This window comes from Oncorhynchus nerka, linkage group LG1, assembly GCF_034236695.1.
Source record: "Oncorhynchus nerka isolate Pitt River linkage group LG1, Oner_Uvic_2.0, whole genome shotgun sequence".
Lineage (NCBI taxonomy): Eukaryota > Metazoa > Chordata > Actinopteri > Salmoniformes > Salmonidae > Oncorhynchus > Oncorhynchus nerka.
Window position 1 is genome coordinate 31,773,122 of NC_088396.1, and position 72,089 is coordinate 31,845,210.

At 45.4% G+C, this 72,089-nt stretch overlaps 1 protein-coding gene across 1 annotated transcript; it reads right to left on the minus strand.

Moving 5' to 3' along the window:
* Positions 1-26,630: 26,630 nt before the first annotated feature.
* LOC115122510 (matrix-remodeling-associated protein 5-like) lies at positions 26,631-54,881 on the minus strand. Its single transcript, XM_065018102.1, has 8 exons — positions 54,679-54,881; positions 54,465-54,594; positions 53,992-54,230; positions 53,694-53,845; positions 37,252-37,678; positions 32,900-37,137; positions 31,706-32,735; positions 26,631-29,787 (listed from the first exon to the last, which is right to left on the minus strand). Exons 1-8 carry the CDS (start codon positions 54,861-54,863, stop codon positions 27,630-27,632), a joined length of 8,559 nt encoding a protein of 2,852 aa, XP_064874174.1. The 5' UTR covers positions 54,864-54,881; the 3' UTR covers positions 26,631-27,629.
* Positions 54,882-72,089: the final 17,208 nt, after the last annotated feature.

The following is a 72,089-nucleotide window of genomic DNA, read 5'->3' on the forward strand; positions in this document are numbered from 1 at the left end:
TCTCTTCTTTAGTTTCTGTTCTAACCCTCGAAATCCCTCTCAGTCCCTCTCTGTATGTATTTGTGTGTATGTTGGTTTTAGGGATTTGACTTTGTATGCAGTTGTGAGAATACGTGTGGTTAAATATTGTGATGTGATATGATGTGTAGTGATGTGAGGATGTGTTGTTGTATTGGGAGATAGGCGGCCCATCTGTTCAGCATTATCATACTCTTTACAGGGGACCCAGCCTGTGACTGGCAACAGGGCTTTAAGTGAGCGTGTGTGTGTGTGTGTGTGTGTGTGTGTGTGTGTGTGTGTGTGTGTGTGTGTGTGTGTGTGTGTGTGTGTGTGTGTGTGTGTGTGTGTGTGTGTGTGTGTGTGTGTGTGTGTGTGTGAGAGAGACCCGTCAAAGCAGTACCCCATCTGCTGCACGTCCCATATTCCAGGCACACACATGCACGCTGATTAATTACCATGCCCTCACCCCACACAGCTTACAAACACAGGAAGTATTGACAGAGGTGGGGCCTGATGAAGGACAGATAACTGCACTGGTCTGGCTTTAACGCACGCACCAACACACACATACACACAGTCTACTGCAGTAATGCAGCTATACAGTTTCTGCATTCCTAAACACGCTGGGTCAATAATTGTGTTCAATTGGCCAGTGCTCTACAGGGGAAAGAGGTGCACTATGGGTGTGAGAATACAACGCCGTCAGCCACAGGAAATACAAAAAGTAAATGACCGTGTCAAGCAGCCTCAGCCATATCTCTAGTTCTTTCTTTTCTTAGTTTATAGCTTTAGCACATTGTACAACCACTATGGTCAAAGCACATTTCATTCCACTTAATGCTAAGGGCTGGTTTTACACAAGACTGATGTTTCAGAAGGTAAATGACAGAATTACAGTTCTGTTTTTACCCACCCACCCCCACCCCCCTCCTTCTTGGTCCCCACATATGCTATTGCTAATCAGCCAGTGATTTCCCTATGCAGCCATCCCCTCCTCCTCTTCTCTCCATAACCCCCAGACATCAAAGCCCTGTCAGCGACCATGATGTCATCAGGAACTGTGTCCAATAGGAAACATCCTGGAAATAGTAAATGGAAACAGTTTCCTGTAGGGGTTCCCTATGGGCCACTTCTACCTACTACCCCAGGCCTGTCCCTGTCTGTTTATGTGTTTGTGAATGTATGTGTGTGTTCATCCCTGTTTCTATCATGAATGATCCCAGCTTTGAGAGGGAAGGACAGAGAGGGAGAAACATAAAGACAGCAAAAGATGGAAAGGTTGAGAGAGAGGTTCTGGGTCGTGGGTTGTGTTTCTGGGAATCATTGCGATAAGATCGTAACAACATCTGCAGGGGGGGACACTAGATGGGGAGAGGGGAAGAGAGGGTGGTCACTTATCAGTAACAGTAACCCTGGGACTGCTGTCCCTACCATTCATCTCTCTGACAGACATACTGTAGTCCACTCTGACATACTGAACCTGTCCTGTCTCCTGCAGGTCAGACCTGCCTTTATCTGATGTAGAGCTATATTGCAACAGCTGGTTAGTCTTTTTAAAACAATGTCGGCCTCATCTGATCTGAGAGCAGTCATTTGAGACACGCAGAAGGACAGCTTTCTTGATCCTACAGAGATGATGACAATCTGCTGATTCTCCTCTGTCTCTCAGCCTTTTCCCTGGCCGTGGGGAGTGACACCACTTAGTATGAGGTAACATTGTTATGAGAAGTCTTCTTCTAACTGTAAATCACCAAGCACACGCCATATCTATGTGAAGATGAACCAACTGAACAGAGAGGGTTGGTAGGACTGCTCTGTCTACTAGTTGAAGCCTTTACCAGCAGTCTGAGAGGCTGTCAAACAACATAATATTCTCACCAAAACATCTGATTGATTCTAGGTGGGTGGATGAGACTGCAGGAGGTTGAAAATGGGAGAGAGAGGTGTGATGGAGTGACAGTGAGGACAGGAGAGGGTCTGAGATGAGGAGAGGAAGTAGGATGATGAGAGGAAAGAGGAGAGGATGAGGAGGCAGGCGTGTCAGAAAGACAGACCGGCTGATGACATCTACCCGAGACGAGCCTGGGCCAAAAAGAGCAGATAGGTGGAGGGAGAGAGCGGGATGGAGAGAAAGGGTTTGGTGGTAAGGTCTTTCTGTTATGAAACTCAGAGGCAGATGGTCCTCCCCCCTCCTCTTCTTTTACTGTCCTTACCTCTTCCTCTCTCTTCCATTGGGCCTTTCTCTTTTTTGGTCTTCCTTTCTGTCTTTCTTTGTATCTGTCTGTACATCTCTCCATGTTTCTCTATGAGTGATTTAGGGTTGGCACACCTGTTTGGGAGTGAAAATGGGAGAACTACAATTACTGTAACTTTGGACTTAACTGTCTCCTCTCCTGACTGGACTGTCTCCTCTCCTCTCATTCCTGTACTGTCTCCTCTCCTGACTGTACTCTCTCCTCTCTTGACTATACTGTCTCCTCTCCTGACTGTACTGTCAAATCTCCTGACTATAATGTCTCCACTCCTGACTATAATGTCTCCTCTCCTGACTATAATGTCTCCACTCCTGACTATAATGTCTCCTCTCCTGACTGTACTGTCTCCTCTCCTGACTATAATGTCTCCACTCCTGACTATAATGTCTCCTCTCCTGACTATAATGTCTCCTCTCCTGACTATAATGTCCTCTCCTGACTATAATGTCTCCTCTCCTGACTATAATGTCTCCTCTCCTGACTATAATGTCTCCTCTCCTGACTATAATGTCTCCTCTCCTGACTGTACTGTCTCCACTCCTGACTGTACTCTCTCCTCTCCTGACTGTACTGTCTCCTCTCCTGACTATACTGCCTCCTCCACTGACTGTACTGCCTCCTCTCCTGACTATAATGTCTCCACTCCTGACTATACTGCCTCCTCCACTGACTGTACTGCCTCCTCTCCTGACTATAATGTCTCCACTCCTGACTATAATGTCTCCTCTCCTGACTGTACTGCCTCCTCTCCTGACTATAATGTCTCCTCTCCTGACTATAATGTCTCCTCTCCTGACTATAATGTCTCCTCTCCTGACTATAATGTCTCCTCTCCTGACTATAATGTCTCCTCTCCTGACTATAATGTCTCCACTCCTGACTATAATGTCTCCTCTCCTGACTATAATGTCTCCTCTCCTGACTATAATGTCTCCTCTCCTGACTATAATGTCTCCTCTCCTGACTATAATGTCTCCTCTCCTGACTATAATGTCTCCTCTCCTGACTATAATGTCTCCTCTCCTGACTATAATGTCTCCACTCCTGACTATAATGTCTCCTCTCCTGACTATAATGTCTCCTCTCCTGACTGTACTGTCTCCACTCCTGACTGTACTCTCTCCTCTCCTGACTATAATGTCTCCTCTCCTGACTATAATGTCTCCACTCCTGACTATAATGTCTCCTCTCCTGACTGTACTCTCTCCTCTCCTGACTGTACTGTCTCCTCTCCTGACTGTACTGTCAAATCTCCTGACTGTACTCTCTCCTCTCTTGACTATACTGTCTCCTCTCCTGACTGTACTGTCAAATCTCCTGACTGTACTCTCTCCTCTCTTGACTGTACTGCCTCCACTCCTGACTATAATGTCTCCTCTCCTGACTATAATGTCTCCTCTCCTGACTATAATGTCTCCTCTCCTGACTATAATGTCTCCTCTCCTGACTGTACTGTCTCCTCTCCTGACTATAATGTCTCCACTCCTGACTGTACTGCCTCCACTCCTGACTATAATGTCAAATCTCCTGACTATAATGTCTCCACTCCTGACTATAATGTCTCCTCTCCTGACTATAATGTCTCCACTCCTGACTATAATGTCTCCTCTCCTGACTGTACTGTCTCCTCTCCTGACTATAATGTCTCCACTCCTGACTATAATGTCTCCTCTCCTGACTATAATGTCTCCTCTCCTGACTATAATGTCCTCTCCTGACTATAATGTCTCCTCTCCTGACTATAATGTCTCCTCTCCTGACTATAATGTCTCCTCTCCTGACTGTACTCTCTCCTCTCCTGACTGTACTGTCTCCTCTCCTGACTATACTGCCTCCTCCACTGACTGTACTGCCTCCTCTCCTGACTATAATGTCTCCACTCCTGACTATACTGCCTCCTCCACTGACTGTACTGCCTCCTCTCCTGACTATAATGTCTCCACTCCTGACTATAATGTCTCCTCTCCTGACTATAATGTCTCCTCTCCTGACTATAATGTCTCCTCTCCTGACTATAATGTCTCCACTCCTGACTATAATGTCTCCTCTCCTGACTATAATGTCTCCTCTCCTGACTATAATGTCTCCTCTCCTGACTATAATGTCTCCTCTCCTGACTATAATGTCTCCTCTCCTGACTGTACTGTCTCCTCTCCTGACTATAATGTCTCCACTCCTGACTATAATGTCTCCTCTCCTGACTATAATGTCTACTCTCCTGACTGTACTGTCTCCACTCCTGACTGTACTCTCTCCTCTCCTGACTATAATGTCTCCTCTCCTGACTATAATGTCTCCACTCCTGACTATAATGTCTCCTCTCCTGACTGTACTGTCTCCTCTCCTGACTGTACTGTCAAATCTCCTGACTGTACTCTCTCCTCTCTTGACTATACTGTCTCCTCTCCTGACTGTACTGTCAAATCTCCTGACTGTACTCTCTCCTCTCTTGACTGTACTGCCTCCACTCCTGACTATAATGTCTCCACTCCTGACTATAATGTCTCCTCTCCTGACTATAATGTCTCCTCTTCTGACTATAATGTCTCCACTCCTGACTATAATGTCTCCACTCCTGACTGTACTGTCTCCACTCCTGACTGTACTCTCTCCTCTCCTGACTATAATGTCTCCTCTCCTGACTATAATGTCTCCACTCCTGACTATAATGTCTCCTCTCCTGACTGTACTCTCTCCTCTCCTGACTGTACTGTCTCCTCTCCTGACTGTACTGTCAAATCTCCTGACTGTACTCTCTCCTCTCTTGACTGTACTGCCTCCACTCCTGACTATAATGTCTCCTCTCCTGACTATAATGTCTCCTCTCCTGACTATAACGTCTCCTCTCCTGACTGTACTGTCTCCTCTCCTGACTATAATGTCTCCACTCCTGACTGTAAAATCAAATCAAATCAAACCAAATCAAATTTTATTTGTCACATACACATGGTTAGCAGATGTTAATGCGAGTGTAGCGAAATGCTTGTGCTTCTAGTTCCGACAATGCAGTGATAACCAACAAGTAATCTAACTAACAATTCTAAAACTACTGTCTTATACACAGTGTAAGGGGATAAAGAATATGTACATAAGGATATATGAGTGAGTGATGGTACAGAGCAGCATACAGTAGATGGTATCGAGTACAGTATATACATATGAGATGAGTATGTAGACAAAGTAAACAAAGTGGCATAGTTAAAGTGGCTAGTGATACATGTATTACATAAGGATGCAGTCGATGATGTAGAGTACAGTATATACGTATGCATATGAGATGAATAATGTAGGGTAAGTAACATTATATAAGGTAGCATTGTTTAAAGTGGCTAGTGATATATTTACATCATTTCCCATCAATTCCCATTATTAAAGTGGCTGGAGTTGGGTCAGTGTCAATGACAGTGTGTTGGCAGCAGCCACTCAATGGTGGCTGTTTAACAGTCTGATAGCCTTGAGATAGAAGCTGTTTTTCAGTCTCTCAGTCCCAGCTTTGATGCACCTGTACTGACCTCGCCTTCTGGATGATAGGGGTGAACAGGCAGTGGTTCGGGTGGTTGATGTCCTTGATGATCTTTATGGCCTTCCTGTAACATCGGGTGGTGTAGGTGTCCTGAGGGCAGGTGGTTTGCCCCCGGTGATGCGTTGTGCAGACCTCACTACCTCTGGAGAGCCTTACGGTTGAGGGCGGAGCAGTTGCCGTACCAGGCGGTGATACAGCCCGCCAGGATGCTCTCGATTGACATCTGTAGAAGTTTGTGAGTGCTTTTGGTGACAAGCCGAATTTCTTCAGCCTCCTGAGGTTGAAGAGGCGCTGCTGCGCTTCTTCACGACGCTGTCAGTGTGAGTGGACCAATTCAGTTTGTCTGTGATGTGTATGCCGAGGAACTTAAACTTGCTACCTCTCCACTACTGTTCCATCGATGTGGATAGGGGGTGTTCCTCTGCTGTTTCCTGAAGTCCACAATCATCTCCTTAGTTTTGTTGACGTTGAGTGTGAGGTTATTTTCCTGACACCACACTCCGAGGGCCCTCACCTCCTCCCTGTAGGCCGTCTCGTCGTTGTTGGTAATCAAGCCTACCACTGTTGTGTCGTCCGCAAACTTGATGATTGAGTTGGAGGCGTGCGTGGCCACGCAGTCGTGGGTGAACAGGGAGTACAGGAGAGGGCTCAGAACGCACCCTTGTGGGGCCCCGTGTTGAGGATCAGCGGGGGAGGAGATGTTGTTGCCTACCCTCACCACCTGGGGCGGCCCGTCAGGAAGTCCAGTACCCAGTTGCACAGGGCGGGTCGAGACCCAGGGTCTCGAGCTTGATGACGAGCTTGGAGGGTACTATGGTGTTGAATGCCGAGCTGTAGTCGATGAACAGCATTCTCACATAGGTATTCCTCTTGTCCAGGTGGGTTAGGGCAGTGTGCAGTGTGGTTGAGATTGCATCGTCTGTGGACCTATTTGGGCGGTAAGCAAATTGGAGTGGGTCTAGGGTGTCAGGTAGGGTGGAGGTGATATGGTCCTTGACTAGTCTCTCAAAGCACTTCATGATGACGGAAGTGAGTGCTACGGGCGGTAGTCGTTTAGCTCAGTTACCTTAGCTTTCTTGGGAACAGGAACAATGGTGGCCCTCTTGAAGCATGTGGGAACAGCAGACTGGTATAGGGATTGATTGAATATGTCCGTAAACACACCGGCCAGCTGGTCTGCGCATGCTCTGAGGGCGGCTGGGGATGCCGTCTGGGCCTGCAGCCTTGCGAGGGTTAACACGTTTAAATGTCTTACTCACCTCGGCTGCAGTGAAGGAGAGACCGCATGTTTTCGTTGCAGGCCGTGTCAGTGGCACTGTATTGTCCTCAAAGCGGGCAAAAAGTTATTTAGTCTGCCTGGGAGCAAGACATCCTGGTCCGTGACTGGGCTGGGTTTCTTCTTGTAGTCCGTGATTGACTGTAGACCCTGCCACATGCCTCTTGTGTCTGAGCCGTTGAATTGAGATTCTACTTTGTCTCTGTACTGACGCTTAGCTTGTTTAATAGCCTTGCGGAGGGAATAGCTGCACTGTTTGTATTCGGTCATGTTGCCAGACACCTTGCCCTGATTAAAAGCAGTGGTTCGCGCTTTCAGTTTCACGCGAATGCTGCCATCAATCCACGGTTTCTGGTTAGGGAATGTTTTTATCGTTGCTATGGGAACGACATCTTCAACGCACGTTCTAATGAACTCGCACACCGAATCAGCGTATTCGTCAATATTTTTATCTGACGCAATACGAAACATGTCCCAGTCCACGTGATGGAAGCAGTCTTGGAGTGTGGAGTCAGCTTGGTCTGACCAGCGTTGGACAGACCTCAGCGTGGGAGCCTCTTGTTTAAGTTTCTGCCTGTAGGCAGGGATCAACAAAATGGAGTCGTGGTCAGCTTTTCCGAAAGGGGGCGGGCAGGGCCTTATATGCGTCGCGGAAGTTAGAGTAACAATGATCCAAGGTTTTACCACCCCTGGTTGCGCAATCAATATGCTGATAAAATTTAGGGAGTCTTGTTTTCAGATTAGCTTTGTTAAAATCCCCAGCTACAATGAATGCAGCCTCCGGATAAATGGTTTCCAGTTTGCAAAGAGTTAAATAAAGTTCGTTCAGAGCCATCGACGTGTCTGCTTTGGGGGATATATACGGCTGTGATTATAATCGAAGAGAATTCTCTTGGAAGATAATGCGGTCTACATTTGATTGTGAGGAATTCTAAATCAGGTGAACAGAAGGATTTGAGTTCCTGTATGTTTCCTTCATCACACCATGTCTCGTTAGTCATGAGGCATACGCCCCGCCGCTCTTCTTACCAGAAAGATGTTTGTTTCTGTCGGCGCGATGCGTGGAGAAACCCGTTGGCTGCACCGCATCGGATAGCGTCTTCCCAGTAAGCCATGTTTCCGTGAAGCAGAGAACATTGCAGTCTCTGATGTCCTCTGGAATGCTACCCTTGCTCGGATTTCATCAACCTTGTTGTCAAGAGACTGGACATTGGCAAGAAGAATGCTGGGGAGTGGTGCGCGATGTGCCCTTGTCCGGAGTCTGACCAGAAGACCGCTACGTTTCCCTCTTTTTCGGAGTCGTTTCTTGGGTCGCTGCATGCGATCCATTCCGTTGTCCTGTTTGTAAGGCAGAACACAGGATCCGCGTCGCGGAAAACATATTCTTGGTCGTACTGATGGTGAGTTGACGCTGATCTTATATTCAGTAGTTCTTCTCGACTGTATGTAATGAAACCTAAGATGACCTGGGGTACTAATGTAAGAAATAACACGTAAAAAAACTAAAAACTGCATAGTTTCCTAGGAACGCGAAGCGAGGCGGCCATCTCTGTCGGCGCCGGAAGGAAGTACACATGATGACTGTACTGCCTCCACTCCTGACTATAATGTCTCCTCTCCTGACTATAATGTCTCCTCTCCTGACTATAATGTCTCCTCTCCTGACTATAATGTCTCCACTCCTGACTATAATGTCTCCTCTCCTGACTGTACTCTCTCCTCTCCTGACTGTACTGTCTCCTCTCCTGACTATAATGTCTCCTCTCCTGACTATAATGTCTCCTCTCCTGACTATAATGTCTCCACTCCTGACTATAATGTCTCCTCTCCTGACTATAATGTCTCCTCTCCTGACTATAATGTCTCCACTCCTGACTACAATGTCTCCACTCCTGACTGTACTGTCTCCACTCCTGACTGTACTCTCTCCTCTCCTGACTATAATGACTCCTCTCCTGACTATAATGTCTCCACTCCTGACTATAATGTCTCCTCTCCTGACTGTACTCTCTCCTCTCCTGACTGTACTGTCTCCTCTCCTGACTGTACTGTCAAATCTCCTGACTGTACTCTCTCCTCTCTTGACTATACTGTCTCCTCTCCTGACTGTACTGTCAAATCTCCTGACTGTACTCTCTCCTCTCTTGACTGTACTGCCTCCACTCCTGACTATAATGTCTCCTCTCCTGACTATAATGTCTCCACTCCTGACTATAATGTCTCCTCTCCTGACTGTACTGTCTCCTCTCCTGACTATCATGTCTCCACTCCTGACTATAATGTCTCCTCTCCTGACTATAATGTCTCCTCTCCTGACTATAATGTCTCCACTCCTGACTATAATGTCTCCTCTCCTGACTATAATGTCTCCACTCCTGACTATAATGTCTCCTCTCCTGACTATAATGTCTCCTCTCCTGACTATAATGTCTCCTCTCCTGACTGTACTGTCAAATCTCCTGACTGTACTCTCTCCTCTCTTGACTGTACTGCCTCCACTCCTGACTATAATGTCTCCTCTCCTGACTATAATGTCTCCACTCCTGACTATAATGTCTCCACTCCTGACTGTACTCTCTCCTCTCCTGACTATAATGTCTCCTCTCCTGACTGTACTGTCTCCTCTCCTGACTATAATGTCTCCTCTCCTGACTATAATGTCTCCTCTCCTGACTATAATGTCTCCACTCCTGACTATAATGTCTCCTCTCCTGACTGTACTGTCTCCACTCCTGACTATAATGTCTCCTCTCCTGACTATAATGTCTCCACTCCTGACTATAATGTCTCCACTCCTGACTATAATGTCTCCACTCCTGACTATAATGTCTCCACTCCTGACTATAATGTCTCCTCTCCTGACTATAATGTCTCCTCTCCTGACTATAATGTCTCCTCTCCTGACTATAATGTCTCCACTCCTGACTATAATGTCTCCTCTCCTGACTATAATGTCTCCTCTCCTGACTATAATGTCTCCACTCCTGACTATAATGTCTCCTCTCCTGACTATAATGTCTCCTCTCCTGACTATAATGTCTCCCTCCTGACTATAATGTCTCCACTCCTGACTGTACTGTCTCCACTCCTGACTGTACTCTCTCCTCTCCTGACTATAATGTCTCCTCTCCTGACTATAATGTCTCCACTCCTGACTATAATGTCTCCTCTCCTGACTGTACTCTCTCCTCTCCTGACTGTACTGTCTCCTCTCCTGACTGTACTGTCAAATCTCCTGACTGTACTCTCTCCTCTCTTGACTATACTGTCTCCTCTCCTGACTGTACTGTCAAATCTCCTGACTGTACTCTCTCCTCTCTTGACTGTACTGCCTCCACTCCTGACTATAATGTCTCCTCTCCTGACTATAATGTCTCCTCTCCTGACTATAATGTCTCCTCTCCTGACTGTACTGTCTCCTCTCCTGACTATAATGTCTCCACTCCTGACTGTACTGCCTCCACTCCTGACTATAATGTCTCCTCTCCTGACTATAAAGTCTCCTCTCCTGACTATAATGTCTCCTCTCCTGACTATAATGTCTCCACTCCTGACTATAATGTCTCCTCTCCTGACTGTACTCTCTCCTCTCCTGACTGTACTGTCTCCTCTCCTGACTATAATGTCTCCTCTCCTGACTATAATGTCTCCTCTCCTGACTATAATGTCTCCACTCCTGACTATAATGTCTCCTCTCCTGACTGTACTGTCTCCACTCCTGACTATAATGTCTCCTCTCCTGACTATAATGTCTCCACTCCTGACTATAATGTCTCCACTCCTGACTATAATGTCTCCTCTCCTGACTATAATGTCTCCTCTCCTGACTATAATGTCTCCACTCCTGACTATAATGTCTCCTCTCCTGACTATAATGTCTCCTCTCCTGACTATAATGTATCCACTCCTGACTATAATGTCTCCACTCCTGACTATAATGTCTCACTCCTGACTATAATGTCTCCTCTCCTGACTATAATGTCTCCTCTCCTGACTATAATGTCTCCCTCCTGACTATAATGTCTCCACTCCTGACTGTACTGTCTCCACTCCTGACTGTACTCTCTCCTCTCCTGACTATAATGTCTCCTCTCCTGACTATAATGTCTCCACTCCTGACTGTACTCTCTCCTCTCCTGACTATAATGTCTCCTCTCCTGACTGACTGTCTCCTCTCCTGACTATAATGTCTCTATAATGTCTCCACTCCTGACTATAATGTCTCCTCTCTGACCTGACTATAATGTCTCCTCTCCTGACTATAATGTCTCCACTCCTGACTATAATGTCTCCACTCCTGACTATAATGTCTCCACTCCTGACTATAATGTCTCCACTCCTGACTATAATGTCTCCTCTCCTGACTATAATGTCTCCTCTCCTGACTATAATGTCTCCTCTCCTGACTATAATGTCTCCACTCCTGACTATAATGTCTCCTCTACTATAATGTCTCCTCTCCTGACTATAATGTCTCCACTCCTGACTATAATGTCTCCTCTCCTGACTATAATGTCTCCTCTCCTGACTATAATGTCTCCCTCCTGACTATAATGTCTCCACTCCTGACTGTACTGTCTCCACTCCTGACTGTACTCTCTCCTCTCCTGACTATAATGTCTCCTCTCCTGACTATAATGTCTCCACTCCTGACTATAATGTCTCCTCTCCTGACTGTACTCTCTCCTCTCCTGACTGTACTGTCTCCTCTCCTGACTGTACTGTCAAATCTCCTGACTGTACTCTCTCCTCTCTTGACTATACTGTCTCCTCTCCTGACTGTACTGTCAAATCTCCTGACTGTACTCTCTCCTCTCTTGACTGTACTGCCTCCACTCCTGACTATAATGTCTCCTCTCCTGACTATAATGTCTCCTCTCCTGACTATAATGTCTCCTCTCCTGACTGTACTGTCTCCTCTCCTGACTATAATGTCTCCACTCCTGACTGTACTGCCTCCACTCCTGACTATAATGTCTCCTCTCCTGACTATAAAGTCTCCTCTCCTGACTATAATGTCTCCTCTCCTGACTATAATGTCTCCACTCCTGACTATAATGTCTCCTCTCCTGACTGTACTCTCTCCTCTCCTGACTGTACTGTCTCCTCTCCTGACTATAATGTCTCCTCTCCTGACTATAATGTCTCCTCTCCTGACTATAATGTCTCCACTCCTGACTATAATGTCTCCTCTCCTGACTGTACTGTCTCCACTCCTGACTATAATGTCTCCTCTCCTGACTATAATGTCTCCACTCCTGACTATAATGTCTCCTCTCCTGACTATAATGTCTCCTCTCCTGACTATAATGTCTCCTCTCCTGACTATAATGTCTCCACTCCTGACTATAATGTCTCCTCTCCTGACTATAATGTCTCCTCTCCTGACTATAATGTATCCACTCCTGACTATAATGTCTCCACTCCTGACTATAATGTCTCCACTCCTGACTATAATGTCTCCTCTCCTCTCCTGACTATAATGTCTCCCTCCTGACTATAATGTCTCCACTCCTGACTATACTCCTGACTGTACTCTCTCCTCTCCTGACTATAATGTCTCCTCTCCTGACTATAATGTCTCCACTCCTGACTATAATGTCTCCTCTCCTGACTATAATGTCTCCACTCCTGACTATAATGTCTCCACTCCTGACTGTACTGCCTCCACTCCTGACTATAATGTCTCCTCTCCTGACTATAATGTCTCCTCTCCTGACTGTCTCCTCTCCTGACTATAATGTCTCCACTCCTGACTATAATGTAATGTCTCCTCTCCTGACTATAATGTCTCCTCTCCTGACTATAATGTCTCCTCTCCTGACTATAATGTCTCCACTCCTGACTATAATGTCTCCTCTCCTGACTGTAATGTCTCCACTCCTGACTATAATGTCTCCTCTCCTGACTATAATGTCTCCACTCCTGACTATAATGTCTCCACTCCTGACTATAATGTCTCCACTCCCTGACTATAATGTCTCCTCTCCTGACTATAATGTCTCCACTCCTGACTATAATGTCTCCTATAATGTCTCCTGACTATAATGTCTCCTCTCCTCTCCTGACTATAATGTCTCCACTCCTGACTATAATGTCTCCTCTCCTCTATAATGTCTCTCTCCTGACTATAATGTATCCACTCCTGACTATAATGTCTCCACTCCTGACTATAATGTCTCCACTCCTGACTATAATGTCTCCTCTCCTGACTATAATGTCTCCTCTCCTGACTATAATGTCTCCTCCTGACTATAATGTCTCCACTCCTGACTGTACTGTCTCCACTCCTGACTGTACTCTCTCCTCTCCTGACTATAATGTCTCCTCTCCTGACTATAATGTCTCCACTCCTGACTATAATGTCTCCTCTCCTGACTGTACTCTCTCCTCTCCTGACTGTACTGTCTCCTCTCCTGACTGTACTGTCAAATCTCCTGACTGTACTCTCTCCTCTCTTGACTATACTGTCTCCTCTCCTGACTGTACTGTCAAATCTCCTGACTGTACTCTCTCCTCTCTTGACTGTACTGCCTCCACTCCTGACTATAATGTCTCCTCTCCTGACTATAATGTCTCCACTCCTGACTATAATGTCTCCTCTCCTGACTGTACTGTCTCCTCTCCTGACTATAATGTCTCCACTCCTGACTATAATGTCTCCTCTCCTGACTATATTGTCTCCTCTCCTGACTATAATGTCTCCACTCCTGACTATAATGTCTCCACTCCTGACTATAATGTCTCCTCTCCTGACTATAATGTCTCCTCTCCTGACTGTACTCTCTCCTCTCCTGACTATAATGTCTCCACTCCTGACTATAATGTCTCCTCTCCTGACTATAATGTCTCCTCTCCTGACTATAATGTCTCCACTCCTGACTATAATGTCTCCACTCCTGACTATAATGTCTCCTCTCCTGACTATAATGTCTCCTCTCCTGACTATAATGTCTCCACTCCTGACTATAATGTCTCCTCTCCTGACTGTACTCTCTCCTCTCCTGACTGTACTGTCTCCTCTCCTGACTATAATGTCTCCTCTCCTGACTATAATGTCTCCTCTCCTGACTATAATGTCTCCACTCCTGACTATAATGTCTCCTCTCCTGACTGTACTCTCTCCTCTCCTGACTATAATGTCTCCTCTCCTGACTATAATGTCTCCTCTCCTGACTATAATGTCTCCTCTCCTGACTATAATGTCTCCTCTCCTGACTATAATGTCTCCTCTCCTGACTATAATGTCTCCTCTCTTGACTGTACTGCCTCCACTCCTGACTATAATGTCTCCTCTCCTGACTATAATGTCTCCACTCCTGACTATAATGTCTCCTCTCCTGACTGTACTGCCTCCTCTCCTGACTGTACTGTCAAATCTCCTGACTGTACTCTCTCCTCTCCTGACTGTACTGTCTCCACTCGTTTCCTGACTGCGCTGTCTCCTCTCCTGACTGCACTCTCTCCTCTCTTGACTGTACTGTCTCCTCTCCTGACTGCACTCTCTCCTCTCCTGACTATACTGTCTCCTCTCGTCTCCTGACTGTAATGTCTCCTATCATCTCCTGACTGTACTGTCTCCTCTTCTCACTGTACTCTCTCCTCTACTGACTGTACTCTCTCCTCTACTGACCGTACTGTCGCCTCTCCTGACTGTACAGTCTCCTCTCGTCTCCTGACTGTACTGCCTCCTCTCCTCTCCTGACTGTACTGGCTCCTCTCCTCTCCTGACTGTACTGTATCCTCTACTGACTGTACTCTCTCCTCTACTGACCGTACTGTTGCCTCTCCTGACTGTACAGTCTCCTCTCATCTCCTAACTGTACTGCCTCCTCTCCTCTCCTGACTGTACTGGCTCCTCTCCTCTCCTGACTGTACTGTATCCTCTCCTGACTTTAGTGTATCCTATCCTGACTGTACTGGCTCCTCTCCACTCCTTACACCACTGTCTCCTCTCCTCTCCTGACTGTACTGTCTCATCTTCTCTCCTGACTGTACTCTCTCCTCTCCTGACTGTACTGTCTCATCTTCTCTCCTGACTGTACTCTCTCCTCTCCTGACTGTACTCTCTCCTCTCCTGACTGCCTCCTCTCCTGACTGTACTGAGTCCTTTCCTGACTGTACTGTCTCATCTTCTCTCCTGACTGTACTGTCTCCTCTCCTGTCTGTACTGTCTCCTCTCCTGTCTGTACTGTCTCCTCTCCTGACTGCACTCTCTCCTCTCCCCCTTCTCCTGACTCTACTCTCCTCTCCTGCCTGACTTTAGTGTCTCCTGTCCTGACTTTATTTGCCTCCTCTACTGACTGTACTGTACTGACTCCTCTCCTCTCCTGACTGTACTGTCTCCTATCCTGACTTTACTGCCTCCTCTCCTAACTGTTCTGACTCCTCTCCTCTCCTGACTGTGCTGTTTCCTCTCCTGACTTTAGTGCACCCTATCCTGACTGTACTGTCTCCTCTCCTGACTTTACTGCCTCCTCTCCTGACTGTACTGTATCCTCTCCTGACTTTAGTGTATCCTATCCTGACTTTACTGCCTCCTCTCCTAACTGTTCTGACTCCTCTCCTCTCCTGACTGTGCTGTATCCTCTCCTGACTTTAGTGTATCCTATCCTGACTGTACTGTCTCCTCTCCTGACTTTACTGCCTCCTCTCCTGACTGTACTGACTCCTCTCATCTCCTGACTGTGCTGGATCCTCTCCTCTCCTGACTGTACTGTATCCTCTCCTGACTTTAGTGTATCCTATCCTGACTGTACTGTCTCCTCTCCTCCCCATGACTGTACTGGCCCCTCTCATCTCCTGACTGTGCTGTATCCTCTCCTGACTTTAGTGTATCCTATCCTGACTTTACTGCCTCCTCTCCTAACTGTTCTGACTCCTCTCCTGACTGTGCTGTATCCTCTCCTGACTTTAGTGTATCCTATCCTGACTGCACTCTCTCCTCTCCCCCTTCTCCTGACTCTACTCTCCTCTCCTGCCTGACTTTAGTGTCTCCTGTCCTGACTTTATTTGCCTCCTCTACTGACTGTACTGTACTGACTCCTCTCCTCTCCTCTCCTCCTCTCCTAACTGTTCTGACTCCTCTCCTCTCCTGACTGTGCTGTATCCTCTCCTGACTTTAGTGTATCCTATCCTGACTGTACTGTCTCCTCTCCTGACTTTACTGCCTCCTCTCCTGACTGTACTGTCTCCTCTCCTCTCCTGACTCTACTGTCTCATCTCCTCTCCTGACTGTACTGTCTCCTCTCGTCTCCTGACTGTACTGTCTCCTCTCCTCTCCTGACTCTACTGTCTCCACTCCTGACTATAATGTCTCCTCTCCTGACTATAATGTCTCCTCTCCTGACTATAATGTCTCCTCTCCTGACTGTACTGTCTCCTCTCCTGACTATAATGTCTCCACTCCTGACTGTACTGCCTCCACTCCTGACTATAATGTCTCCTCTCCTGACTATAATGTCTCCTCTCCTGACTATAATGTCTCCTCTCCTGACTATAATGTCTCCACTCCTGACTATAATGTCTCCTCTCCTGACTGTACTCTCTCCTCTCCTGACTGTACTGTCTCCTCTCCTGACTATAATGTCTCCTCTCCTGACTATAATGTCTCCTCTCCTGACTATAATGTCTCCACTCCTGACTATAATGTCTCCTCTCCTGACTGTACTGTCTCCACTCCTGACTATAATGTCTCCTCTCCTGACTATAATGTCTCCACTCCTGACTATAATGTCTCCACTCCTGACTATAATGTCTCCACTCCTGACTATAATGTCTCCTCTCCTGACTATAATGTCTCCTCTCCTGACTATAATGTCTCCACTCCTGACTATAATGTCTCCTCTCCTGACTATAATGTCTCCTCTCCTGACTATAATGTATCCACTCCTGACTATAATGTCTCCACTCCTGACTATAATGTCTCCACTCCTGACTATAATGTCTCCTCTCCTGACTATAATGTCTCCTCTCCTGACTATAATGTCTCCCTCCTGACTATAATGTCTCCACTCCTGACTGTACTGTCTCCACTCCTGACTGTACTCTCTCCTCTCCTGACTATAATGTCTCCTCTCCTGACTATAATGTCTCCACTCCTGACTATAATGTCTCCTCTCCTGACTGTACTCTCTCCTCTCCTGACTGTACTGTCTCCTCTCCTGACTGTACTGTCAAATCTCCTGACTGTACTCTCTCCTCTCTTGACTATACTGTCTCCTCTCCTGACTGTACTGTCAAATCTCCTGACTGTACTCTCTCCTCTCTTGACTGTACTGCCTCCACTCCTGACTATAATGTCTCCTCTCCTGACTATAATGTCTCCACTCCTGACTATAATGTCTCCTCTCCTGACTGTACTGTCTCCTCTCCTGACTATAATGTCTCCTCTCCTGACTATATTGTCTCCTCTCCTGACTATAATGTCTCCACTCCTGACTATAATGTCTCCACTCCTGACTATAATGTCTCCTCTCCTGACTATAATGTCTCCTCTCCTGACTGTACTCTCTCCTCTCCTGACTATAATGTCTCCACTCCTGACTATAATGTCTCCTCTCCTGACTATAATGTCTCCACTCCTGACTATAATGTCTCCTCTCCTGACTGTACTGCCTCCTCTCCTGACTGTACTGTCAAATCTCCTGACTGTACTCTCTCCTCTCCTGACTGTACTGTCTCCACTCGTTTCCTGACTGCGCTGTCTCCTCTCCTGACTGCACTCTCTCCTCTCTTGACTGTACTGTCTCCTCTCCTGACTGCACTCTCTCCTCTCCTGACTATACTGTCTCCTCTCGTCTCCTGACTGTACTGTCTCCTCTTCTCACTGTACTCTCTCCTCTACTGACTGTACTCTCTCCTCTACTGACCGTACTGTCGCCTCTCCTGACTGTACAGTCTCCTCTCCTGACTGTACTGTCTCCACTCCTGACTATAATGTCTACTCTCCTCTCCTGACTCTACTGTCTCATCTCCTCTCCTGACTGTACTGTCTCCTCTCGTCTCCTGACTGTACTGTCTCCTCTCCTCTCCTGACTCTACTGTCTCATCTCCTCTCCTGACTGTTCTGTCTCATCTCCTCTCCTGACTGTACTGTCTACTCTCCTGACTGTACTGTCTCATCTTCTCTCCTGACTGTACTGCCTCCTCTCCTCTCCTGACTGTACTGTCTCATCTTCTCTCCTGACTGTACTGTCTCCTCTCCTGTCTGTACTGTCTCCTCTCCTGACTGCACTCTCTCCTCTCCCCCTTCTCCTGACTCTACTCTCCTCTCCTGCCTGACTTTAGTGTCTCATGTCCTGACTTTATTTGCCTCCTCTACTGACTGTACTGTACTGACTCCTCTCCTCTCCTGACTGTACTGTCTCCTATCCTGACTTTACTGCCTCCTCTCCTAACTGTTCTGACTCCTCTCCTCTCCTGGCTGTGCTGTATCCTCTCCTGACTTTAGTGTATCCTATCCTGACTGTACTGTCTCCTCTCCTGACTGTACTGGCCCCTCTCATCTCCTGATTGTACCCTCTCCTCTCCTGACTGTACTGACTCCTCTCCTCTCCTGACTGTACTGTATCCTCTCCTGACTTTAGTGTATCCTATCCTGACTGTACTGTCTCCTCTCCTCCCCATGACTGTACTGTCTCCACTCCTGACTATAATGTCTCCTCTCCTGACTGTACTCTCTCCTCTCCTGACTGTACTGTCTCCTCTCCTGACTATAATGTCTCCTCTCCTGACTATAATGTCTCCTCTCCTGACTATAATGTCTCCACTCCTGACTATAATGTCTCCTCTCCTGACTGTACTGTCTCCACTCCTGACTATAATGTCTCCTCTCCTGACTATAATGTCTCCACTCCTGACTATAATGTCTCCACTCCTGACTATAATGTCTCCACTCCTGACTATAATGTCTCCTCTCCTGACTATAATGTCTCCTCTCCTGACTATAATGTCTCCACTCCTGACTATAATGTCTCCTCTCCTGACTATAATGTCTCCTCTCCTGACTATAATGTATCCACTCCTGACTATAATGTCTCCACTCCTGACTATAATGTCTCCACTCCTGACTATAATGTCTCCTCTCCTGACTATAATGTCTCCTCTCCTGACTATAATGTCTCCCTCCTGACTATAATGTCTCCACTCCTGACTGTACTGTCTCCACTCCTGACTGTACTCTCTCCTCTCCTGACTATAATGTCTCCTCTCCTGACTATAATGTCTCCACTCCTGACTATAATGTCTCCTCTCCTGACTGTACTCTCTCCTCTCCTGACTGTACTCTCTCCTCTCCTGACTGTACTGTCTCCTCTCCTGACTGTACTGTCAAATCTCCTGACTGTACTCTCTCCTCTCTTGACTATACTGTCTCCTCTCCTGACTGTACTGTCAAATCTCCTGACTGTACTCTCTCCTCTCTTGACTGTACTGCCTCCACTCCTGACTATAATGTCTCCTCTCCTGACTATAATGTCTCCACTCCTGACTATAATGTCTCCTCTCCTGACTGTACTGTCTCCTCTCCTGACTATAATGTCTCCACTCCTGACTATAATGTCTCCTCTCCTGACTATATTGTCTCCTCTCCTGACTATAATGTCTCCACTCCTGACTATAATGTCTCCACTCCTGACTATAATGTCTCCTCTCCTGACTATAATGTCTCCTCTCCTGACTGTACTCTCTCCTCTCCTGACTATAATGTCTCCACTCCTGACTATAATGTCTCCTCTCCTGACTATAATGTCTCCACTCCTGACTATAATGTCTCCTCTCCTGACTGTACTGCCTCCTCTCCTGACTGTACTGTCAAATCTCCTGACTGTACTCTCTCCTCTCCTGACTGTACTGTCTCCACTCGTTTCCTGACTGCGCTGTCTCCTCTCCTGACTGCACTCTCTCCTCTCTTGACTGTACTGTCTCCTCTCCTGACTGCACTCTCTCCTCTCCTGACTATACTGTCTCCTCTCGTCTCCTGACTGTACTGTCTCCTCTTCTCACTGTACTCTCTCCTCTACTGACTGTACTCTCTCCTCTACTGACCGTACTGTCGCCTCTCCTGACTGTACAGTCTCCTCTCCTGACTGTACTGTCTCCACTCCTGACTATAATGTCTACTCTCCTCTCCTGACTCTACTGTCTCATCTCCTCTCCTGACTGTACTGTCTCCTCTCGTCTCCTGACTGTACTGTCTCCTCTCCTCTCCTGACTCTACTGTCTCATCTCCTCTCCTGACTGTTCTGTCTCATCTCCTCTCCTGACTGTACTGTCTACTCTCCTGACTGTACTGTCTCATCTTCTCTCCTGACTGTACTGCCTCCTCTCCTCTCCTGACTGTACTGTCTCATCTTCTCTCCTGACTGTACTGTCTCCTCTCCTGTCTGTACTGTCTCCTCTCCTGACTGCACTCTCTCCTCTCCCCCTTCTCCTGACTCTACTCTCCTCTCCTGCCTGACTTTAGTGTCTCATGTCCTGACTTTATTTGCCTCCTCTACTGACTGTACTGTACTGACTCCTCTCCTCTCCTGACTGTACTGTCTCCTATCCTGACTTTACTGCCTCCTCTCCTAACTGTTCTGACTCCTCTCCTCTCCTGGCTGTGCTGTATCCTCTCCTGACTTTAGTGTATCCTATCCTGACTGTACTGTCTCCTCTCCTGACTGTACTGGCCCCTCTCATCTCCTGATTGTACCCTCTCCTCTCCTGACTGTACTGACTCCTCTCCTCTCCTGACTGTACTGTATCCTCTCCTGACTTTAGTGTATCCTATCCTGACTGTACTGTCTCCTCTCCTCCCCATGACTGTACTGTCTCCTCTCCTGACTGTACTGTCTCATCTTCTCTCCTGACTGTACTGTCTCCTCTCCTCTCCTCTCCTGACTGTATTGTCTCCTCTCCTCTCCTGACTCTACTGTCTCATCTCCTCTCCTAACTGTACTGTCTCCTCTCCAATCCTGACTGTACTGTCTCCTCTCCTCAATGTACTGTCTCCTCTCCTCTCCTGACTGTACTGTATCCTCTCTTGACTGTACTGTCTTCTCTCCTCTCCTGACTGTATTGTCTTCTCTCCTCTCCTGACTGTACTGTCTCCTCTCCTCTCCTGACTCTACTGTCTCATCCCCTCTCTGGACTGTACTGCTCCTCTCCTGACTGTACTGTCTCCTCTCCTCTCCTGACTGTACTCTCTCCTCTATTGACTGTACTGTACTGACTCCTCTCCTCTCCTGACTGTACTGTCTCCTCTCCTGACTTTACTGCCTCCTCTCCTGACTGTACTGTACTGTCTCCTCTCCTGACTGTACTGCCTCCTCTCCTGACTGTACTGTACTGCCTCCTCTCCTCTCCTGACTGTATTGGCTCCTCTCCACTCCTTACTCTACTGTCTCCTCTCCTCTCCTGACTACTCTCTCCTCTCCTGACTGTACTGTCTCATCTTCTCTCCTGACTGTACTGTCTCCTCTCCTGACTGTATTGTCTCATCTCCTCTCCTGACTGTACTGTCTCCTCTCCTCTCCTGACTGTACTCCCTCCTCTCCTGACTGTACTCTCTCCTCTCCTGACTGTACTGTCTCATCTTCTCTCCTGACTGTAATGTCTCCTCTCCTCTCCTGATTGTCTCCTCTCCTCTCCTCTCCTTACTGTACTGTCTCCTCTCCTCTCCTGACTGTACTGTCTCATCTCCTCTCCTGACTGTACTGTCTCATCTCCTCTCCTGACTGTACTGTCTCCTCTCGTCTCCTGACTGTACTGTCTCATCTCCTGACTGTGCCGTCTCTGAGAGTGGAGAGATTACTATGGGTTACTGTCTCTGAGAGTGGAGAGATGACTATGGGTTACTGTCTCTGAGAGTGGAGAGATGACTATGGGTTACTGTCTCTGAGAGTGGAGAGATGACTATGGGTTACTGTCTCTGAGAGTGGAGAGATGACTATGGGTCACTGTCTCTGAGAGTGGAGAGATGACAATGGGTTACTGTCTCTGAGAGTGGAGAGATGACTATGGGTTACTGTCTCTGAGAGTGGAGAGATGACTATGGGTTACTGTCTCTGAGAGTGGAGAGATGACTATGGGTTACTGTCTCTGAGAGTGGAGAGATGACTATGGGTTACTGTCTCTGAGAGTGGAGAGATGACTATGGGTTACTGTCTCTGAGAGTGGAGAGATGACTATGGGTTACTGTCTCTGAGAGTGGAGAGATGACTATGGGTTACTGTCTCTGAGAGTGGAGAGATGACTATGGGTTACTGTCTCTGAGAGTGGAGAGATGACTATGGGTTACTGTCTCTGAGAGTGGAGAGATGACTATGGGTCACTGTCTCTGAGAGTGGATAGATGACAATGGGTTACTGTCTCTGAGAGTGGAGAGATGACTATGGGTTACTGTCTCTGAGAGTGGAGAGATGACTATGGGTTACTGTCTCTGAGAGTGGAGAGATGACTATGGGTCACTGTCTCTGAGAGTGGAGAGATGACTATGGGTTACTGTCTCTGCGAGTGGAGAGATGACTATGGGTTACTGTCTCTGAGAGTGGAGAGATGACTATGGGTTACTGTCTCTGAGAGTGGAGAGATGACTATGGGTTACTGTCTCTGAGAGTGGAGAGATGACTATGGGTTACTGTCTCTGAGAGTGGAGAGATGACTATGGGTTACTGTCTCTGAGAGTGGAGAGATGACTATGGGTTACTGTCTCTGAGAGTGGAGAGATGACTATGGGTTACTGTATACTGTTCACAGGGAAATCATAATGTATGTTATGGGGGTGATATGGTCTATGTTTTTTTTGCAGTAGATGAAATATGTTGGTTACTCACCCATTTTTCAAGAGATCTATATTGTCTTAAATGTCAAACATGATTATCAAATGCACATTTAGATCAATAGATGTTTTAAGTTGTCCAGTGGTAATGTCAGAGACGTGCAGTATTCCATCTGTAATCCAGTATTATAGTGTAAAAGCTGCAGGCTGTATCTAGTAACCTCGGCCCTCTGTCCAGGGGGGAAGTTCCTCCAGTTGTCTCCAGATGTTTCTATGGAGCAGAGGGGACAACAGTGATACAGTAATAACTAGCAGAGCCATGACACACGCACGCACACTCACGCACACACACACACACACACACACACACACACACACACACACACACACACACACACACACACACACACACACACACACACACACACACACACACACACACACACACACACACACACACACACACACACACACACACACACACACACACACACACACACACGGTAATAATACAGTAATAACTAGCAGAGCCATGACACATACACGCGCGCGCACACACACACACACATACACACACACACACGGTAATAATACAGTAATAACTCCCAGAGCCTTGCCTGAATCGGTTCTATCTGCCTGTCCAACTGTAACACCCCACCCCTGCCTGACAAACATACTAAACTATCCCTGTGTGTGGGTGTGTGGGTGGGTAGGGACTGAACCCAGATCTCGCTTTAGCCACTAGCTGAGTCACAAATGGACCTCATCCATCTACGTCCTCATCCTACAGCCCAGTCACATACCTATCCCTCTTCCACTAGACTGAAAAGGAATCCCCTAACTCACCATCTCCCAGTAAACTAACCCATCTCCTTTTAACTAATACATCTCCTAAACTAATCAATTTCCTCATAAACTAACCCATATCCTACTAACTATCCCATCTCTTTCAAAATGAACCCATATTCTCCTAACTAACCCGTCTCTTCCTAAACTAACCCATCTCCTCCCAACTAACCTATCTCCTCCTAACTAACCCACCTCCTCCTAAACTAACCAATTTCCTCCTAAACTAACACATCTCTTCCTAAACTAACCCATCTCCTCCTAACTAACCCATCTCCTCCTAAACTAACCCATTTCCTCCTCACTAACCCATCTCTTCCTAAACTAAGTGTTAGAAGTTTAGGTGGTGGAGATGGTGTTGTCTGGCCCATTCAGTAAGAACCCAGTGTGCTGCTCTCCCCATACCAGAACAATGTGCACGCACACAAACATACGCTCACATGGACGTACCCACCACACTCCACACAGTCCAGCACTGGGAGACATTGGGGTCAGGGAGGGTACGGAATCATCCACCTCAATCAGACACAATTGGACCAGGTCTCACTGGGCACTGCACTTCATGACTCAGCGTTTCCCCTAAGCCTCCCCACTCCCGCTCCCCCACCTCCAACCCTCTCACTCCTCTGTTTTGGTATCAGTGCTATATGGGATTCAATAGACTTTGGTATGTTTTAATCGTCATGTCATGAGTCATGTCTAGTGGACCGACTGTCTGAAACCACTTGCTGACTGAAATGATCAAAACAGATGAAAAACTTTCATCCACCTGAATTGATTTTCTTACATCTGCATTAGTCATGTCTACAGACCCTTCCCATCAGATATGTAGATAAGTGAGACGTATTGTCCATAGGTGAAATAACATTGCTCTATTATTATAATGCAGCTGCAATGTCCTGTGAGAGGAATACAGATAGCGATTTTTGATAAAGATTTTAGACTATTTGTAATAAAGAAAATGTCTCTATAATACTAGTGTGATGGAATTAATACCTGTCTAATAAGAGAGTAATTTAATTAATACATGTCTAATAAGAGAGTAATTTAACTAATACATGTCTAATAAGAGAGTAATGGAGTTTATAAATCTCTAATAAGAGAGTAATGGAGTTGGTACATGTCTAATAAGAGAGTAATGGAGTTGATACATGTCTAATAAGAGAGTAATGGAGTTGATACATGTCTAATAAGAGAGTAATGGAGTTGATACATGTCTAATAAGAGAGTAATGGAGTTGATACCTGTCTAATAAGAGAGTAATTTAATTAATACATGTCTAATAAGAGAGTAATTTAACTAATACATGTCTAATAAGAGAGTAATGGAGTTGATACCTGTCTAATAAGACAGTAATTTAATTAATACATGTCTAATAAGAGAGTAATGGAGTTGATACATGTCTAATAAGAGAGTAATGGAGTTGACACCTGTCTAATAAGAGAGTAATGAAGTTGATACCTGTCTAATAAGAGAGTAATTTAATTAATACATGTCTAATAAGAGAGTAATTTAACTAATACATGTCTAATAAGAGAGTAATGGAGTTGATACATGTCTAATAAGAGAGTAATGGAGTTGATACATGTCTAATAAGAGAGTAATGGAGTTGATAAATGTCTAATAAGAGAGTAATGGAGTTGGTACATGTCTAATAAGAGAGTAATGGAGTTGATACCTGTCTAATAAGACAGTAATTGAGTTGATACATGTCTAATAAGAGAGTAATGGAGTTGATACCTGTCTAATAAGACAGTAATTTAATTAATACATGTCTAATAAAAGAGTAATGGAGTTGATAATTGTCTAATAAGAGCGTAATGGAGTTGATACATGTCTAATAAGAGAGTAATGGAGTTGACACCTGTCTAATAAGAGAGTAATGAAGTTGATACCTGTCTAATAAGAGAGTAATTTAATTAATACATGTCTAATAAGAGAGTAATGGAGTTGATAAATGTCTAATAAGAGAGTAATGGAGTTGATAAATGTCTAATAAGAGAGTAATGGAGTTGATACATGTCTAATAAGAGAGTAATGGAGTTGATACATGTCTAATAAGAGAGTAATGGAGTTGATACCTGTCTAATAAGACAGTAATTGAGTTGATACATGTCTAATAAGAGAGTAATGGAGTTGATACCTGTCTAATAAGACAGTAATTTAATTAATACATGTCTAATAAGAGAGTAATGGAGTTGATAATTGTCTAATAAGAGCGTAATGGAGTTGATACATGTCTAATAAGAGAGTAATGGAGTTGACACCTGTCTAATAAGAGAGTAATGAAGTTGATACCTGTCTAATAAGAGAGTAATTAAATTAATACATGTCTAATAAGAGAGTAATGGAGTTGATAAATGTCTAATAAGAGAGTAATGGAGTTGATACATGTCTAATAAGAGAGTAATGGAGTTGATACCTGTCTAATAAGACAGTAATTGAGTTGATACATGTCTAATAAGAGAGTAATTTAATTAATACATGTCTAATAAGAGAGTAATGGAGTTGATACATGTCTAATAAGAGAGTAATGGAGTTGATACCTGTCTAATAAGAGAGTGATTTAATTAATACATGTCTAATAAGAGAGTAATGGAGTTGATAAATGTCTAATAAGAGAGTAATGGAGTTGATAAATGTCTAATAAGAGTGTAATGGAGTTGATACATGTCTAATAAGAGAGTAATGGAGTTTATAAATGTCTAATAAGCGAGCAATGAAGTTGATACCCGTCTAATAAGAGAGTAATGGAGGAAGCAACTGTTTTGAAAAATGGACTCCCCGGGAAGTGTTAGTGTGATGATGTTATAAGCACGACTTATCTGTCCTTTCCTGGTTTTTCTGCTGAGAGTCATGGGATACAAAGCCTGATGTTCCTAAACAAACCCAGTTTCTGTCCCCCCCAGGACACACACAAACACACACACACACACAAACATACATCCACACAACCATGTTTTGATGAGCAGACTGAATTCCTCTTCTCTTTTATTTATCAAATAAAGCAGTTGAAAATAAAGCATAACTTAAAAAGGCTATTGAGAGATTAGATATACAGTACATCTCTCTCTTTATGACAAGAGGCACAACATAACAACTTTACATCACAGTCTTTACAGACAAATAATTTAAATGAAACGAAAACATGAATGATATCAGCTTTCACATGGATATTACACATACTTAATGTAACACTGGAGCCACACAAAAATCTATCCTACTCTATATGAAACATATGTAATTACTACAAATACCATCTTCAAAGACTTGGTAACTGTTGTGTTTATTTGACATGATCTGGGACGTATGTATAGCCTATGACTGGAAGAGTGGTCGAGGTTGCAGGGTTGGAGAGCTGCAGACACAGAGAGCTGCAGACACAGAGAGCTGCAGACACAGAGAGCTGCAGACACAGAGAGATGCAGACACAGAGAGATGCAGACACAGAGAGCTGCAGACACAGAGAGATGCAGACACAGAGAGCTGCAGATACAGAGAGCTGCAGACACAGAGAGCTGCAGACACAGAGAGCTGCAGACACAGAGAGCTGCAGACTCCTGAGGCTCCACAGAACTATCACTGGAGCAGTTCTGTGACCACTATCAAACATTTGCTCTGCTCAACAGTACACAACTATACAACAAGATAAATAGGGCAGGTTGACATAAACATACAGGTCGTGATACAGAACTGAATGTGTTGTATTGCATGACGTGTTTTGAGAGCTGATGCTCTTAAAGCCTTGTATAGTTTGTATTGACACTTTATTTATTGATGATGGATGCTGGTGCTTCTCAGCTGCTGATTTCATGTACATCTTTAACACACTCTGGCTGTAAGATGCATGTGTTTGTTTTTTATCTCTATTTACAATCTTTAATCAACACCTCAGTCTTTAGTTGAACAGTATCTTCTACACTGAACTTTGCAGTTTCTTTGGGCAAAAATTATGTGTGTGTTCTGTTAGATCACATGTAGATAAGAGGCCTTGGTGTCAGTTCCGATGACGTTCCGTGCAGAACAACGGTAGAAACCTGTGTCTCTGCTAGTCGGGTTCTGGATCACCAGGGAACCCTGAGGACTCAGGTACCGGTTGCCATAGAGACGGGCCTGACCTGTGACCCTCAGCTGGGATTGGTCCGGCATCTCCCAGGTGATGGTCGCTCTGGGGGTTGCTATGACGTAGCAGGTTAGCTGAACGGCAACACCAGGACGGGTGTAGGTGAGGGGAGGGGGTCCGTTGGTGATGCGAGGGGGGTAGGCAATGACAATCACTGGAACTGTCAGGATAGATGATGTGTCCTGATTGGTGGATCGGCAGGAGTAGGTCCCCCTGTCAAACACAGATACCTGCTGCACCGTCAGAGTCCCGTCATCCAGGACTGAGTACCGACCCGTCCCTGCCGCCTGGCCCCGAGACACGACCACCCCGCTTGGCAACTTCCAGGTCAGAGACTCTGTCTGGCTGGAACCCTGACTGGGGCTGTCTGTCTGGGGGCAGGGTAGCTGTAGATTGTCTCCGTTGATGATGCTGACCAGAGAGCCTGATATGCTGGTGACCACAGGCTTCCTTTCCAGGACAACACTCCTCCCTGCCTCTGGCACTGGGCCTCTTGGGTGAGGTGTGCCCCCTTGGACTGGGACTCCTGGCAGAGGGTTCTCTGTGCTGACTGGGCCTCCTAAGTGAGGTTTCTCATTGGTGACTGGGCTTGTAGGGCGAGGTGTCTCCTGGCGAGATTTCTCTGTGGTCACTGGGCCTCTGGGGCGAGGTGTGTCCTCTCTGTCTGGGCCTCCTGAGAGAAGTTTCTCTCTGCTGACTGGGACTACTGGATGAGATTGTTCTGGGCCTACTGGGCGAGGTTGCTCTTTGCTAACTGGGTCTACTGGGAAACGTTTCTCGGTGGTCACTGGGCCTCTGGAGTGAGGTGTGTCCTTTGTGTCTGAGACCTCCAGGTGTACCATTATCCGAGCCTCACCCCTCTCGCCACGATTGACACACACCAGCATGCCGGAGTCGCTTGCCCTCACCCCCCTCAGCTCCAGGGTTCCATTGCGGTGCACGGTGAGTCTGCTGCCATAGTAGGGCACAGGGAGAACCCCGTTACTGGGCAGCAACCAGGCCAGGCGGGGGAGAGGGAAGCCCTGGGATGGACATGGCAGAAGAACTGTCTGGCCTCTAACTGCTGAGACCCTTTGGTCCCCTACTTTACAGTCTCCATTATTACTGACACAATTACCTGCACTGACCCTATGATCCCTCCCTGCAGACTGACTGATGGAGATCACAGCACTCAGTCCACTACCACTAACAACAGCTATCTGTCTGTCTGCCCCATTGATCCCACCCCCAGCCCCATTGAGAGTGAAGCTGGGTGGTGTCACCATCACCTCCACCCCCATCACCTTGCTCCTCTCCCCAGCAGCATTGCTGGCTCGGCAGGTGTAGTTTCCTCCGTCAGCCCCTCTAGCCCCCTGGATCACCAAGGACCCGTCTTGCTGCACCACAACCGGACCTGATGCTTCCACTGGGAGGACACGATTCATTGGAGAGAGCCATGTGATCGTAGGGACAGGCTCTCCTTTAGCCCCACAGTTCAGAGCCACTGCGCCCCCCTGTTGCACCTTGATAACCTCATATTTGGTACTGGGGAAGGAGGGAGGTGAGGCGAGGACTTTGACCATCACACTCATAGTGTCCGTCCCCCCATGGTTCTCAGCGTGGCAAACATACTCCCCCTCCTCCCCCATCCCCACCGAGGGGAGGAACAGTGTTCCATTGTCAAAAACCACCAGTCGCCGGCTGCGCCTCCCACTCTCTTCCAACTGCAACAGGACACTTTTCACTGAGGTTCCATCCGGGAGGCTCCATCTTACCGCGGGGTTGGGCTGGCCGGTCGCCAGACAGTCTACCTTTAGAGCTGCTCCATACGATACCACCTTCTGATTTGATGGCTGCTTTGGCTCAATCTTAGCAGGCTTTGTTGCCACGGTGACCTGGAGGAGGCGGAAGTCGTCAGCCATCTTATTTCGCGCGACACATAAATAGTCCCCCCCGTCTTTCTCCGTCACGGACTGGATATACAGCGTTCCATTACTGTGCACCTTTATCCTCTTGTCAAAACTGGAAATACAACCCAGAGTGGATGAGGTTAGATAAGCACAAGACACAGAAACTGAGTGGACAAAACATTAGGAACAACTTTCCATGACAGTAGCTAGGTTTCCTTCTGTCACAGCAACACATTTTCATGCAATTATTCTAGAATCTGCATTAAGAAAATATCTACATTTTCCCACCAGTGGCATGTTTCCAACAAATGGACTTGTTGTGAATAGAAATCAGTGGGTGATGACATAGTTCACACAAAATGTACTTTTTCGCTTAAGTTTTCATGTACCAAATCAAAATCTAAAGTTCAATGTGTTTCCATCGCATTTTCAACTCTTTGTCACAAAAACGGTTGCCTTAAATAGCAAATGTGTCAACTCTGGTCTCATCACATACGCTCCAGCCAACAGTTCCCAGATACAGTGTCGGTATTGTGTGTTGGCTGGTTCGTCTACATATTGAGATTATTATGGATAAGAGCTAGAATATTTTTATTTGTCAAATGGCAGTCAAGGATCGATCATCTTGTCACCAGAATAAGAACCTCGATATTTATTGGAAAGGAGCGTCAAGATCACCGTGCAATTTGACCACCCTGTGAAGTTCATAAGTTATTTCATCTGTAGCCTAATAAACTGCATGGTTTCCAGAGTCGTAGTGGGAGGACCTCACACCATATCATTGCATGACTCCAAATTTACCTCAATGTGATGGTTATTCTACCACCATTTCCTGCACAATTAATTTTACAGACACAAAAAGACACCACCATGTCCAACGAACAATGATCTGTCTGCATTTATACAATTACACCGAAACTTCCTTTCCATCACAGCTGTCGTGATTTTGTTTTTATATGACTTTACTTGCATAAAAACTGTGGATGGAAACTTGGTTATAGACTGACCAGGTGAATCCAGGTGAAAACTATGATGCCTTATTGATGTCACTTGTTAAATCCACTTCAGTTAGTGTAGATGAAGGGGAGGAGACAGGTTAAAGAAGGATTTTTAAGCCTTGAGACAATTGAGACATGCATTGTGTATGTTTGCCATTCAGAGTGTGAATAGGCAAGAACAGATTTAAGTGCCTTTGAACAGGGTATGGTAGTAGGTGCCATGCGCACCGGTTTGAGTGTGTCAAGTACTGCAACGCTGCTGTTTTTTCACACTCAACAGTTTCCCAAATGGTCCACCACCCAAAGGACATCCAGCCAACTTGACACAACTGTGGGAAGCATTGGAATTGAGGCTGTTCTGAGGGCAAAAGGGTGTGCAACTCAATATTAGCGAGGTGTTCCTAATGTTTTGTACAAACTAGACCAGGAATGGGCGACTTTGATGGGGGTGGGGGCCACAAAAAACTGAACTCCTCATGAGGGACCGCAGTGGCTCGCGAGTCTGACATGCAGTCAGAGATGGCCCTAGCCTTTTGACAGCGGAGAGAAGTTTTGGAGTTCATTTCCTGCAATTCCACCCATTTTGCCCTGGGGCATGTGTGGGAGAAATTATTGCAGTTTTAAAGCAAGTTTGCTGCAATTCTACACATTTTGCAATGAGGTGGAGAGAAGATTTAGCAATTTTATAACTAATTTCATGCAATTCTACCCATTTTGCCATAGGGCGGACATAAATGTTTGCAGTATTTTATATTATATCTGGGTGAGAGTGACTAAAAAAATCATTGGGGGCCACGGTTGGTCATTTAACTATGTAAACTACGAGTTTAGATATCAGGCTAGACTAATTTACTAATCTTCAAATATTTTGCTGACATGAGCTAATTGAGTGACTGTCAGTGACTGACATAACAAGAGAAAAACTGCTAATGCACAACCAAATTTCGAAATTGCACCTTGTGCATTCCACTATTAGGGGGCGGTCCTGGACTCGATTAAAAAGATTGGTAATCAATAAGGACAAACACGCACCTGTAACGGGCATCCACTAGTTTCTTGCCAGGTACCCTCCAGACCACTCTAGGCTCTGGGTTGCCGGTTGCTGAACAGTAAAGGAGCAGAGATTCACCATATATGACTATAGAACTGGATGGAGAGGTGGAGAGGATCCTAGCCTTACTGAGGGGGGAGGAGGGTGGGAGGGGAGGGTTAAGGACGGGGGAGGAGGGGGGGAGATCAAATTTACTGTTGATGGAAGAGAAGGTCATTTTATCCATGGAGACAACTTCTCTTCCATCTCCAGTCACCTCCACCCTCACCGTCCTCTTATCCCCGCCCACCGCATTAGTCGCCAGGCACTCGTAGCTCCCAGAGTCCTTAGTGGCTAGCTTGCGTATCAACAAGGTGGCATTGGGGAGGACAAACAGGTTCCCGTTGAGGAATTGAGAGGGGAGCAGAAAGGTGCCGTCAGGTGTCCTCCAGCGGATGGAGGGAGGGGGAGCTCCCCGGGCAGAGCATTGGACGTAGAGAGGCAAACCAGCGGGCCGGGTTACCTTCTCCTCTCTGGGCTCCTGGATGGCTGGAGGAAGAGAGGACACATGGAGTCGGACTGACAGACTGCCAGCCCCTGCTAGGTTGGAGGCTACACAGCGATACAGTCCTCTGTCTGCTGGGCCGGCCACCAAGATACGCAGAGTACCATTAGGGAATATAGACACCCGGGGGTGAGTTCCAAGGGCAGGGTTGGGGTTAGGGTCAGGGGTTAGGACGGAGAGGTCAGGTAGCACCCAGGACAGCAGAGGAACCGGCACCCCCTGAGCCCGACACTCTAACCTCACCTCACCCCCCTGGTGCACCGTTGCATCTCTGTGGTTGGGTAGCTGAATCCGGGGTGGGTGGGACCAGACCTCCAGGGTCACCATGGCACGGTCCAGGCCCACAGAGTTCTGTGCGCTGCAGATATATGTCCCCCGGTCCTGGACCTGCACGCTCCGGATGAGAAAGGTTCCGTTGGGTAGGACCTGGAAACGCTCTGCCTTGTAGTCCAGTGACATCACAGCTCCTGGGACAGACAGGAATACATATTGAGTGGCATATTGTGTGTAAGAGTGGCAATAGTGAATGTATTGAGTAAAGTGTGGGTATGACAAAGTACAAAGTTTGTGTATATGTGAGTGACAGTAGAATGTATTGTTTGTATAACTGATAGTAGTGTGTGTAGCGTACCTGTGGAGACCTTGGTCCAGGTGATTGTTGGAGGAGGCTGTCCAATGGCCTCACAAGGCAGGAGGGCATCAATCTCAGCTGGGACAGACATGGGGCGCATGTGAGGGGGAGCAATACGGGGCCGGACACGCAAGACGGAGGTCTGAGGGGGGCGTTGGGCAGTCACACTATGGGCTGGAGACGCGGGAGGGGAATGAGGAAGGGTGGACTCAGGGTTGAGTCCAGCCTGACTGTCTGTGGTGGGTGGGGAGGTCTTTGGGGAGCTGAAGGGAGCTCTGGTGGTGGGGACTACAGAGGAAGGGATCTCTAAAATGTCTGGGAGAAGAAGTTTGGGCTTGATAGGGTGTGGTAGAGAGGGTGTGTGTTTTATAGGGGGTGGCGTTTGAAGTGGAGTTCTTACTGGGTCAGGCCTAGTGATGACATAGGGGTGCCGCCTGCTGGAGTGTTGTGAGTAGGTGGGGTAAGATGGGGGGCGGTAGCGACTACCATGTGAGTCTGGGATGGAGTTTACTCCTGGGTTCCTCCAGAATATTGTACTAGTAAGAGTGGTAGTAGTAGTGGGAATAGTAGTAGTAGTAGTGGGAATAGTAGTAGTAGTTGTAGGAATAGTAGTAGTAGTTGTAGGTATAGTGGTAGTAGTTGAAGGTATAGTAGTAGTAGTTGTAGGTATAGTGGTAGTAGTTGTAGGTATAGTAGTAGTAGTTGTAGGAATAGTGGTAGTAGTTGTAGGCATAGTGGTAGTAGTTGTGGGAATAGTGGTAGTAGTTGTAGGTATAGTGGTAGTAGTTGTAGGTATGGTGGTAGTAGTTGTAGGAATAGTGATAGTAGTTGTAGGAATAGTTATAGTGGTAGTTCTTCTAATAAAGGTGATGACTGTAGAGGAGGTGATGGCTGAAGCAGTGATAGCTGCTGTATTAGCTGTAGTTGGGGGCAGTAGTTGTTTTGTAGATGAAAAAGAGCTGTCTATTTCTGACTCTGGCTGTCTCTCCTCTGGTTCATCAGGTGCTAGATAGACTGGTTTTATCTTATTGGGTTCTTCTTCGGTGATTGGGTAAAGTGGTTCTATCTTACTGGGTTCTTCATCAGTTGCTGGTGGTTCTATCTCACTGAGTTCTTCATCAGTTGCTGGTGGTTCTATCTCACTGGGTTCTTCTTCATCAGTTGCTGGTGCTTCTATCTCACTGGGTGCTTGATCAGTTGCTGATGGTTCTATCTCACTGGGTTCTTTTTCAGTGGCTGGTGGATCTATCTCACTGGGTTCTTCTTCATCAGTTGCTGGTGGTTCTATCTCACTGGGTTCTTTTTCAGTTGCTGGTGGTCCTATCTCACTGAGTTCTTCCTTGCTTTCTGGGTAGAGTGGTTCTATCTCACTGGATTCTATCTCACTTGGTTCTTTCTCAGTACCAGTAGGTGTTGTTCCACCTGGTGTGGTTCCAGACCGAGTGGTAGTTGCTTTGACATCCTCTGGGTTGTGTTGGTTGAAGACAGATGGATCCTGTTCTTTTAGAGTGGCCCCGACCTGACCGTCTGTTTTAGCATAACTCTGTTTTTCTGTGTGACTGTGAGTGACTGTGGGTGTATGTTTGCCTGTGTGTATGCTAGTGTGTGTGCGTGTGTGTGTGATAGTCGCTTGGGACCAGTCAGGGAGCCGAGCAGCAGTGTTTGTTAAGTGAGTCACCCTGTCTGTGTATGTCTGGGGCGAAGGGGGCGAGGCAGAAAGGAAGACAGGGGGGGAGACAGATGTGCTTGATGGAGCAGTGATCCTAGTTAAGGATGGAGTAGTAGTAGTAGTAGTAGTAGTAGTAGTGCTTATAGTAATGGTTGTAGCAGGTGCTGTCAGTTTCCTGGGCTTTGTAAGTGCTGCTCTGGTGGTAGTGGGATTTAAGTTATTCTGGAGAGGGGAGGTTGGACCTGGGGGCATGGGTCGTCCTCTGAGTCTGTTGATGCGTCTCCTCTGGCCAGGCCTATTGCTGGCATTCCAGGGGCTTCTGGGTCGCGACGGAACAGAGTTGGAGAACATTACCTTTCCAGAGTTTGTTGTTCCAGTCCTCTCCCCCTCACCTGTAGTCCTTACAGGGATAACACTCTGTCTCCTTTCCTCTGCGCTAGTGTAATTGACATTGGAGTTTGGCTTTGTGCTTTTAAGAGAACCCTCTGTCTCTGTGTCTGTGTTTGACTTAGGTTTCTGGGGGAAGATATTGCTCGGATCTGAAGTGTTTGGTGTCTCTGGGGCCACTCTATCCTTTGTTAGCAGATCTGGGATTAGTGATGTATGGGTGAGGTTTAACCACTCTTCCTGTAGACTGAGGACATCTATGGAAGAACTCTTTGAGGTATCAGCCCCTGAGTCCAATACAAGACGTTGATCAGAGTTTCTTCCCACGCTTACCTCTGGTGTGCTGTTTGGTAATGTCGTGTCTGTATGTACTCTGGTTGTCTGTGTTTTAGTTGTCTGTATTCTCTCTGTCTGTATTATGTCTGGCTGTGTGCTGCCTGGCTTTCTTCTGGTTTTATGTCTGCTGTCTGGCTGTGTACTTTCTGGCTGTGTGCTGCTTGGATTTGTTCTGGTTGTGTGATTGCTTTCTGTATGTCTGCTATTTGTCTGTATTCTGGTTGACTGTGCTCTAGTTGGGATTGAGGTGGTTGTCTGTGCTTCAGTTGGGGCTGAGGTGGTTGTCTGTGCTTCAGTTGGGGCTGAGGTGGTTGTCTGTGCTTCAGTTGGGGTTGAGGTGGTTGTCTGTGCTTCAGTTGGGGTTGAGGTGGTTGTCTGTGCTTCAGTTGGGGCTGAGATGGTTGTCTGTGCTTCAGTTGGGGTTGAGGTGGTTGTCTGTGCTTCAGTTGGGGTTGAGGTGGTTGTCTGTGCTTCAGTTGGGGTTGAGGTGGTTGTCTGTGCTTCAGTTGGGGTTGAGGTGGTTGTCTGTGCTTCAGTTGGGGCTGAGGTGGTTGTCTGTGCTTCAGTTGGGGTTGAGGTGGTTGTCTGTGCTTCAGTTGGGGCTGAGGTGGTAGTATGTGCTCTTGTTGGGGGTGGTACATACAGGGAGTCTGTGATTTTAGGGGCAGTCCTTTCACGTATCTTAGTCAGCAGGTCGGCCCATTTCTGAGGGTCTATTTTGTGCTTGGCCAGGTTAAAGCTCCGCCGACCCTCCAACCTGTTCCTCCTCTGCTCCACAGGGAAGCCTCTCCTCAAGGGCTTCTTGCCCTTTTGGGGTGGTCTGCTTCCCTCCACCCTCACCATGTGGGATCTGATGGGGGGACGCCATGTCCTGTTGTAACCTGCCCTAGTGGGCAGTATGTTCTCCCCCTCATCATCTCCAGACCCCCCCTCTTCAATCTCCTCACCCCCTAGAGGGGCTCGTACCCTGTTGGACACCCCTGCCGCAGATTGTGGCCTCATGGGATATCTCATACGTGATGAGGTGTCAGAAGGACGCGGGGTGAGCGTCAGTCTGGTGGAGAGAGAGTCAGCACCGTACTGGTTCACCGCTACACACCGGTACAGGCCTGCATCTCCCAGCGCAGGGATGGGGAGAGACAGGGTACCGTTGGCCAAGACAGTAACCCCTGCCTCGTCCTTTCTCCTCCCCTCGTTCCTACTCCCTACCACTCTCCCGCCAGGAAGAACCCAGTTCACCTCAACCCTCGGTGTACCAGAGGCCTCGCACGGCAGACTGACAGGGTCTCCAACCAATCCAGTCACAGCCGGGCCTAGCTCCTCCCCTGGGAAAGGATTGGATGATTCTACCACCGCCAGACGGAGGGGGAGGACATCAACATCTCCCCCCGCCCGGGCCACGCAATAATACAGTCCAGCATCAGAGTGATACACTCTCTGCAGGACCAGCCCCTGGCCAGACACCCGGACCCTACCATCTGAGCTGCGGTAGGGAGAGGAGACTGTTGAACCATCTGGGAAAACCCATTGGAGCCTGTGGTCTCCAGAGCTTAGGTCTCCAATAGAGCTGAGGACAGGGCAGGGCAGGTGGATCTGTCTCTCTGCAGCTGCAGTAAAAGCTGTGTGGGTGTGGTTGGTCTGGATGAGGACCCAGGAATGTGGGGATGGGGGATCTGGGGGAGCAGACACCAGGGTGGACAGGGTCAGTTTAACCCTGTGGGCGCTGGACTGAGCTCTGTTGAGCTCTAGACTGACATGGGGCTGCAGTAACCAGGCAGGCTGGGCTTGAATACTGGCCCTGACCCCTGTATGGTAGTAGCCCTCCTTCTCTGCTGTCTGTCTGTACCTGAAGGACAAGAAAGGACAGATTTGATCTATGTGTTGGGGTTACAACAAAATTGTACAGGTAAAGAGGAAAATAACACAGGAATGTGTCTTGTGTGTTTCTGTATTTTCATACCTGTAGGCAAGTCTTGGGGCTTTACTCAACATGATTTCTCTTTGAAGCCTGACAGGCGTCTCACTGTAGTAGGCCAGCAGCCTCCACAGCCTCTCATAGCCATGCCCATCTACCCCACAGTCCAGGGAGAGGGAGATGGGGATGGAGGAGGAGGAAGGGTGTGGTGTCTGTGAGGAGTGTGTGATGTTACACTTCAGATCAACAGCATTCCCCTGTTGGTCAGACATCCCCAGGGAGGCGTTGCCTAAAGCCTCTCTAAAGGTTTCTATTGGTTGAACTTCGCCATCCTCCTGAGATGAGGTTCTGGGATTGGTGGAGATGACAGGCGAGGTGCAGGATAGGTCTTTCTGCTGCAAAAGGCCATGACCCTTCATGTGTTTGGGTGAGGCACAGACCAGGCAATGCGGCCCCGGACATTTCAACACCCCTGAGAGAGAAGAGAAGAATCAGTATTTCCTCACCCAAATAAGCATCCCAATTCCATTGAATCTGATTGAGACTCAGTAGGTAGCAGTGGAGGCTCCTCAGAGGAAGAAAAGGCGGACCATAAATATTAAAATTGTAAAACATTTAAAAAGTTATCAGTTTTAGATAAAACTATACTCAATATATTCACGTCACCAAATAATTTATTAACACACTGTTTTGCAATGAAAGTAGCCTCAACAGCACTCTCTAGGGTAACACCATGGTGTAGTCGGAGGACAGCTAGCTTCCATCCTCCTCTGGGTACATTGACTTCAATACAAAACCTAGGAGGCTCATGGTTCTCACCCCTTTCCATAGACCAACACTGTAATTATGACAACTTCCAGAGGACATCCTCCAACCTATCAGAACTCTTGCAGCATGAACTGACATGTTGTCCATCCAATCAAAGGATCAGAGAATTAATCTAGTACTGAAAGCATAAGCTACAGCTAGCTAGCCTTGCAGTGCATAAAAAGTGGTGAGTAGTTGACTCAAAGAGAGACAAAGACATTAGTTGACAAAGACAAATGAATTTATTCCAAGATTAAGGAGAAGCAAGAGAGAGAGAGAGAAATGTTGTTTTTTTTATTACTTTGTTTCAAAGAAAATGCAGCTAGCTAGTTTAGCCTACTCCAACACCCTACTCAAACAGAAGGATGCTATGTTAGCTAGCTGGCTATGCTTATCAAACACAACACTGGAACTCTTCCAAGTCACGGTAAGCTTTTGGTTTTACTAATTTATTGCACTGGGGCCCGCCGGTGTAAGTGCTAAACTGCTTACTGACTGTAAACTGTAACATTACTGCATGATTGTAGCGTGTTTACTAATGCGTTAGGTCTATTAGCTATGTTGTCTATGGCGTTTCTTTAGGTAATATGGGGACAACGATGTAGGCTGTCTGTAGCGGTTATGATGTGGTTTGGCTTGGAAAGGTTTTTTCACCTGGTCACATATAGCTGATGTGTTGTGCATTGAAGTCCACACGCAAAGGGAAAGGGTGAGAGGAGGAGGGTGCATAGATGTGAGAAGGAATACAACGAGGCTGCTATGAAAGTGAACTGTGTTTACACGTTATCAGGGGTGTGTTCCTTGTTTTATTTAATTTTATTTAACCAGGTTGAGAACAAGTTCTCATTTACAACTGTGACCTGGCCAAGATAAAGCAAAGCAGCGCAACAAAAACAACAACACAGAGTTACACATGGGACAAACAGACATACAGTCAATAACACAATAAAAAAAGGACATTCCACCGATTCTGTTGCAAAACGTTTCTTAAACTGAAGCAAACGGAACGAAATGGGGATAAACATACCTGAATTTGTCCAATAGAAACTCTCGTTTGCAACTGTTGGACTAATGATTTCAACCTAGATCAGCTAGATGCAGGCAAGAGTGTGCAAGGCGGTATTGAATATGTCACTGTCTGTCCATGTGTCACTGTGTGCTATGTTGTAAACTTTCATTCATAGGCTTGAGTTGTACCAACCTCATGATGGGTAAAGGGAAAATTTGAGTATCATGTAGTAGCCTAAACCTATCGCTGTTACATTGAACTGGGTGAATGGAATATGAATGACAGTCATTCAATATGCTGTAATAGAAATAAGGCCGTGCTCATGAATAAAAAAAAAAGTAATTTCTCATCTTAAACGGCACCAACCGTCACTGGTAGGTAGGAATGTGCTTCTTTCCCTTTCATGAAGATTCAATAGTACTGTCACACCTACTCCTGCTCCCCCCCTCTGGCGCTCCACATCCCCGGTCAACCCACATTGCGCACACCGGCTCTCCATCTTTACGCACACCTGGACTTCATCACCATCCTGATTAGTTTCCCTTCATATACAGTGCCTTGCGAAAGTATTCGGCCCCCTTGAACTTTGCGACCTTTTGCCACATTTCAGGCTTCAAACATAATGATTGTGTCCCACTTGTTGTTGATTCTTCACAATTTTTTAAAATATCTTTATGTTTGAAGCCTGAAATGTGGCAAAAGGTCGCAAAGTTCAAGGTGGCCGAATACTTTCGCAAGGCACTGTAGTCCTCAGTAGCCTCTGTAATCAGGCAGTATTGGTTACATTCAGTATGCTGCTCCTGTTTTGTTTATCTTCATGATTATTAAACTCAACTTCTGCACCTGCTTCCTGCGTATACGTTACACATATGTGGATACATGGGCTCTGATATGGTACATTTTACATACACTGGTTGGAGTCATTTAAACTCATTTTAAAACCACTCCACAAATTTACTTTGTGCATGACACAAGTCATTTTTCCAACAATTGTTTACAGACAGATTATATCACTTAAAATTCACTGTATCACAATTTCAGTGGGTCAGAAGTACATACACTAAGTTGACTGTGCCTTTAAACAACTTGGAAAATTACAAAAAAGGTTGTCTTTAGGCTTTAGAAGCTTCTGATAGGCTAATTGACATAATTTGAGTCAATTGAAAGTGTACCTGTGGATGTATTTCAAGGACTACCTTCAAACTCAGTGCCTCTTTGCTTGACATCATGGGAAAATCAAAAGAAATCAGCCAAGACCTCAGAAAAAAATTGGAGACCTCCACAAGTCTGTTTCATCCTTGGGAGCAATTTCCAAACGCCTGAAGGTACCACGTTCATCTGTACAAAGAATAGTACCCAAGTGTAAACACCATGGGACCACACAGCCGTCATACCGCTCAGGAAGGAGACACGTTCTGTCTCCTAGAGATGAAGGTACTTTGGTGCGAAAAGTGCAACAACAGCAAGCAAAGGACCCTGTGAAGATGCTGGAGGAAACAGGTACACAAGTATCTATATCCACAGTAAAACGAGTCCTACAAAGTCAATGTATTGGAGTGGCCATCACAAAGCCCTGACCTCAATCCTAGGGAAAATTTGTGGAGGCAGAACTGAAAACGCGTGTGCTAGCAAGGAGGCCTACAAACCTGACTCAGTTACACCAGCTCTGTCAGGGGGAATGGGCCAAAATTCACCCAACTAATTGTGGGAAGCTTGTGGAAGGCTACCCGAAACGTTTGACCCAAGTTAAACAATTTAAAGACAATGCTACCAAACACTAATTGAGTGTATGTAAACGTTTGACCCACTGGGAATGTGATGAAAGAAATAAAAGCTGAAATAAATCATTCTCTCATCTATTATTCAGACATTTCACATTCTTAAAATTAAGTGGTGATCCTAACTGACCTAAAACAGGGAATTTTTTACTAGTATTAAATGTCAGGAATTGTGAAAAACCGAGTTTAAATGTATTTGGCTAAGGTAAATGTAAACTTCCAACTTCAACTGTATATATAGCATTAGTTGAATAGGATGGCATTGACTAAAATACAGTGTACATATGAAATTAGTAAAACAGTAATAAACATTATCAAAGTGACCAGTGTTCCATTATTAAAGTGACCAAAGATTCCATGTCTATGTACATTGGGCAGCAGCTGTTGTTCTCAGGGCATGGGCTGGGTGGCTGTGTGTCCTTTATTTCTCTGTTCCAGCTCTGACTCTCTCTCTCTTTATCTGAGATGTCTCTGTTGTAGATACAGTGCATTCAGAAAGTATTCAGACCCCTTCTCTTTTTCCACATTTTGTTACGTTACAGCCTTATTCTAAAATGGATATTTTTCCTCATCAATCTACAGACAATACCCCATCATGATAAAGTGAAAACAGGTTTTTAGAAAACAAAAATACCTTTTTTACATATGTAACGTTCGTCGTCCTCGTCTGAGGAGGAGTAGGAGAGATCGGACCAATATGCAGCGTGGTACATGTCAATTTATTCAACAGAACACTAAACAAAATAAAAACGGAGAATGAAACGAAACAGTTCTGAAAGGTGACATACACTAAACAGAAAACATTCACCCACAAAACACAGGTGGGAAAGGCTACCTAAGTATGATTCTCAATCAGAGACAACGAACGACACCTGCCTCTGATTGAGAACCATACCAGGCCAAACACATAAACACAACCTAGAAAAACGAACATAGACAGCCCACCCCAACTCACACCCTGACCCTACTAAAGGTAAAATAAAAATAACACAAAGTCAAAATAAAGGAACTAAGGTCAGAACGTGACAACATAAGTATCAGACTCTTTGCTATGAGACTCAAAATTGAGCTCAGGTGCATCCTGTTTCCATTGATCGTCCTTGAGATGTTTCTACAACTTGATTGGAGTCCACCTGTGGTAAATTCAATTGATTGGACATGATTTGGAAAAGCACACACCTGTCTATATAAGGTCCCACAGTTGACAGTGCATGTCAGAGCAAAAACCAAGCAATTGTCCGTAGAGCTCAGAGACAGGATTGTGTTGAGGGACAGATCTTGGGTAGGGTAACAAAAAATGTCTGCAGCATTGAAGATCAGCAAGAACACAGTGGCCTCCATCATTCTTAAATGGAAGAAGTTTGGAACCATAAAGACTCTTCCTAGAGCAGGCCGCCCGGCCAAACTGAGCAATCGGGGGAGAAGGGCCTTGGTCGGGGAGGTGACCAAGAACCTGATGGTCACTCTGACAGAGCTCCGGAGTTCTTCTGTGGAGATGGGAGGACCTTTCAGAAGACAACCATCTCTGCAGCACTCCACCAATCAGGCCTTTATGTTAGAGTGGCCAGACTCTGCCACTCTTCAGTAAACCGCACATGACAGCCTGCTTCGAGTTGGCCAAAAGCCACCTAAAGGACAAGATTCTCTGGTCTGATGGAACAAAGATTGAACTCTTTGGCCTGAATGCCAATCGTCACGTCTGGAGGAAACCTGGCACCATCCCTACGGTGAAGAATAGTGGTGGCAGCATCATGCTGTGGGGATGTTTTTCAACAGCAGGGACTGGGAGATGAGTCAGGATCGAGGGAAAGATGAACAGAGCAAGTACAGAGAGATTCTTGATGAAAACCTGCTCCAGAGCGCTCAGGACCTCATACTGGGGTGAAGGTTCACCTTCCAACAAGACAATGACCCTAAGCACACAGCCAAGACAATGCAGGAGTGGCTTCGGGACAAGTCTCTGAATGTCCTTGAGTGGCCCAGCTAGAGATCGGACTTGAACCCAATCGAACATCTCTGGAGAGACCTGAAAATAGCTGTGCAGCGAAGCTCCCCATCCAACCTGACAGAGCTTGAGAGGATCTGCAGAGAAGAATGAGAGAAACTCCCCAAATACAGGTGTGCCAAGCTTGTAGCGTCATACCCAAGTAGAATTCAGGCTGTAATTGGTGCCACAGGTTCTTCAACAAAGTACTGAGTAAAGGGTCTGAATACTTATGTAAATGTGATATTTCAGTTTATTTATTTTAACCTGTTTTTGCTTTTTCATTATGGGGTATTGTGTGTAGATTGATGAGAAGAAAAGAAAAAACAATTTAATCAATTTTGGAATAAGGCTGTAACGTAACAAAATGTGTTAAAAGTCAAGGGGTCTGAATACTTTCCGAATGCACCGTATATGAGGTTACCACCAAAAATGCTGCTGGAATTCATATTAGGGTCTGACTGTCTGGCCTGCATTCTGTAATGGCATGATGTCAACAGCACAGAGCAGAGCAGTGGCAAAACAAAGTATGGGCTCATTTCCCTCAGGGGTTTCTGGGCATCGTCTGAATCAGTAGTTTGCGATAGTTCATATTGGGTATGGTCCAAATATGGGGTCAGGGCTGGGAGTCTGTGTGCGTGTGCGTGCATGCGTGTGCGTGCATGCGGGTGAGTGTGTGTGTGTAAATGATGTATATGTCTGTGTTGTATGTAGGCCCCTGAGCTGAGACACCAACTTTTGATCTATAATCACTATCACCCACTAATTATTTTGTCATTTTTGCAGATTAAAAGTGTTAGAGCTAGTAATGTATCAATATTTATCTTTAAAATGTGCTATGACATAGCAAATGAATATATAGCACAACTTTGGATTTCACCCCCAACTCGTGGTTTGGAAGTTTTCACTGACTTGGAGTGAGCTTCTCTTCTTCTCCTGCTTTGACCATGCAATGCCTCTTTATGAAATGATCAACTTTACCATGTATATCTAATAATGACCATATATACTGATTGTTTTAAAAAACTACCAAAACTTGATGATGGTGAACCTGAACAATCAAAATCAAATTGAATGTAAACCACAATCAGCATATAGCCTGATGAGAGTTGTGTTTCCCCGGTGGTATCTTACTCTAAACCTGGACCATTTTCAATAGCACATGTAATAAAAACAACCAAGCAAATTACATTTACATTTACATTTAAGTCATTTAGCAGACGCTCTTATCCAGAGCGACTTACAAATTGGTGCATTCACCTTATGACATCCAGTGGAGCAGCCACTTTACAATAGTGCATCTAAATCTTTTAAGGGGGGGGTGAGAAGGATTACTTTATCCTATCCTAGGTATTCCTTAAAGAGGTGGGGTTTCAGGTGTCTCCGGAAGGTGGTGATTGACTCCGCTGTCCTGGCGTCGTGAGGGAGTTTGTTCCACCATTGGGGGGCCAGAGCAGCGAACAGTTTTGACTGGGCTGAGCGGGAACTGTACTTCCTCAGTGGTAGGGAGGTGAGCAGGCCAGAGGTGGATGAACGCAGTGCCCTTGTTTGGGTGTAGGGCCTGATCAGAGCCTGGAGGTACTGAGGTGCCGTTCCCCTCACAGCTCCGTAGGCAAGCACCATGGTCTTGTAGCGGATGCGAGCTTCAACTGGAAGCCAGTGGAGAGAGCGGAGGAGCGGGGTGACGTGAGAGAACTTGGGAAGGTTGAACACCAGACGGGCTGCGGAGTTCTGGATGAGTTGTAGGGGTTTAATGGCACAGGCAGGGAGCCCAGCCAACAGCGAGTTGCAGTAATCCAGACGGGAGATGACAAGTGCCTGGATTAGGACCTGCACCGCTTCCTGTGTGAGGCAGGGTCGTACTCTGCGGATGACGTAGAGCATGAACCTACAGGAACGGGCCACCGCCTTGATGTTAGTTGAGAACGACAGGGTGTTGTCCAGGATCACGCCAAGGTTCTTAGCGCTCTGGGAGGAGGACACAGTGGAGTTGTCAACCGTGATGGCGAGATCATGGAACGGGCAGTCCTTCCCCGGGAGGAAGAGCAGCTCCGTCTTGCCGAGGTTCAGCTTGAGGTGGTGATCCGTCATCCACACTGATATGTCTGCCAGACATGCAGAGATGCGATTCGCCACCTGGTCATCAGAAGGGGGAAAGGAGAAGATTAATTGTGTGTCGTCTGCATAGCAATGATAGGAGAGACCATGTGAGGTTATGACAGAGCCAAGTGACTTGGTGTATAGCGAGAATAGGAGAGGGCCTAGAACAGAGCCCTGGGGGACACCAGTGGTGAGAGCACGTGGTGAGGAGACGGATTCTCGCCACGCCACCTGGTAGGAGCGACCTGTCAGGTAGGACGCAATCCAAGCGTGGGCCGCGCCGGAGAGGGCGCCCAACTCGGAGAGGGTGGAGAGGAGGATCTGATGGTTCACAGTATCGAAGGCAGCCGATAGGTCTAGAAGGATGAGAGCAGAGGAGAGAGAGTTAGCTTTAGCAGTACGGAGCGCCTCCGTGATACAGAGAAGAGCAGTCTCAGTTGAATGACTAGTCTTGAAACCTGACTGATTTGGATCAAGAAGGTCATTCTGAGAGAGATAGCGGGAGAGCTGGCCAAGGACGGCACGTTCAAGAGTTTTGGAGAGAAAAGAAAGAAGGGATACTGGTCTGTAGTTGTTGACATCGGAGGGATCGAGTGTAGGTTTTTTCAGAAGGGGTGCAACTCTCGCTCTCTTGAAGACGGAAGGGACGTAGCCAGCGGTCAGGGATGAGTTGATGAGCGAGGTGAGGTAAGGGAGAAGGTCTCCGGAAATGGTCTGGAGAAGAGAGGAGGGGATAGGGTCAAGCGGGCAGGTTGTTGGGCGGCCGGCCGGCCATCACAAGACGCGAGATTTCATCTGGAGAGAGAGGGGAGAAAGAGGTCAGAGCACAGGGTAGGGCAGTGTGAGCAGAACCAGCGGTGTCGTTTGACTTAGCAAACGAGGATCGGATGTCGTCGACCTTCTTTTCAAAATGGTTGACGAAGTCATCTGCAGAGAGGGAGGAGGGGGAGGGGGAGGAGGATTCAGGAGGGAGGAGAAGGTGGCAAAGAGCTTCCTAGGGTTAGAGGCAGATGCTTGGAATTTAGAGTGGTAGAAAGTGGCTTTTAGCAGCAGCGACAGAAGAGGAAAATGTAGAGAGGAGGGAGTGAAAGGATGCCAGGTCCGCAGGGAGGCGAAGTTTTCCTCCATTTCCGCTCGGCTGCCCGGAGCCCTGTTCTGTGAGCTCGCAATGAGTCGTCGAGCCACGGAGCGGGAGGGGAGGACCGAGCCGGCCTGGAGGAAAGTGGACATAGAGAGTCAAAGGATGCAGAAAGGGAGGAGAGGAGGGTTGAGGAGGCAGAATCAGGAGATAGGTTGGAGAAGGTTTGAGCAGAGGGAAGAGATGATAGGATGGAAGAGGAGAGAGTAGCGGGGAGAGAGAGCGAAGGTTGGGACGGCGCGATACCATCCGAGTAGGGGCAGTGTGGGAAGTGTTGGATGAGAGCGAGAGGGAAAAGGATACAAGGTAGTGGTCGGAGACTTGGAGGGGAGTTGCAATGAGGTTAGTGGAAGAACAGCATCTAGTAAAGATGAGGTCGAGCGTATTGCCTGCCTTGTGAGTAGGGGGAAGGTGAGAGGGAGAGGTCAAAAGAGGAGAGGAGTGGAAAGAAGGAGGCAGAGAGGAATGAGTCAAAGGTAGACGTGGGGAGGTTAAAGTCGCCCAGAACTGTGAGAGGTGAGCCGTCCTCAGGAAAGGAGCTTATCAAGGCATCAAGCTCATTGATGAACTCTCCGAGGGAACCTGGAGGGCGATAAATGATAAGGATGTTAAGCTTGAAAGGGCTGGTAACTGTGACAGCATGGAATTCAAAGGAGGCGATAGACAGATGGGTAAGGGGGGAAAGAGAGAATGACCACTTGGGAGAGATGAGGATCCCGGTGCCACCACCCCGCTGACCAGAAGCTCTCGGGGTGTGCGAGAACACGTGGGCGGACGAAGAGAGAGCAGTAGGAGTAGCAGTGTTATCTGTGGTGATCCATGTTTCCGTCAGTGCCAAGAAGTCGAGGGACTGGAGGGAGGCATAGGCTGAGATGAACTCTGCCTTGTTGGCCGCAGATCGGCAGTTCCAGAGGCTACCGGAGACCTGGAACTCACATTTACATTACATTTAAGTCATTTAGCAGACGCTCTTATCCAGAGCGACTTACAAATAACTCCACGTGGGTCGTGCACGCTGGGACCACCAGATTAGGGTGGCCGCGGCCACGCGGTGTGGAGCGTTTGTATGGTCTGTGCAGAGAGGAGAGAACAGGGATAGACAGACACATAGTTGACAGGCTACAGAAGAGGCTACGCTAATGCAAAGGAGATTGGAATGACAAGTGGACTACACGTCTCGAATGTTCAGAAAGTTGAGCTTACGTAGCAAGAATCTTATTGACTAAAATGATTAAAAATGATACAGTACTGCTGAAGTAGGCTAGCTGGCAGTGGCTGCGTTGTTGACTTTGTAGGCTAGCTGGCAGTGGCTGCGTTGTTGATTCGGGGGCTATCTGGCTAGCTAGCAGTGTTGATTACGTTACGTTGCGTTAAAAGAACGACAATAGCTGGCTAGGTAACCTAGAAAATCGCTCTAGACTACACAATTATCTTTGATACAGAGACGGCTACGATCAAACAAATCAAACCGTTGTACTGCAATGAAATGAAATGAAAATGTGATACTACCTGTGGAGCGAGGCGGAATGCGACCGGGTTGTTAAGTTCTATTCGGTAGACGTTGGCTAGCTGTTGGCTAGCTAGCAGTGTCTCCTACGTTAAGGACGACAAATAGCTGGCTAGCTAACCTCGGTAAATTAAGATAATCACTCTAAAACTACACACTCTAAACTACACAATTATCTTGGATACGAAGACAGCAAAGACAACTATGTAGCTAGCTAACACTACACTAATCAAGTCGTTCAGTTGAGGGTAATAGTTACTACAGTGCTACAGTGCTGCTATACGGTAGACGGTGGACGTTAGCTAGCTGGCTAGCTGCTGGGCAGATAGCAGTGTAGGCTACGTTAGGACGACGAAATACGATAATTACGCAATTATCTTTGATACAAAGACGGCTATGTAGCTAGCTAAGAAGAAATTGCTAAGATTAGACAAATCAAACCGTTGTACTATAATGAAATGTAATGAAAAGTTATACTACCTGCAGACCGAAGTGCGTATGCGACTGCTCGCTCCAACCCGGAAGGGGGAAAAAACATTGGCAGTTACTCAACTAATAAAGCCTAATATTGCAAAAGCCATTTAGCATAAATTTGAATGTTGAAGGTGACGTGCAATTGTGCCAGATCATGGCCTATCTTTCATTGGTCAGCGCACATAGCTGCACACAGCACGCAGTTTGACTGGGCTACTGATATTGCCTGGGGTTTTTCGGCATGGAAAATTACTTGTAGATCAATGACTGTCAACATAATTACATGCTTAGTTTGACACTGAAGGAAAGGACACAGTTGGGTCATTCCATGTGATTTTATCAAGCCATGACATCCACCATCTGATATTGTTCTGAAATCGTTTATGTAGTTAGAAACAGATAAGATCTGAATTCCTGAAACATATATATATATTTTTTTTTTAAAGAAAGAAATTAAGCTAATTGATTGTACCCAAATTGGCCATTTTAATTGATAGGATTAATTTAATCTTCAATAAATATAGTAACTAACATCATATTTCTTCCTAACAATGAGTAAGACATGAGGAATCACACCCCAATAACCAGTATACAGTGTCAGTTCTCTATGTCTGACAAGTAGTATGGCGCTGTTGCTTGGAGTATTGCTTCTTCAACCTTTATAATGTATTCCCTGTGAATCTGGGGATGTTTTTTCCCCTGTTCAGAGAAATTAGCCAAATCGCTTGCATTCTATACCATAAATTAGTGTGAAAGTACCAAAGTTTTGCCCACTAGATGCCGCTGTTCCTGCTACTGCCACCATACCATTTAATCAATGTTGATGGTCTCTTATGTTAATTCAATCTTCCACAACATTTTCTTTCCAACTTTGGGTAGGAAACCAACAGCTCATGATGAAAATAAATTGTGTGGTCATCCTCGCAATTCAAACCAGTCCTCCATGAATGCAATTAAGCTTGTCCTTCTTTTAGACTTAACTTATGTCCAGTAAACAGCCCCTCTGTGTATGGTTTATTTCCTTAAAAAAGGTCTGGATTAGTTAGACCATTCCTGGTGATTGGCGAACAAGCAAACCATTAGGCTACAGCAGTTCTAATTGTTTCAATATTATGGTCTCCAAAGGTCTTCAATGGCAAAATTCCCAAACACACACTGTATAGTGTTTTGTAATGGTATCAGGTTGGGTTTAATGGAACATTTCACGAATCACACTACATATAGAGATGTTTTCTTTTCATTTTATTAAAAAACCTATGACTGCCATGCAATGGTTTATAATTGTATTCTTTTATTAGGGTTGTCACAACATTTTAATCACTAGCCCAATTCTCCATCAAAGTTTTGAGCTTGTAGGAAAAGTCTTCACATGAGATTTGCACCATATGGATAGCCCTCTCAGAGAGCTGCCATTGTTTGGACTATTCGAGGAGAGTTGGGTTTAAGCATTAGGTTGCTAAGAGAAGGACAAACTGAATTACTTTTCATGGAGGACTGGCTTGACCACACCATTTATTTTCGTAATGAGCAAAAGCTATTGGTTTTCTACCCAAAGTTGCAAAGAAAAGTAGGTGTTCCATTTAATAAATCAGATAAATGGATAAAAGGGTGTGGTGGCAGTAGCAGGAACAGCAGCATTTAGTGGGCAAAACTAGGTACTTTCACATTAATTTATGGTAAAGAATACAAGCGACTTCAATGGCTAATTTCTTTGAACAGGGGAAAAAAACTTCACCAGATTCACAGGGAATACAAGGTTGAAGAAGCAATACTCCAAGCAGCAACTCCATACTACTTGTCAGACATTGAGAACTGATACTGTATACAGGTTGTTAGGATGGGATTAGGTTCTATATTTATTGAAGAAAATATGAATCAGAGGAGGCTGGTGGGAGGAGTTATAGGATGATGGGCTCATAGTAATGACTGGAATGGAATAAATTAAATGGAGTCAAACATGTGGTTTCCATACATTTGATACCGTTCCATTAATTCCATTCCAGCGCTTACAATGAGCCCATCCTCCTATAGATTATCCTACCAGCCTCCTCTGAAATGAATCGTTCAATTAAAATTGCAAATGTGGGTGCAATCAAATACCTTAATTTCTCAGAAATCAAATTATATTTAAACAAAATAATGCTTCAGGAATGCTCTTCTCTTTCTAACTGAAATGCTTTCAGAACGATCTGAGAGGGTGAGTGTTGAAATCCTCTTTCTTGTACTTTTGGAGTTGGAATGAAGTAATTTGAGCAACATTTGTTCCATTGGGATCGGTTTGGGGCATAGCCGTGGGAAGTAGGGGTGCTGCAGCAGGTTGCTGCAGCACCCACTAAAATAAATAATAAAACAAATATACAGTTGAAGTCGAAAGTTTACATACACGTAGGTTGGAGTCATTAAAACTTGTTTTTCAACCACTCCACAAATTTCTTGTTAACAAACTATAGTTTTGGCAAGTCGGTTAGGACATCTACTTTGTGCATGACACAAGTAATTTTTCCAACAATTGTTTACAGACAGATTATTTCACTTATAATTCACTGTACCACAATTTCAGTGGGTCAGAGGTTTACATACACTAAGTTGACTGTACCTTCAAACAAATAGGAAAATTACAGAAAATTATGTCATGGCTTTAGAAGCTTCTGATAGGCTAATTGACATATTTTGAGTGAATTGGAGCTGTCGCTGTGGATGTATTTCAAGGCCTACCTTCAAATTCCGTTCCTCTTTGCTTGACATCATGGGAAAATCAAAAGAAATCAGCCAAGACCTCAGAATTGTTTTTGAGACCACAAATCTGGTTCATCCTTGAGAGCAATTTCCAAATGCCTGAAGGTACCACCTTCATCTGTACAAACAATAGTACCCAAGTATAAACACCATAGGTCCATGCAGCCATCATACCGCTCAGGAAGGAGACACGTTCTGTCTCTAGAGATGAAGGTACTTTGGTGCGAAAAGTGCAAATCAATCCCAGAACAACAGCAAAGGACCTTGTGAAGATGCTGGAGGAAACTGGTACAAAAGTATCTATTTCCACAGTAAAACGAGTCCTATTTCGACATAACCTGAAAGGCCGCTCAGCAAGGAAGACGCCACTGCTCCAAAACTGCCATAAAAAAAGCCAGACTACAGTTTGCAACTGCACATAGGACAAAGATTGTACTTTTTGGAGAAATGTCCTCTGGTCTGATGAAACAAAAATAGAACTGTTTGGCCATAATGACCATTGTTATGTTTGGAGGAAAAAGGGTGAGGCTTGCAAGCCGAAGAACACCATCCCAACCGTGAAGCACGAGGGTGGCAGCATCATGTTGTGGGGGTGCTTTGCTGCAGGAGTGACTGGTGCACTTCACAAAATAAATGGCATGACGAGGATGGAAAATTATGTGGATGTATTGAAGCAACATTTCAAGACATCAGTCAGGAAGTTAAAGCTTGGTCGCAAATGGGTCTTCCAAATGGACAATGACCCCAAGCATACTTCCAAAGTTCATCACAAAACCCTGACCTCAATCCAATAGAACATTTTTGGGCAGAACTGAAAAAGCTTGTGTGAGCAAGGAGGCCTACAAACCTGACTCAGTTACACCAGCTCTGTCAGGAGATATGGGCCAAAATTCACCCAACTTATTGTGGGAAGCTTGTGGAAGGCTACCTAAAGTGTTTGACTCAAGTTAAACAATTTAAAGGCAATGCTACCATATACTAATTGAGTGTATGTAAACTTCTGACCCACTGGGAATGTGATGAAAGAAATAAAAGCTGAAATAAATCATTCTCTCTGCTCTTATTCTGAAATTTCACCATCTTAATAGTGGTGATCCTAACTGACCTAAGACAGGGAATTTTTACTAGTATTAAATGTCAGGAATTGTGAAAAACTGAGTTTAATGTATTTGGCTAAGGTGTATGAACAACTTCCAACTTCAACTGTGTATATATACACTGCTCAAAAAAAATTAAGTAACAAAATAAAGTAACTAAAATAACACATCCTAGATCTGAATGAATGAAATATTCTTATTAAATACTTTTTTCTTTACATAGTTGAATGTGGTGACAACAAAATCACACAAAAATTATCAATTTATCAACCCATGGAGGTCTGGATTTGGAGTCACACTCAAAATTAAAGTGGAAAACCACACTACAGGCTGATCCAACTTTGATGTAATGTCCTTAAAACAAGTCAAAATTAGGCTCAGTAGTGTGTGTGGCCTCCACGTGCCTGTATTACCTCCCTACAACGCCTGGGCATGCTCCTGATGAGGTGGCGAATGGTCTCCTGAGGGATCTCCTCCCAGACCTAGACTAAAGCATCCGCCAACTCCTGGACAGTCTGTGGTGCAATGTGGCGTTGGTGGATGGAGCGAGACATGATATCCCAGATCTGCTCAATTGGATTCAGGTCTGGGGAATGGGCGGGCCAGTCCATAGCATCAATTCCTTCCTCTTGCAGGAACTGCTGACACACTCCAGCCACATGAGGTCTAGCATTGTCTTGCATTAGGAGGAACCCAGGGCCAACCGCACCAGCATATGGTCTCACAAGGGGTCTGAGGATCTCATCTCGGTACCTAATGGCAGTCAGGCTACCTCTGGCGAGCACATGGAGGGCTGTGCGGCTCCCCAAAGAAATGCCACCCCACACCATGACTGACCCACCGCCAAACCGGTCATGCTGGAGGATGTTGCAGGCAGCAGAACGTTCTCCACGGCGTCTCCAGACTGTCACGTCTGTCACATGTGCTCAGTGTGAACCTGCTTTCATCTGTGAAGAGCACAGGGCGCCAGTGGCGAATTTGCCAATCTTGGTGTTCTCTGGCAATTGCCAAACGTCCTGCACGGTGTTGGGCTGTAAGCACAACCCCCACCTGTGGACGTCGGGCCCTCATACCACCCTCATGGAGTCTGTTTCTGACCGTTTGAGCAGACACATAAACATTTGTGGCCTCCTTGCACAAAGGCGGAGGTAGCGGTCCTGCTGCTGGGTTGTTGCCCTCCTACGGCCTCCTCCATGTCTCCTGGTCGCGCCTCCATGCTCTGGACACTACGCTGACAGACACAGCAAACCTTCTTGCCACAGCTCGCATTGATGTTCCATCCTGGATGAGCTGCACTACCTGAGCCACTTGTGTGGGTTGTAGACTCCCGTCTCATGCTACCACTAGAGTGAAAGCACCGCCAGCATTCAAAAGGGACCAAAACATCAGCCAGGAAACATAGGAACTGAGAAGTGGTCTGTGGTTATCACCTGCAGAACCACTCCTTTATTGGGGGTGTCTTGCTAATTGCCTATAATTTCCAACTCTTGTCTATACCATTTGCACAACAGCATGTGAAATGTATTGTCAATCAGTGTTGCTTCCTAAGTGGACAGTTTGATTTCACAGAAGTGTGATTGACTTGGAGTTACATTGTGTTGTTTAAGTGTTCCCTTTATTTTTTTGAGCAGTATATATATATATTTTAAAAACACTTAAATACTTGCTAGCTTTCACTAGTCCTATGTTAGCGGACCGATATAGCCATCTGTAGCGCATCAATATTGAAGTCTGTAGCACCCCCAACCTCAAGCATCTTCCCACGGGCTGATATGACCGGGGACCGATGTATATTTGTGAATGTTTCATCCTTAAGACTCTGTATAGGATTAGGGGTTAGTGTAGTGTCATAGGCACCTGGGTGAGAGATGCTCCAGGCCTGCATCCAAGCCATGCTGCAATCGCAGGTCCAAGGGTTGGCCTGCAGAGCCAGGGACTCCAGAAGAGGGGCAGTCCTCAGTGTGTCCCTAGGCAGGATAGTTAGACTGTTGTTGGACACATCCAGATGCCTTGGGAGAGGAGGGGGATAGTCCAGTCACAAATGACACCCTATTCCCTAAGCAGTGCACTACTCTAGTGCACTACTGTTAGGTGTGACCTAAGACTAAGAGTGAATAGATTAATAAATGCACAATTAAGGCACACGAAAACCCACCTGAGGGTGGAGTAGCAGAATGTCTGCAGTAGGGACAGAGTGCAGAAGGCCTGCGGGTGCAGCTGGTGGAGCTGGTTCCCCTGCAGTCGGATCAGTCTGAGGTTGGGGAGGCGGAGCAGGGCCTGGGGGTGCAGGAACTGCAGCTGGTTGTGATCCAGGTGGAGGCGCAGTAGTGAGGACAGGCCTGAGAAGCTCTCTGCTGAGATCTCCCTCAGCTTGTTATAACTTAGCTTCAGGACCTGGGGGAAAGAAATGGATGGATGGAGCAATGAATGAATGAATGAATGATAATTGAAAATACATAAACCCCTCCAGTTATAAACAACAATACATATGCATCAATGTTAGTCAAATGAACACAAAAATACAATAGCAGACTGTGCCTAAGCTCAATGGAACTATGGACATTTGCATCCAATCATTAGCTCATTTGACCCCTCTCCTCTCCATGTCAACTCTATAAGCCTCAGTACCTGAAGTGAGGACAGATCTTGGAACGCTCGGTCAGGAATCTCACGGATGTCATTCCCATGAAGCATCAGCTGCTCCAGCCTCCTCAGACCAGCTAATGAGCTGTCTGGGATCCTGCTGATACTGTTGAACCTTTCAAATACCAGAGAGAAACAAGCATCAGCCAATGGGGGGGGGGTATATATATATATATTTATTTATTTGCACAAGCCTTACCCTAGGTTGATGTGTAGTGTATGTTGCGGTAGAAGCTGTGGTATGGTGAGCAGGGACCTGAAGGTGCAGTGTAGTTCAGTGGGCTGGTAGCAGGAGCAGGGCCGAGGGCAGGCACCACCAGGAGACACCAGGGCCACTAACACCACCACCACAGCCAGAGACACACCACACACACTGGGAGCCATCTTCAATAGGAGGGACCCTCACTGCCAATATAGAAATATTTACAGAACCAGTCAAAAGTTTGGACACCTACTCATTCAACGTTTTTTCTTTATTTTTACTATTTTCTACATTGTAGAATAAAAGTGAAAACATCAAAACTATGAAATAACACTCATCAAACCAATGACAAGTGTGCAAAGCTGTCATCAATGCAAATGGTGGTTATTGTCCAGTGTACTAGAGGGCTTGATGCCACTGACATACACAGCACTGACACACATTCTCAATGCTTGTGCTGGCATTCCCATGAAAATAAGCCTACAGTCTCAGTCTGGTTATTCTATCGTCCTGACCAGCATTGAAAACGACCACGCTATTTTTGACATTGTTCTGACATTTCAAGGTATGTGAAAAAATGTCAACAGTTGTTCACAAAGGAGAAGAATGAGCTATCTAATGTACCGAGGTAAAGACAGTTTCAGGTTGGATATTCAATGGATATTCGCCTGTAGTTTTCCTTACATCCACCAACAGCAGTTAGGGACCGTTAACATAGTGACAAATCTAATTTATTCAAATTTCAATAGATATTTATCCATTACTCCTAAAGCTTTCAAAACTGGTTCTAGCTAACCCGATGGCATAGACACACATTGCACACATGAGTTTATTTTGTCTATTTACATCTTGCACTACTTTAAATTATTTATTTACATTTTTTAATTTCAATAGCTCCTTGGTCATGTGACCTACTGACTTCAAACAAGGTTCTGAATGTCCACTGACTACCCTTCTATATTTGCACACCGTTTAGTCAGTCAATTTTCGTCTCACAAGATTTTACATTCATTTTTCTAAATTTAAAATGTCAATAGCTCCTTGGTCATGTGGCCTTCTGACTTCAAACAAGGTTCAGAATGTCCACTGACTATACCTTCATATCACACACTGATGTTTGTCTACTTTCATATCATGCTATTAGACTTAAATTTGTACGTTTTGCAGGCCTTCATTTCACATGGGTGTTAAAAAATGTTTTTGAAGTTAACAAATGTTCCAGCATCGCAATAATTATCTTTCACACGGACACTGAAAAGATCCGCAAATGGCTGTATGTGGTATGGATCAAAGACAGGAGAGGTGTTTGAACAGAGGTGCGTAAAGGAAGGAGCACAGGTAGGCCTCATGAAAAACAATGTTTCCTATGCTCTTTGAATCATAGCAATAGGCAGTGATTTGTCAGTCAGAGTGATCTTGATAAGGTGAAAGAATCCTTTTTATAGCATCACTTTCATATACTGTACATTAAGACAAATCCTTCTACGTTGAGTATTAGAACACAGTTTCCATAACCTGATAATGACTTGATATTTGAGTGCATTCAAAACAAGCCACCTGCAGACAACTTACAAAATGCAAGTGTATTTGAGGGTTCATTTTTCTGATGAAAATAGTTATTTGATGCATGGCCTACTATTTCTAACTGGAAAAATAAATTCCTACATCTATTGTGAGTAAAATCCTTTTTCCAAAATTGATTTAGGTAAATTTTTGGTATATGTGTACAAATACCAAGGTGTCTGGTTAGACTGTAAACTTTCCTTCCAGGCTCACATTAAGCATCTCCAATCCAAAATTAAATCTAGAATCGGCTTCCTATTTCGCAACAAAGCCTCCTTCACTCATGCTGCCAAACATACCCTTGTAAAACTGACTATCCTACCGATCCTTGACTTCGGCGATGTCATTTACAAAATAGCCTCCAAAACTCTACTCAACAAATTGGATGCAGTCTACCACATTGCCATTCGTTTCGTCACCAAAGCCCCATATACTACCCACCCCAGCGACCTGTATGCTCATGTTGGCTGGTCCTCGCTTCATATTCGTCGCCAAACCCACTGGCTCCAGGTCATCTATAGGTCCTTGCTAGGTATAGCCCCGCCTTATCTCAGCTCACTGGTCACCATAGCAGCACCCACCCATAGCACGCGCTCCATCAGGTATATTTCACTGGTCACCCCCAAAGCCAATTCCTACTTTGGCCGCCTTTCCTTCCAATTCTCTGCTGCCAATGACTGGAACGAATTGCAAAAATCACTGAAGCTGGAGACTCATATCTCCCTCACTATCTTTAAGCATCAGCTATCAGAGCAGCTTACAGATCATTGCATCCGTACATAGCCCATCTGTAAATAGCCCATCCAACTACCTCATCATTGTTATTTATATATATATTTATTTTTTTGCTCCTTTGCACCACAGTATCTCTACTTGCACATTCATCTTCTGCACATCTATCACTCCCATGTTTATTTGTGAAATTGTAATTATTTTGCCACTATGGCCTATTTATTGCCTTTACCTCCCTAATCTTACTTCATTTGCACACACTTGTATATAGACTTTTCTATTGTGTTATTGACTGTACACTTGTTTATCCCATGTGTAACTCTGTGTTGTTGTTTGTGTCACACTGCTTTGCTTTATCTTGGCCAGGTCGCAGTTGTAAATGAGAACTTGTTCTCAACTGGCCTACCTGGTTGAATAAAGGTGAAATAAAAAATCATTTCAAAAAAATAAATACTGTATGTGGGAATGTCTTATGTCTGTCCTTCATGTAGTGTTGGTACATGGAATATTCCTCAACTGCATATATCATACATTTCTATTGCAAATAGAAGTGTTTAACAACTGACATTTTCAGATATTATTTTGACAAACACACTTTGGTTCTTACAATTCATTCTCTATTGTCATAGATTTGGTGGGCACTGTCATCTGGGATCTTTGTGATATGACTTTCTTTAAGCACGTACTGATGAAACTGTCACTTAATATTTTTTTCTTAAAGTCTACAAACGCTCTACATTTATTCGCTCTGTGATAGGGTTGGATCCTATATGTTACTTTCATTATTGCCATGTAAATGGTTCAGTGCCTATAATTTAGGCTGTGTGTAGAATTTTTTTATTTTTTTATTTCACCTTTATTTAACCAGGTAGGCTAGTTGAGAACAAGTTCTCATTTGCAACTGCGACCTGGCCAAGATAAAGCATAGCAGTGTGAACAGACAACACAGAGTTACACATGGAGTAAACAATTAAGTCAATAACACAGTAGAAAAAAATGGGCAGTCTATATACAATGTGTGCAAAAGGCATGAGGAGGTAGGCGAATAATACAATTTTGCAGATTAACACTGGAGTGATAAATGATCAGATGGTCATGTACAGGTAGAGATATTGGTGTGCAAAAGAGCAGAAAAGTAAATAAAAAAATAAAAAAACAGTATAAAAACAGTATGGGAATGAGGTAGGTGAAAATGGGTGGGCTATTTACCAATAGACTATGTACAGCTGCAGCGATCGGTTAGCTGCTCGGATAGCTGATGTTTGAAGTTGGTGAGGGAGATAAAAGTCTCCAACTTCAGTGATTTTTGCAGTTCGTTCCAGTCACAGGCAGCAGAGTACTGGAACGAAAGGCGGCCAAATGAGGTGTTGGCTTTAGGGATGATCAGTGAGATACACCTGCTGGAGCGCGTGCTACGGATGGGTGTTGCCATCGTGACCAGTGAACTGAGATAAGGCGGAGCTTTACCTAGCATGGACTTGTAGATGACCTGGAGCCAGTGGGTCTGGCGACGAATATGTAGCGAGGGCCAGCCGACTAGAGCATACAAGTCGCAGTGGTGGGTGGTATAAGGTGCTTTGGTGACAAAACGGATGGCACTGTGATAGACTGCATCCAGTTTGCTGAGTGTTGGAAGCCATTTTAGATGACATCGCCAAGTCGAGGATCGGTAGGATAGTCAGTTTTACTAGGTAAGCTTTGGCGTGGGTGAAGGAGGCTTTGTTGCGGAATAGAAAGCCGACTCTTGATTTGATTTTCGATTGGAGATGTTTGATGTGAGTCTGGAAGGAGAGTTTGCAGTCTAGCCAGACACCTAGGTACTTATAGATGTCCACATATTCAAGGTCAGAACCATCCAGGGTGGTGATGCTAGTCGGGCATGCGGGTGCAGGCAGCGATCGGTTGAAAAGCATGCATTTGGTTTTACTCGCGTTTAAGAGCAGTTGGAGGCCACGGAAGGAGTGCTGTATGGCATTGAAGCTCGTTTGGAGGTTAGATAGCACAGTGTCCAATGACGGGCCTAAAGTATATAGAATGGTGTCGTCTGCGAGAGGTGGATCAGGGAATCGCCCGCAGCAAGAGCAACATCATTGATATATACAGAGAAAAGAGTCGGCCCGAGAATTGAACCCTGTGGCACCCCCATAGAGACTGCCAGAGGACCGGACAGCATGCCCTCCGATTTGACACACTGAACTCTGTCTGCAAAGTAATTGGTGAACCAGGCAAGGCAGTCATCCGAGAAACCGAGGCTATTGAGTCTGCCGATAAGAATATGGTGATTGACAGAGTCGAAAGCCTTGGCGAGGTCGATGAAGATGGCTGCACAGTACTGTCTTTTATCGATGGCAGTTATGATATCGTTTAGTACCTTGAGCGTGGCTGAGGTGCACCCGTGACCGGCTCGGAAACCAGATTGCACAGCGGAGAAGGTACGGTGGGATTCGAGATGATCAGTGACCTGTTTGTTGACTTGGCTTTCGAAGACCTTAGATAGGCAGGGCAGGATGGATATAGGTCTATAGCAGTTTGGGTCCAGGGTGTCTCCCCCTTTGAAGAGGGGGATGACTGCGGCAGCTTTCCAATCCTTGGGGATCTCAGACGATATGAAAGAGAGGTTGAACAGGCTGGTAATAGGGGTTGCGACAATGGCGGCAGATAGTTTCAGAAATAGAGGGTCCAGATTGTCAAGCCCAGCTGATTTGTACGGGTCTAGGTTTTGCAGCTCTTTCAGAACATCTGCTATCTGGATTTGGGTAAAGGAGAACCTGGAGAGGCTTGGGCGAGGAGCTGCGGGGGGGGGGGCGGAGCTGTTGGCCGAGGTTGGAGTAGCCAGGCGGAAGGCATGGCCAGCCGTTGAGAAGTGCTTATTGAAGCTTTCGATAATCGTGGATTTATCGGTGGAGACCGTGTTACCTAGCCTCAGTGCAGTGGGCAGCTGGGAGGAGGTGCTCTTGTTCTCCATGGACTTCACAGTGTCCCAGAACTTTTTGGAGTTGGAGCTACAGGAGCTACAGAATGGGGCATAAAGGAAATTACCTCTACTACTAAATTACTAATAGATTATAGTGATAAGGAAAACGGCATTCATTTGCCTATAACTAATCAGAATTTCATTATGTTTACATAAAAAAGAGAATACTTCAAAATGAGAAGATCCTGCCATGGAAAAGACGACTGTGTGGACATAAAGTGGAAATGAGGGGAAATAACTCACACCATGCAGCAGGACACCTTCAGCTGCTGGGTCTTTGTAATGCAGGTTTGATAGTTATATTTTCAATAATGAATGGTTAGCTGTTATGTGACAATTAGGTCAAAAACTCTATTTTATTTTTTGGTGTAGATGGCCAAGGAAGTTGCACAGAACTTCCCCAACATCCCTTCTCAAATTCATATGGAACCTTCAAAAACACATGGAGCAACTGCAAAAAGAAATGGCTGAGGATATACTAAAAATGTCTGGTATGTAATGACATTTAATTCAAAGTAAATGTATATTCTTTATTTTTATGTAGTTGTGTGGGACAGCCATATGTTCAGTTCATGCTTATGATTTCAGAGTTCAACAAAGCCAACAACTGCTTCATGTGTGCCACTGATAAAGAACCTGGATGTGGCACAAAGACAGCCTGGGTTAGTAAGTTTATTTAACATGTTTATAATCTTTTGACAACAGTGACGGCATGTAAGACAATTTATGATATACCACAATGGATGACTAATTCATCATTCGTCATACTGCATTGATATTTGATATTATTTATAACGCGTTATGCTTCGTTTTGTTTTATATTGAATGTTTTGCCTGCCAACGGTGGTTCCATGTGCTGTAACTAGGAATGAAGACAAAAGAGTTCAACAGAGTAAAGAACACAAACAGGAAGTGTAGTCTTTGTTGTTGAAAATGTATGCTATACCCCATCCACACTGAAGAGGCTCTGAAATGTACATCAACCAGGGATAAAGAGAAAGTTAACACTGTGAATTGTTTCAAACTTATTTGAAGTTAAAGTATCTGACATGTTGGAAAAGATTAAAGGGCTAAAATTTGTTTAATTTGTCAATATTCAATTTTTATTCATTGATTTTCGGGCCACCATTACTGTGGTTACATGTTCAGTATATGTATTGACCAGCAAGCCCACTGCAGCCTACCTCACTATCTCACTCTCCATCCCTGCTTTGGACAATTAATGGCATGACTCTCATACTTTGCCCTTTTCCTTTATGGTTGATATTAACGACGAAAGGAGATATTATATGTCTCTCTCCTATTGTGTACCGCTGTTAAATACTGTGGAAAGATAAAAAAAAACAGGGGAAATAAGTACTTAGAACTACCAATCATTATAGATAAACACAAAAAAAGGGTAAACACAACACTGGACTGAACCCCCTAATTGTCAAACTAATATTAATGTACAACAACATAGAAGAGACATAACTAGAGGTTATGCAATATGGGTGTATATCCACTGCACGCTTCTTAGGTGTGTAATTGACATGACCAAGGATCTGTTGAAATTTAAAACTATGAAAAATGTACGTTACACAAACAAGAGTCTGCAATATAGAAGGGTACATTCTGCACCATGTTTGACGTCACTAGGTCACATGACCAAGGAGCTATTGAAATGTTTAATTGAGAAGAATTCATGTAAAATATTGTCAGTTTCAAATGGACAAACTAAAGGGTGTGCAATATAGAAAGGTAGTCAGTGGACATTCTGGACCTTGTTTGAGTCAAGTAGGTCACATGACCAATGAGCTATTGAAATTCGAATGTAAAAAGTTTGTAATTTGTTTACGCTCCCTAACTAATTCAACTAGGAATACAAAATGCTGCTCACATTTCCACATGTTTATTAGCTTTGGAAAGCTAATTAATGTCCGAATCGTGAAAATAAGACCTGGGCAATGTTGTGCGCAATTTTTCCAACGTAATGACACTTATTTGGAGACTGGCTCAAGTGGTTTGAAAGCTATTGAGGTTTGAAAGCGCGAATATCCGTCAAATATCCAGATTGAAACCTCGGTATCTAATAGGCCGAATTTAACGCATCAAATCCGAGCAGCAGCTCCAACTGTTTCCTATTGTTTTACGCGCGAGTCTGCATCAAAGAACCTGTCCTCTAATCATTCCACAGGCGAGCAGTTAACGATCATCCTCTGACCTCTATACGGATACTGACCTCCCTCTATAGTCGAAACGGATACTGACCTCTCTATTCTTTGACGCACTGCAAAACGCTGTCACAGAGAGTGATGAAATTGAAGACAATCATTATTTTTCCTGGGTAGGTAAATGCATCTATATGTAGGACACAACTTTACACCTTTACATTGCATGGAAATACATAGTTGAAAAAAGTTTTAGCATCTGGTGGCAATTTGACAGCAATTCCCCCCGTCATATTATGAATAGTAGGATAAGCATTTCATTTGGGAGCTCAGAATGATTACTGTCAATTTACCTTGCAATCCTTCAAACCGAAGATATCAAGATTCTTCATTTCGTTACAGCCAAAATCCCTTCAATTCTCATTTTTATCCAAATGACGATTCGGCAACGCATTCATGTAATTCCAGGTCTGTTTAATAATATAATATTGTCATTCAAAACGTTACTGACGTTTCAATAGGCTACAACTTTATGCAATGAATATAAGAGAGGTGAAAACAATCAACAACAAAAAATATCCTTGCTTTTGTGAAAAAAAATATATTTGTTTGGATAAAATAACGGATAGATTCAAATGTTCTTGCTATTCCGACAGAGCAGGTATTGTTCCCCTGTGCAGCTGAAGGGAAGGAATCAGACATAATGGATGGTAAAAACTATTTGGGGAGGAGAGTGTCTGAGTGGGTGACGCTTGGAGATGAGAGTAGGAGAGCTGAGGAGGGGCGTCGCTGGAGACAAGAAACTGAGAATCAGACTCCTAAAACCTAAATAACTGTGTGTAGCCTTTCATTCTTTTAGAAACGTTAAAAACATGTAATATTTTGAGTGACTTTCACAATGTATCATATCTGCAATGGAAAGTGAGACTCACCTGTTACCCACCCTGGCCCTGGATCTGGGGGATCCTTGATTTCTCTGTCCCAGCTCTGGCTTTCTTTCTTTCTTTCTTTCTTTCTTTCTTTCTTTCTTTCTTTCTTTCTGTCTGAGATGTCTCTGTTGTAGATACCTGGAGTTCTGTAGCTGTTTTCCTGTTCTTGTGTAATTCATCCAGTCAGGCTGTAGAAAGCATTAGGCCCAAACCCATTTAGACAGTCCCTCAGTTCCACACTGTTACATAACAGCCAAGCAGTGACCCAGTCCCACTTGGTCCAACACAGCCACCATTATAATATGAGGTTACCATCAAAATGCTGCTGGAATTCTTATTAGTGTCTGACTGTCTGGCCTGTGTGCTGTAATGGCATGATGTCAACAGAACAGAGCAGAGCACTGGCACAGAAAGTATGGTCTCATTTCACTCTGAGGGGTTTCTGGGTATCGTCTGAATCTGTAGTTTGTGATAGTTCATGGTCCGAATATGGGGTCAGGGCTGTTAGTCAGGGTTTGGAGCTCCACGGGGTCAGGGCTGGGAGTCTGCCTGGCTGTAAAGGTGAAAGGCAGGGGTCAGAGGCCTGGTTCCAGGAGGGTGTTTATTTTTTTCTATTTATATTTCACCTTATTTAACCAGGTAAGCCAGTTGAAAACAACTTCTCATTTACAACTGCAACCTGGCCAAGATAAAGCAAAGAAGTGTGACAAAAACAACAGAGTTACATATGGGATAAACAAATGTACAGCCAATAACACAATAGAAATATCTATGTACAATGTGTGAAAATGTAGTAAGATTAGGGCGGTAAGGCAATAAATAGGCCATAGAGGCGAAATAATTACAATTTATCATTAACACTGGAGTGATAGATGTGCAGATGATGATGTGCAAGTAGAGATACTGGGGTGCAAAAGAGAAAAGAAAAGGTATAAATAACAATATGGGGATGAGGTAGTTGGGTGTGCTATTTAAAGATGGGTACAGACAGGTACAGTGATCAGTAAGCTGCTCTGACAGCTGATGCTTAGACAGGGAGATAGATATATGTCTCCAGATTCAGATATTTTTGCAATTCGTTCCAGTCATTGGCAGCAGAAAACTGGAAGAAAAGGTGGCCAAAGGAGGTGTTGGCTTTGGGGATGACCAGTGAAATATACCTGCTTGGAGCGCCTGCTACGGGTGGGTGCTGCTATGGTGACCAGTGAGCTGAGATAAGGCGGGGCTTTACCTAGCAAAGACTTATAGATGACCTGGAGCCAGTGGGTTTGGCGACGAATATGTAGCGAGAGCCAGCCTACAGCATACAGGTCACAGTGGTGGGTAGTATATGGGGCTTTGGTAACGAAACGGATGGCACTGTGATAGACTACATCCAATTTGCTTAGTAGAGTGTTGGAGGCTATTTTGTAAATGACATCGCCGAAGTCAAGGATCGGTAGGATAGTCAGTTTTACGAGGGTATGTTTGGCAGCATGAGTGAAGGAGGCTTTGTTGCAAAATAGGAAGCCGATTCTAGATTTAATTTTGAATTGGAGATGCTTAATGTGAGTCTGGAAGGAGAGTTTACAGTATAACCAGACACCTAGGTATTTGTAGTTGTCCACATATTCTAAGTCAGAACCGTCCAGAGTAGTGATGCTAGGCATTTAAATGCAGTTGGAGGCCACGGAAGGAGTGTTGTATCGCATTGAAGCATGTTTAGAGGTTTGTTTACACAGTGTCCAAAGAAGGGCCTGATGTGTACAGAATGGTGTTGTCTGCGTAGAGGTGAATCAGAGAATCACCAACCGCAAGAGCGAAATCATTGATATATACAGAGAAGAGTCGGCCTGAGAATTGAACCCTGTGGCACCCCCATAGAGACTGCTAGAGGTCCGGACAACAGGCCCTCCAATTTAACACACTGAACTCTGTCTGAGAAGTAGTTGGTGAACTAGGCGAGGCAGTCATTTGAGAAACCAAGGCTATTGAGTCTGCCGATAAGAATGCGGTGATTGACAGAGTCGAAAGCCTTGGCCAGGTCGATGAATATGGCTGCACAGTACTGTATTTTATCGATGGAGGTTATGATATCGTTTAGGACCTTGAGCGTGGCTGAGGTGCACCCACGACCAGCTCGGAAACCATATTGCATAGTGGAGAAGGTATGGTGGGATTCAAAATGGTCGGTGATCTGTTTGTTAACTTGGCTTTCAAAGATTTTAGAAAGGCAGGGCAGGATGGATGTAGATCTATAACAGTTTGGTCTAAAGTGTCTCCCCCTTTGAAGAGGGGGATGACTACGGCAGCTTTACAATCTTTGGGGATCTCAGACGACACGAAAGGGAGTTTGAACAGGCTAGTAATAGGGTTGCACAATTTAGGCGGATAATTTTTAGAGAGAGAGGGTCCAGATTGTCTAGCCAAGCTGCTTTGTACCTTTGTAGGGATCCAGATTTTGCAGCTCTTTCAGAACAACAGCTGTCTGGATTTGGGTGAAGGAGAAACGGGGGGGGACTTGGGCAAGTTTCTGCGGGGGGTGCAGAGCTGTTGGTAGGGGTAGCCAGGTGGAAAGCCTTAGCTTTCCAAACTGACTGTGTATATTGGTTCCTGACTTCCCTAAAAGGTTGCATATTGCGGGGACTATTTGATGCTAATGCAGAACGCCACAGGATGTTTTTGTGCTGGTCAAGGGCAGTCAAGTCTGGAGTGAACCAAGGGCTATATCTGTTCTTAGTTCTACATGTTTTGAATGGGGCATGCTTATTTAAGATGGTGAGGAAAGCACTTTTAAAGAGCAACCAGTCATCCTCTACTGACGGAATGAGGTCAATATCTTTCCAGGATACCCTAGCCAGGTATATTAGAAAGGCCTGCTCGCTGAAGTGTTTTAGCGAGCGTTTGACAGTGATGAGGGGTGGTTGTTTGACCGCGGGTGTAAGGCTGGGTCAGTGGTCTTTGTGGCTGGGGCAGGGAGTGAAGGTTAGTCTGGGGCTAGGGAGGTAGGCTGGGCCTGGGTTAGGAGTAGGGGGTTAGGCCTGGCCTGGGTCAAGAGTAGGTGGGACCAGGCTGGGCCTGGATCAGGAGTAGGGGGTTAGGCTGGGCCTGGGTTAGGATTAGGGGCCTGGGTTAGGAGTAGGGGGTTAGGCTGGGCCTGGGTTAGAAGTAGGGGGTTAGGCTGGGCCTGGGTTAGGAGTAGGAGGGGCCAGGCTGGGCCTGAGTTAGGAGTAGGGAGGTAGGCTGTGCCTGGGTTAGGGTAGGGGCCAGGCTGGGCCTGGGTTAGGAGTAGGGAGGTAGGCTGGGCCTGGGTTAGGAGTAGGGAGGTTAGGCTGGGCCTGGGTTAGGAGTATGGGGGGCCAGGCTAGGCCTGGGTTAGGGGTAGGGAGGTAGGCTGGGCCTGGGTTAGGAGTAGGGGGGTTAGGCTGGGCCTGGGTTAGGAGAATGGGGGGCCAAGCTAGGCCTGGGTTAGGAGTAGGGAGGTAGGCTGGGCCTGGGTTATGAGTAGGGGGTTAGGCTGGGCCTGGGTTAGGTGTAGGGGGGGCCAGGCTGGGACAGGGGTAGAAGTAGGGAGGTAGGCTGGGCCTGGGTTAGGAGTAGGGGAGGCCAGACTGGGACAGGGGTAGAAGTAGGGAGGTAGGCTGGGCCTGGGTTAGGAGTAGGGGAGGCCAGGCTGGGACAGGGGTAGAAGTAGGTGGAATAGGCTGGGCCTGGGTTAGGAGTAGGGGGGGAAGGCTGGGACAGGGGTAGAAGTAGGGGGGTTAGGTTGGAGGTCTGCCTGGGGGACTCTGCCTCCATGGATGTCAGGCTTCCTTTAGTCATGCCCTCCCTCTTCACACAGTCTTAAATCAGCATGACAACAACTAGTTACACATAACAGAGAGGCTTCAGGGCTACAGCAGACACATTGCTCTATACTGACAATACTGTTGTGACAGTACGCCATTGGTCACAGTTATACAGCAGGGAGAACAACTAGGGAGCAGCTCTGTTGGCTCCGCTGTCTGTCTATGTTGGTATGCCTGACTACAGCCCTGCCTTCCAGGTTTCAAGAACATTAACATTTCAGTGAGTCAACACTTCAATTTAATCGGTTTGAACAGAATGCTGTGAATAAGGCTACTTTAATGTGTGTCGTTTAGCGATCCAGTCAGTAAAGCTACTAACAAGGACACGTGACAGAAGCGCGGTCTAAAGAGCAATAACAAACCAATACGTTATTCTGGGCTCTGTAGTAGCCTACAAATGTAGTCTGTAGCATGGATTCAGCCTATAGGACAGAAGTTCATTGTCACGGACACATTGCGCTCCAGTCTTGATATAATTAAACACATTGAATTTCCTAAGTATTTCCTTTTTAACATGAAAGGGATTCCAGCTCTATTAACTAATTGGAGGCCTGGATATTGTGGCTCTATAAACAGAGAATTATGACTTCTGGGAAATGGGAAACAGCGGAATGATTTCCCAGAGGCTGAAACAGAGACTGTCCTCACTGAAACACTGAGAGGAAGAACTTAATGACAACAGAGGACAACAACACTGACAGAGAGAGAAAGAGAGTCTAGTCAAGCTCTTCCAGTCTAATAGCCTATTAAAGTTATGTTTAATGGCCTTACTGAAATTATTACATGATGCTTCAAAACAACATCTTCTGTCTCTATTGTGATAGCAGTAATATAGTAACAATACAGTAATAACAGTAATTGGGACAGGCACCATGTGTCCCAGTCCCGGTCCCAGCTAGTGTCCAGATGGAGCTGCTGACAGAACTGATGACTCCACATGGTCGTCATTACACCAGGAACAACAGGAAGCCTCACAAAGAGATCTGTTGGAAACACCAGCCAGCCTATCACAGATATGGAGAACAAAGCAATAGGAACCAATACTGTCATACTTTAGGCTCAACTTCCTCCAGGGGACTGTTAAATACAGTTGATTCCTCAACCGACTCCTTATAAGTGCACATGACTTCTCCAGTCTGAATGTGCTTCCTGCTCTAGATCTTTGCATACTACTGTCCATCCCATTAGACTGGTCAGTGGGCATAACAAGTCTATTCCATGGAGCCAGGAGGCTGTAAAAGCTGGAACACTGTGGAGTGGAAAACACATATCAAACGCAGCCACAGCCTTCCCAAGACAAGGATAAGGTTAGGCCAGTGGTATTCAAAGTTGTTGTCGCAACCCTATGAAACTGCAGTGGGGTCTCCAAAATGTTAGAGAAAGATCATTTGAAAATTACAATTTTATTGTGTAAGTGTATTTACTGGTACCTTTTCATTTTCATAAGGGATGAAAATGCAATGAATTGAAGGTTATTTGTTGATTAGGGTGACGAGTTGGAGATGTTACATGGGTATGTGTGTGTGTGTGTGTGTGTGTGCGTGCGTGCGTGCGTGCGTGCGTGCGTGCGTGCGTGCGTGCGTGCGTGCGTGCGTGTGTATGCGTGCGTGCGTGTGTGTGTGTGTGTGTGACAAGGTGAAGCAGTGATCTGGGGAGGTAATGTTCTGTCTGTCACATCAGGGTGCCGTGGTAGGGCTCCAGGGCTTGGCCTGATTGAAAGGTGGAACACAGTAAAAACACATAGTAAACACAGTAACAAGCACAGAGAGGCATGTTCAGCAACACATTAGCAAGCAGAAAAAGGTGGGTTCTGCATGCTAATGGCAGGCTGCCATGGACAAAAACATTCAAAGATGCATGAAGGAGCAGAATCTAACCTTAACCCCTAACCTTAAACCCTAACCCCCAAACCATAACCCCCAAACCCTTAACCCTTAACCCAAACCCCTAATGGACCTTACAGGGTAAACATGCAGAAGCAGACACCGACATGGCACCTCATTCCCTCTATAGAGTGCATTACTTTTGGCTAGAGCCCTATGTGGCTAACCATACAAGGCTCAGGCTAACAGCAGGTTGGCATCAGAGAAGATATGAAGTGTGAGAATGAGCTTCAATCCCAAGGATAAGCAGGTGTGGGTTCTCAAACCTTTACCCAGCTGTTCCATTAGGCAGAGTTTCTGTGTGTGTGTGTGGTGTGTGTGTGCGTGTGCGTGTGGTTAGGTGGTCTTATTCTTCTATCCTTGTGGGGACCTGAAATCCCCATGAGGACAACAGCTATTTTAAGTTTAGGGGTTAGGTTTAGGGTATGGGTTACAATTTGGGTCAGGGTTACAATTAAGGTTAGGTAGGGATGTATCTTTACACATATTTGTATTTGTAATGAACCGTTCGGTATGGGGACCTCGGGTTCAGTCCGCACCGTGAACCCGAATGATTATGTAAAAAAAAATATATATACTGTATATAAAAGAAAACACTTGGCCTACTCTTCTACGTTGTATGCCATTGCCTCTTGAGTAAATTTGAGCTGAAAAAACATTGTAGGCTATTCTGTTAAAGCAACTAGATCCTATATGTGCTTTTTCTAATCAAAATTCTAATCTTAACTGGAGCATTTCAAACTATCCTTTTGTGAGGCGCACCTGGGAACTAGTTCTATACGATGGAGAGTGGTGGGATCGATAAACCAGAATTGGAGGATCCTGCATCATCTTTTAGATCTCCGGTTTGGGTACATTTTGGCTTCACAGTAGACTGCACCAGCGATGGACAGAGATTTGTGGATAAAATGTTAACAGTATGTCGCCACTGCTCAACGAGAAAAGCCTTTGTGTGGTGTGTGTAGTCATCAACTTGGCACTACAATCATAGAGCTTGCATGTGTGGCAAAGTAAAATAGGAAATTACTGGATTATCTAATCAATGGAAAATGGAAATAAATGAGAATGACGAAGAGCCAACAGGTATGATGTTACTTAACCATCTGAATGGAGGTGTTGTTTTTTTGGTACTGTAGCACAGGGAGAAGGCACATGCAGCCTCGCTACAACTCCCGTACGGGCTCGGGACAGACGAAGGTTGAAAGTCATGCGTCCTCCGATACACAACCCAACCAAGCCGCACTGCTTCTTTAACACAGCACGCATCCAACCTGGAAGCCAGCCGCACCAATGTGTCGGGAGGAAACACACCTGGCAACCTTGGTTAGCGTGCTCTGTGCCCGGCCCTCCACAGGAGTCGCTGGTGCGCGATGAGACAAGGACATCCCTACCGGCCAACCCCTCCCTAACCCGGGCGACGCTAGGCCAATTGTGCGTCGCCCCACGGACCTCCCGGTCACGGCCGGTTACGACAGAGCCTAGGCGACAGAGCCCAGAGTCTCTGATGGCATAGCTGGCGCTGCAGTACAGCACCCTTAACCACTGCCTACCTAGCTAGCTATTTTAGTTAAACTGCTGCTCTCGGTTTGATGCGGTACCCCTTACATACAGCCAAATACATTTAAACTCAGTTTTTCACAATTCCTGACATTTAATCCTAGTAAAAATTCCCTGTCTTAGGTCAGTTAGGATCACCACTTTATTTTAAGAACGTGAAATGTCAGAATAATAGTAAAGAGAATGATTTATTTAATATTTTATTTCTTTCATCACATTTCCAGTGGGTCAGAAGTTGGCATACACTCAATTAGCATTTGGTAGCATTGCCTTTAAATTGTTTAACTTGGGTCAAACGTTTCAGTTAGCCTTCCACAAGCTTCCCACAATAAGTTGGGTGATTTTTGGCCCATTCCTCCTGACAGAGCTGGGGTAACTGAGTCGGGTTTGTAGGCCTCCTTGCTCGCTTACGTTTTTTCAGTTCTGCCCACAAATTCTCTATAGGATTGAGGTCAGGGCTTTGTGATGGCCACTCCAATACTTTGACTTTGTTGTCCTTAAGCCATTTTGCCACAACTTTGGAAGTATGCTTGAGGTCATTGTCCATTTGGAAGACCCATTTGCAACCAAGCTTAATAAGGATTTAGCCCTTTTTTTCCCCCAATTTTCGCCTAAAATTACATACCCAAATCGAACTGCCTGGCGCTCAGGCCCTGAAGCAAGGATATGCATATTCTTGGTACCATTTGAAAGGAAACACTTTTGAGTTTATGGAAATGTGAAAGGAATGTAGTATAATGTAACACAATAGATCTGGTAAAAGATAATACAAAGAAGAAAAAAAAGTTATTTTGTTTTTCTTTTGCATTTTGTCTTTGAAATGCAAGAGAAAGGCCATAATGTATTTTCCAGCTCAGGTGCCATTTAGATTTTGGCCACTAGATGGCATCAGTGTATGTGCAAAGTTTTAGTTTGATCCAATAAATCGTTGGATTTCTGTTCAAAATTGTGTATAAAGACTGCCCAAATGTGCCGAACTTGTTTATTAATAACTTCTGGAGGAGGTCTACAATTATTTTTTCTGGTGTCTTGGCTGATTTCTTTTGATTTTCCAATGATGTCAAGCAAAGAGGCACTGAGTTTGAAGGTAGGCCTTGAAATACATCCACAGGTACACCTCCAATTGACACGAATGATGTCAATTAGCCTATCAGAAGCTTCTAAAAGCATGACATCATTTTCTGGAATTTTCCAAGCTGGTTAAAGACACAGTTAATTTAGTGTATGTAAACTTCTGACCCACTGGAATTGTGATACAGTGAATTATAAGTGAAATAATCTGTCTGTGAGCAATTGTTGGAGAAATGACTTGTGTCATGCACAAAGTAGATGTCCTAACCAACTTGCCAAAACTATAGTTTGTTAACCTCTTAAGTCGACCCTCTACTCTTTTGAACATTCTGTTAAAAATCGCGCAACATTTCAGCGCCCTGCTACTCATGCCAGGAATATAGTATATGCATTTGCTTAGTCTGTGTGGATAGAAAACACTCAGACGTTTAAAAAACTGGTTAAATCACTGCTGTGGCTTTACCAGAACGGCATTTACATCGAAAAGCACAGGAAAAACTGATCACTGAAAATGGGAAAATATATCCATGCGCTACTTGATCCCATTGATAAAGGTGAACCACAATTAATTGACTGAGGTTGCAGTACCTACAGATTCCACACGGGGTCTAGAGTCTTGTCATTTCCCTTCGAGTTTTTTCTTGGTCAAACACATACAGGACACCGTATCTCCTCCGGTCTAGGACCGGATATTTTCGTTGAGTTTCTAGCCGGACATTTTT

Coding starts and splice junctions, on each gene's coding strand:
- LOC115122510 (XM_065018102.1), bottom strand. CDS start 54,863: ATGGCTCCCAGTGTGTGTGGTGTGTCTCTGGCTGTGGTGGTGGTGTTA. Junction 53,846..53,991: donor TTCTGCTACTCCACCCTCAG/GTGGGTTTTCGT, acceptor TCCTCTCCCAAG/GCATCTGGATGTGTCCAACA. Junction 37,679..53,693: donor CTGGAGCATCTCTCACCCAG/GTGCCTATGACA, acceptor CTTCTCTCTCAG/GGGTGTTGAAATGTCCGGGG.